Source organism: Trachurus trachurus (genome assembly GCF_905171665.1).
Source record: "Trachurus trachurus genome assembly, chromosome: 20".
In the NCBI taxonomy this organism is placed as follows: domain Eukaryota; kingdom Metazoa; phylum Chordata; class Actinopteri; order Carangiformes; family Carangidae; genus Trachurus; species Trachurus trachurus.
Window position 1 is genome coordinate 16,643,700 of NC_139911.1, and position 72,089 is coordinate 16,715,788.

Genomic DNA, 72,089 nt, shown 5'->3' on the forward strand with positions numbered 1-72,089 from the left:
ATGTCAAGACCCTCACACGTTTGAAGGGATTGACGCAAGTTGAAAAAATTAAACTTGAAAAGTTGTGGTTGGTAATTTTGTTACACTTATTAGAAGCTGTTGATTACATCACAACCTTTTAACCCCAGCAAATATTTTCAGAGAGTGCCTGAGCGTCTGACGTAAATGGAGAGGTGAAGATTAAATTATTTCCCCGCAAGTGGATAAAAACACTTAAAGCTGCCGTGAGTTATTTTCACCGAGGTCCTGAAGTCATCCCAAACCTCACTAATCTCACTAATCAACACGTCTTGGTAGCAGCTCCTGAGGCGTGAAGCCAAACTTTCCATCAGAAAAAAAAAAAAAAAAAAAAACATCAACTAGAGCACGTTTCTAATTCTTTTTGGCAGCGCCTGCGTTTGAATTTGTAAATGTGTGAGTCGATACGTGTGAAAACGCGAGTCAACACAACAGCACGGAGGTTAAAACTGCTCCTGTGGCTGTTCTCCACGCGTCAGACGTGCTGTCATCGATCAGGACGGACCAGGACTGGATCTTTACCTCCTGCCCGTGTGTTTATTTAGTCTACAGTCGAGGAGGGGAGCGCGTCCTCCGCATGCCAATTAAGCCGGTGATGGTCAGATCATTGTCGCGGCGCGCTGATGACTGGCAGGCCTGACAAGCTGGCTGAGCCGTGCATGTGCTTCCCTTTAATTAATTGCCAGTGGCTGGGCCTCGCGTGTGGGCGGACAGAGCGAATATGGATGTCGACGGGGAAGAAGCACAAACTTGTGTGAAACAAAGGGTGAGAAATCAGGGTTAGAGTAAAGCTTCTGAGTGATTTTTTTTTTGGTTCTGTATGATTGATCGCGGAGACACAATTTGTTGCTTTTCCGCAGAGCAATTTGTCTACGAGTGAGGAACAAAATGTACAGCGTTTATCGCAGGGTAAGCTAAAGGTTACGCTCCCCGGAGAGCAGTGTGTGTCTCTGTGCCACACACACACACACATCTGAAGTGAAAGGCTGCTGCAGCGTGGTGTGTCTTGTGGGCTGCAGCCAGTTTTAGACACCAAAAGTCAACATTAGCATTTCAGAGGCTGATCTAGTTTCATTAGCTCACTTCTTGTATAAGATTTCCCAAATCCCCCCCGGAGCCTTAAGCAGTATCAGACATTTACGGGCTCCTGGGGTGCGTTGCCATTTCGGAGCCTTAATGCATCACAAATTTAAATTCATTATCCTCCATAATTAAAGCAAATAAATATGAGAAGACTGCTTACACTGCAGTGATACCATCAGCGAACTCCAGGGGGACCGAGGCTCAGGCCTGCAGCTCAGGTGGCTTCTAACATGTTCACACACACACACACACAGTCGCTCACACATATAAATATAGCATCTTGTTAAATGTATCCTCAGGGTTCCCTTTAATAATTTAACCCCAAACTGTGAGCCATCCCTGCACATATCGCAGCCTTACAAAGCGTAATTGCCACTACTTTTAATTATACTCTTGTTTAATTTGCTCAGTTTGATGGCGGGGAACTCATTCCCGGAGTAAAATCCAAGGTTTCTCACTGACACCAGATCGTTATTATACTCCTGAGAAACTCTCAGAGGATCACAGAGAGCGTGCATGTGGCACTCAATGGGGAATTAATACTGACTCTATCATAATTTCTGCTATATTTTAATCTCCTAGGAGGGAATATAGTTCTATTCCACTCATGTAGGTTATTATATTAGACACATCCTCTTATTCTACCAGCTGAGTCCTTTATGTTTTAATGATGAGGGTTTATACACCTCCCCTGTCTATGGTTGAGTGATAATCAGGCCAAATAAAGCAAATCTGTTCTAACTGGACTTATCAGAGAGGAAACACTTGCACATTTCTTCACAGAGAACTGGCTGAGCTGCCACACTCAGAAAAGGATTATGAGATTAATATATGTTTGATATGTTTTCTATTTTAAAATGTATTAGATTTGATGTGTTTGACAGTTTGTCCTTAATCCAACTGAATATTGAAAACAGAATAATCAACATCTCTTGATACCACGTCACCAAACCCCTGGCTGTCCCCTGACTTTTAAAGGTGGATGTTAAAAGCATTGCCAGTTATGATGAGGGTCCTTTTTTTGTAGAGGCCCTTTAATAGATTCTACTCTTTGCCCCCTGTAAATGCAGGGGGCAGCCCTACGGATAGTAAAGGTGTTTTCTTATGATACAGTAGAAATGTGTGTGCACTTCGTTATATGATGGTTTCAACTGAGGAGAGCTTCCCCAGGCTGGGGGCACTTGGCTGAACACAGGGGCATCTGGTGGAACCTAGAGCCAATCAGTTTTGACCAGTGAAGGACATTTGGGCTGAAAAGGGGTTGTATAGCCAGCCAAAGAGATATATGAAGGATAAGATAAGAAAGCCATTTTATTGATCAGAGGGGCATTTGGATGAACAAGGGGGCATTTAGGCTGAGCAGAGGGAGACTTGGAACAACCAGATGGACACTTTAGCAACAACAACAAAAAAGGCATCTTGGCAGAAACGCCCTTGGGTGTTAAAAGGAGTATCAAAGCTGAGCAGAGGGCACAGGGCTGAGATGAGGGACCAGTCAGAGGGGCAACTGGGTGACTGTGTATTCAAATGAGCATTTGGATCAACAGAAGAATGAACATAGGCGCACTTGGGCAGAAATGACCGACAACTTTTTGTAAGTATGGATACATGTTCCTCAAGAACCTATAAACTGCGGGGTGCCCCAAGGCTCAATTTTAGGTTCAATACTTTTTAATTTACATGTGCATAAAATTCCACAGTTTTGCTGATGACACACAGCTCTATATAGCCGTGCCTGATATTCTTCTTAACTGCAGCTCAACCTGGACAAAACAGAAGTTTTAATTATTGCTTCTGAAGCCAAGAGAGAGAAACTTACCCAAACTACCAGACTTTAAACCTTCACACTGTGTCAAGAACCTGGGTGTCAAAGATACTACAAAGACAGGGTTTTGCTGATGTATGTTAATAGTTTTCAAGTGTCTTAACAGTCTTGGGCCTTCTTATCCATCCACTTTTAACTACCTTCAGTGTTGATTTTTTTCTGCTATCATTTTACCTTCTAGTTCCAGTGTTTTCCTCATGGGGAGTCTGGTCTGCCTGGGGGGGGGGGGGGCCTAGATGGGGTGGCATTGCACCCACCAGTGCTTTACAGCTGTGGTGTGAGCTCCTCCCTCTGTCCTGGTCGGGGCGGTCCCTGTGGCGGTGCCCCTTGTGGTTGTGGATCTGCATAACTTCCTGGCATGAATGGCTCCCCAATAATGCTTTCCTTACCTGGATCCTCAGTGCCAGCCATATCTGAACAAGTGTATGTCTGCGCCTGTGTGTGCTTGCCTGAGTGAGTGAGTGTGTGTGTGGGAGGGGTCGGGTCTTTTTAACTTGTAAAGCACTTTGTGTTGCATTTTATATGTACGAAAGGTGCAATATAATTAAATAGAGTTTGAAGTTTGAAGAAAGACCTCAGCCAACCAGTGAACCAGAGGGGCAACTGGGCTGAGGACAGGGGCCAGAGGGGCAACTGGGTGACTGTGTATTCAGAGGGGCATTTGGAGCACCAGAGAGGATGTTATAGGTGAACGCAGGGGCACTTGGGCTAAAATGAGGAATACCTCAGCCAACTAGTGAACCAGAGGGGTAACTGGGCTGAGGACAGGGGCATTTAGGCCAAACAAGAGGCATTTTGGCCAATCTGAGGGGCGACTATCAAGCAGTTTCTGTGTATCCAGAAGGGCATTTAGAGCAACAGGAGGTGAACATACGGGGCACCTGAGCTGAGTCATTTGGGCCAATCTGAGGGGCAATTTATTAGGCTACTCCAGAGAGGCACTTAAAGCAACCAGAGGGACAAATAGGAACATACTTGGATTGGGTAGCAGGGGGCATGAATACAGGGGGTAAAAGATCAGAGGTACAACCTGCAAGGCACCAGAGGAGCCAAATGGAGAAACTGGGTCATCCAGCGGGGTAATTTGTGTAAGAAGAGGGGCAATTAGGCCCCATTTGTGCCTCTTTGTTATCATACAAGGGCAGATATAAAACATGGAAATGCCCCATTAGGTCACTTCAACGCATCTTAAAGGTTCAAACATGGCACTTAGCCCGGAGAGGAGAGCGCGCGCCTCTGTTGTGACTTTAAAAGTGAGAGTGAGAGCACAAAGCCTCGTCAGGATGGACATTTTTTTGCAGTGCAGTCGGAGCCAGCGCAGCCAGCGGAGCGCAGCAGCAGCAGCAGCAGCAGGACTCACCGCTCACCGCCCAGCGCACACTGCACACCGGACCCAGCCGGGGCTGACACGAGAGCGGAGGGGGGTTGAGGAGGGGGAGTGGGTTGGTTTTCATCCAGGACCCGAAGCATGTAAACGCGTGTTGTGCGTGATTTTTTTCCCTTCCTGCTACGGCGCCACGGCGCGGAGGGGGAGGCTGAGCCAGTGGAATGAGTGGGAGGGCTTTACGGTGTGTTTTTTACGCCGCTTTGAAAACATAGGAGGAAAGAAAGAAAGAAAAAAAAAACAGGGAGCAGCCACGCCGCCCACCAAACAAGGCGAAGCGCGCATCAACAATTTCGCAATCGCTGCCGCTGCCCCGTTTAAATGTACTGGAGGAGCGGAGGAGGGCAGACACCCGCAGACACACACACATACACACACACTGACAGACAGAGGACTGCTGCTCTTATCCGACAGAGGAACTATAACAAAAGGTGAGCGCTGTGTTTGTCTACCTGTCGTAAAAAAAAGCCATGATCTACAGTATACGGAGCGCTGAGGGAACACAACAAAGTTATTTCCCCAGAGCGGGCATCGCTTTTGTTTTTGCAGAGAGAGAAAGAGAAAGAGGCAGGGAGCAGCATCCCCCTTGTTTGGCTTTGTCTGCACACTTTTGTACGAAGCATTGTGTTCAGACAGTCGCGCTAAACGAAATGCATTTATTTGGAGTCAGAATTAATTTTAAGATTGTGATCTTTTGCATCGAAACTGGTTTTAATGAACTTTAACAAAAGACATGTGTTTGGTTACTTGCATTTTTTTTCTCTTTTATCTCAACCAGTTTATTCCTCTTTGTTTCACTATCTCACATCCTTTGTGTTGCTTTGATCAGTGCCAATGCCATTATCACCCATTGTTTCACTGATTGGATCAAAGTAAACTTTTAATTCACTTCCTCCAGACAGGAATTAAACCTTTTATATTGTGTGCATTGTAGTGACCGCCTGCTGCTATCTTCCTCTGTTATTATCTGAAATTGAAGAGCCAAGCTGGGTTTTTTTTCTTCTTTTTTTTTTTTATTGAGAGAGCATCTTCACTGTCAGCCACCTCTGGAGTGGGAAGTGGTCAGGCAGTAATGAAGTGCGGTTGTTTCCTCTCTGTCTACAGTGGTGTTTTCAGATACAGGATTAGAATTGATCAGTGCTCCAGCTGTGCCGCAGGCCTTCCAGTTCTTCTGCCAGATGTTGCTGGTTGTTTGGTTTTGGAAAGAAAATAATAATGATTATAAAAAGAGACATTGGTGAAATTGAGGGTTTTCAGCAACAAAATGGTAGAAAGGTTTTAATAATGAGACCCTGAATGCTGTTTGCCAGTTTTATCTGAATTTGAAGTTTGGTTGCACTCGCTGCATCTCTAATTTCCCCCATTCCATTTGTATTTAGGTCTCCTTCCTCTTCCTCAAAAACCTTGTAATCCCCTTCCTTTTTCCCCACATAAAGAAGCTTGATTTGCTGTAGCTGGACTTCATCCAACATTTAGGATGTGTCAACTCTTTCTTAATTCTCTTCTGACTTAATGGCCTGCAGGATTACTGTGCTCGAACAGGAGTTAACGTCAGTTTGATTTCTTGTTCTGTAAGTAGTAAGCCTTTACTGCTTTGTGAGCTGTTTCCTCTGTGTCTGTTAAATCATTTCCTGCAGGTTTTGCTATGATGATGACATACTGTACGCCAGATGACAGTTATTTCTGGCCATTGTGTGTTTGCGTACAGCTGTGCGACCTACTGCCTGCTTCCCTGCTATCTAAATTAAAAGAAATCTATGCCTAAACAAGCTGTGAGTGAGCTATTAGCCGGGCTACACTGTTGTGATGATGCACGTGTGTTCAGATTAGCGCTGCGGTACAAATGCCAAACATTTCCTGGCTCTAGAAAATGGAGGATTTGTTGCATTTTGATTTTTTCCCCCCTACATTGTGGTTAATTGAATACCTTTGGGGTTTTGGTGTGGTGTGTTGTTTGGACAAAACAAGGTATTTGAGGACGTCACAGTGGGCTTTGGGAATTTATGATCATGGCCTCATTAACCAGCTAGAAGGCCCAGGGGCAAAAATAAGCTGCTGGGCCCCAGTTATCCCACAGTTCCTCACTGTATCCTCTGTAAAGGGATGACCCTGGTGGTAATTTGACTAAACACAATTTTCAAGCACGACATGGATAAAACCAAAGTCTTAGAACTAGATTTGGACACTAGAAGATACGAGCCATGTTAAAAACACTGGTGGGAGCAGCCTGTGAAACGATTACATAATGTCTCTTGTGGCTCTTGAGGGAGCTTCTCATAGTGTGCTTTAAATACTGACGATGTTTTCATGGCCATCTTGGGAACTTTGTGAGTTTTTAGGGAGGTTACAGACTGAAGACATAGATTTCGAAAGATGTCAGATGGGTCTGATAAGTGTGTTCAGTTGCTTTTGGAGCTGAATTGATTATGGGATTTCACTCACTCCTAAATGAGAGAGCATGTTGCTTTCCTTTGTCTATCACTGTTACGTCAGTGATATTTGTTATTGACACCAAATGTTTCTAGGGTTTTGGACTTTTGCTTGAACTAATCAAGACACAAGAAGATGTAATCATTGACCCTGAGAAATTCTGAAGGCGAATTTCCGACATTTTCTGGTTTTATGCATTTTACTCATTCTTTGTTCACCTGTGTCTTGAAAGTTTGGGACTGTCTAGATACAGTATTGTTGCTGTTGCTTTAAAGCAGTGTTTTTCAACCTTGGGGCCGAGACCCCATGTGGGGTCGCCTGGAATTCAAATAGGGTTGCTTGAAATGTCTAGTAATTGAATGTTTTTTTCACTTTCACAAATAGAAAATTGAGTTCAAATGAAATGTAGCATATAAAAGTATCTGAGCTGGTGCATCTTGACTGCACATGATCGCAGGGTTGCCAGAAATTTGTGATGTCAAAATGGGGTCACGAACCAAAAAAAGTTGGGAAACAAAGGCGGATGTCGGCCAATGTCTTTGAGGCCCTGGGGCAGATTGTCCTGACTTGGTCCTGATGGTGGTGATTGTTTGCCACCTTTCTTGAAGAACAGTGGATAGTGGAAAACAGTTATCAGTCGCAGGCCTAGTTCAGATGAGGTGTCAGTGTGTACATTGTTGTCAAGTGCAATAACCGCACAGGGATCAGCGCCGATGACTCATGAGGAGACAATGTCGTAACCAGTACAAACAGCTCTGTGTGTTACAGTAACAACAAAATGTCAACAGTTCACACTGCTGGGTTCATCCAGGAACAGTGTTACACTTCCATTACTAAGAGATAAATCAAGAATTTTCCCAAGGTGAACGTGTGCAGTTTGTATTCTTTGGATGGAACTGTTGGGGGAAAGTTATCTCAAGGAAATTTAAATCGAATGCAACTGGACTTGGTTATTGGTTATTTATTATTTTAGTTGGGGAAAGTTTACACGGCTGCATTTCTGTCTCAGCTTTGTTAACACTTGCTGATTAGAGAGCGTTTCTCCAAACAACAGTCACATGAATTTATAAGTTGCTTATTTATTGGACCGTGCTTTGGTGACCTGTCAACCTGCCAGGTTCCAGGTTTTGGCGGCGAGCTGGGAGTGGAGGGGGGTGGGGTCCGTCAAAACAAATGTGACTGCACCCAACTCACTAAGTGAAACGTGACCGATTTGACTGGGCTATTGTGTTTGTACAGCCTCAGATTAAACGCAGGATTTTAAACATAAAACCCCTGTCTGTTATTGTTCCTTAATACTTGGGACGGAAGACAAACATTTTTGGCGTCCGAAGGAGACCAATCCCAATCCTACCTGGACAAATAACTAAATAACCAAACAAAAACAGTGAATATTCCTCTAAGCCTCTCATAGATTTGGCCTCGGAGTAATTTCAAAGCTGCTGCGGCATTCGCTGAAACATTGCACTCTTTGTTTTAAGCAAAATGTGGAACAGTGTGAGAGAGAGCAAAGGTCTGGAGCTGCAGAGATATCAAAGTTATTCAGGTGGATAAGATAACATCCCTTGGTATTTTAGTAAAAGACGGTGCCTCTAACTTCGCAGCAACAGTCTGGTTGAGGGTTCTTCCCTTGTTGAGCGATATCTACGCCCCGGATGTCAGACAGGGTTTTCCTGGTTTGATGTGGACGAACTTGGCTGACCTGCACAAAGCCCTGACCTCAATCCCATGGCATTGGGATGAACTGAAACGCCGACTGTGAGTCAGAACTTATCACCCAGCATCAGTGTTGGACCTGACTAATGCTCTTGTGGCTGAATGGGAGCAAATCCCTGCAGCCGGGGTTTTAAAAAAATCTGTCAGAGAGACTGATTCCAGGGGAATGGAGGCTGTTAAAGCTGCAGATAGGTGCCCATTGTCTTGGAATTGGATGCATAACAATCACATGGAGGTGTTTTATTGTCCTCACACTTCTGGCCTTGTCGTTTAAGATAATAACAGACTGGATGGTAGGATTGTAAAATAGTGCACAATAAACACCCTAATACTATCAAATCTTGTATCTCATGTGCATCTAAATGTGTTAAAGTGCATTATGTCTTTGCCCATGCCATGTTCATGAAAATGGTTATTGTAGAGGAGCTCATGTCCAGCTAACAAACCTTTTTGGGCATCAGAGGCAGAATCAATGAGATTTTAAATGAAAAGTACATAATTTAAAGGAACAGCGTCCTTGTTAGAGCGACTGAATTCAGCTGTTGCAGCCAGGGCGACTAAATCTCAGGGGGGGGGAGCATGTCACCTTATATCACCTACACTTACTACTGTTTATTCGGCTTTATCTCACGGTTGCCTGATTCCTTGTTGTATGAGCAGTTAAAAGGGAATGAAGGCAAACATATCCTTTGGGTTTGCTCAGGCACAGAGGTTTAGAGGTGTTCAAACTGAAGCTGCCCTATACTTGCTCCCTTTTGTTCATATAGACTATCTGGCAGTCACTGAGTATCACATTAACAAAGCCTATTTAAATGCAACAGAGTCATGGGAATATACTTTTTGAGCATTTAAAGATCAGTAAAAGATGACTTAAAATAGGATTTGTGATGTTTTTCTTTTGAAAACAAGGTTCTGTAGCCTAGTTTTGAAACATTTGACTCCATTCATTAAAATCATGCAATTTAATGCGTCAATGAATAAACAAATGACCAAAAAAAGAAATAATAACACGCCATTGCACACTATCAAATAACTGGCATCTCCTATGCAAGAGGATATGCCCACTTTTAACCGTATGTAAACATAAGTACACAGACAGTATGAACGTGCATAAATAAATCAATGCATTAGAATATTCAAGCTTGGATTTGTTTTTTTAAAATGATACACATTAGTCTTGAAAAGATCAAACCTTGTCTTGGACAAGTTAGTCTTATTAGGCTGCTCAAAGCTAGGTATAACATAAAATAAGCAAATCTAAACGGATAAATACAGAAATAAAATGCCTATAATTTAAGATTTGAAATGTTTAAAGGACCAGTGTATGTGTGATTTATTGACATCCAGTGGTGAGGCTGCAGATTGCAACCACCTGAGTACCATTGTCCTCACTCCCATCTACAGTGGTCTTCAGGTAACATAAAAAAACCCACCAAAACCCACATATAGACCTGCAGGAGTATTGTAGAAATATGCCATGCTCATGCTAACCTGATGAAAATGAAGCAATTCATAGCAATTATAGACTAATGACAACAAACCTCTGAATAGTATGTCCCTTTAAATCCTACGCACTGTTCCCTTTAGTGGTAGTGGTCAATTTTGTATTTTATTTTCATTGACTTTTTTTCTTTGGACTATGATAGTGGTTACAATACAACACTGATCTGACACATTTTGCCTTAAGCAAAAAACTTGCAGCTCCCATGATTTCTTAGTTTTTCTCCATCTGCAATATCCAAACAGCAGTTTGGATATTGCATGCACTACACGCAGCCACGCTGAGAAATGTGTGCATTGACCTACAAGTGAATCTGATTAAAGATTCAAAGGATATGGATTCAATATCTGTAATAACAAGCAGATTAAGTAAAGTGCAGTCTAAACACAACCCTGCTGCTACTGCTCAGGCTGGTTAATCCCTCTTAACATCCTCTGGATAAGTGCAGGAAACACACAGTCAAGCTAACGAGGCCGAGATTAGCTCCTGAACTTCCAGGCATTTTGTTTTTGTTTTTAAAAAACAAGCCGCACACAGTAGGAGGGAAGAATGAGGCAGACTTGATTTCAGCCTCGTTTGTAGTTAGCGCATCAGTTAAATAAATGTTGACAAGCTGTTCATTAACTAGATCAACGGTTTCATGTTGGTCTCAAATTGAATATGTCGAGCCGATGTTACTGTCGGCTGATGGAGGATCTGCTGGCTGCAGGATTAAGATGACGCTCTCCATCCACAGATATGTATTTCGCCCGGTGCTCTTTGTTTCCGTAACCTCTCCGGAGACGTTCGGCCCGGCCCGGCGCATCCTCCATACATCATTTACCACTTTATTATCCTTTCTTTTTTCCCCAAAACTGCACTTTGGCTTCATTAATTTCTCCTCTCCCAAGACATTGGCAGGTCCGCTTCCACCTTTCCCTCTGCTTCATTTGCATCTTGGCTCCACTCGGCTGCCCAAGTGTTTTCTGGGAGTCAGGTGGCTAATTGGTTCCCATCTGTTGGGAGAAAGCGGCCTTTACGGGATCGTGGGTAATTTGTGTCAGGAGTTTTACCATATTGAATTAGTTTTCTTCCCTCTGTCCAGAGTTCAGACTCATCCTCTTGTTTTTATCTGCTCTAGCGTTGCACAATTTTTCATAACATGTTTTGGTCCCACATTCTGATAAGGAGCTGTTTATTGATGGAGTTCAAGTTATAATAAATAGTATCTTATCTTATCAGTGGTTAATAAGTCAGACACTGATCTCATATAGATTAGTTGTAATCCAATTTCCTTTCCAATGAGCAGATTAACCACCTCTGGAAAACAGCTGTAAGACATCTGCATGACAACACAGAAGGTGTTCTTATTTATGGCTCCAAGCATTAGTGAATGATTTATTAAACATCAACAAATCCATTAATTACAGATTGTGAATGTTGCCTCATCAGGAAGTGGATAATGTTTGTGTCTTCAGTAGCTGTTGAGTTGTTTCTTTACTTGTTCATTATTTGTCATCCTCTTCGTCGCTGCCGTTTTTAATTTCACCGTCATTATCTACAGTGGGAGTCTCTTTCCTGTGAACAGATAAGGTTCAGTGGGAGGAAGTTGCCAGGTTGAGAAACTCAAAACAGGAAGTTAACAGGAAGCTGTGAAACGCTTGTTTACACAGACAAGAAGACCGCAGTTTGTTTACCCCTGCGCTGCTTGTGCTGCTTCATGCACCACCCTGTGTAATTAACTGATGACTGACATTGAGTTTCATCATACATGATCAAGATGATAGGGCGATATTGACAGTGGATAACATATTAGAGAGGAAATGTCCTCATGTTGTTAAAACACGAGATATAAAATGAAGATATAATATAAAATTAAAATCCATGTGCAATAAGATCAACGTAAAGTAAAAGAGAGAAATGTAAGAAATGTAAGTTTACTGAAATGTAGCACAAACCGCATGTTTTTCTGCTGTGCAAACTTCTTCTTTGCTGACTATGTGTTGCTCAATTTAATCTTGCTCATTTTAATTAAATTCCCCTTTTCTTCTTCCGCTTTTGATCTGAAAGCAAATAATTTACAGTGTCATTTATCAAGGTAAAAATATCAACTACCCTCTAAGAGCATTTTCTTTTGAACGAATGACGAGGCTGTAATTTCAGTTTAACATCAGTAGGACTTAACTACACCACCTACACCGGTCTCCTGTTATGATACAGTATTATATCAGTGTGTTTGGCGTCAAACAGCCGTTGGTGCTGCCTCTGATCGTTCACCTCTCATGACGAGCTCTTCTCCGCGGCCTTCACCTCTCCTCCATCCCCTCATCGCTCTGCATATGTGCATTTTTAATCACGCTGTTCGTCACATGGTCCTCGCAGAGAGAGCTGCCGCCGCTGCTGCTGATGAATCAATTTCAAGCTCTTTTTTTGAGAGCTTTCCTGACAATTGATGGGGTGCCAGCGTTGACCTTCTGTAACGAGGTAAGGTCTCCGCATCTGCCAGCCACCGAGGGTGGGGGAGGGAAAAAGCGGGAAGGAGAGGGTGAATGGGGCAGACTGGAGTACAGAGCTGCATTACCTGGGTAAATTTAATTTCCCATAAAAAAAAATAAAAAGAAGTGGGAAGGGAGAGGGAGAGGAAGAGATGAGAAGCGGATGAGGTTTAAAGTGGCAATTGAGGGAAGATGACGGAAGTAACGGGCAGGCCTCCAAGGTTATCCCGCAAATTGAGACTCTTTTGGAGAATTGCACACATCAGTTGACGTCTTATTAATGCAGTTATTGTGTTTTTACTTGTTTGATATCGAGGGTTTGATTGCCTGCAGCAGGCTCGTGAGCAGATACCGCTGTGTCTCTCTTTCCTGCTGCCTGACACTCCATTTGTTTAGCCGCTCTATCTTAAATGACTCGCATGCACACATGGGCATATTGATACACCCGCTGACTCGTCTATCTATCCTTAATGACAGTATTTAATTTTTTTTTTTTCTTTTCGGGTGTGTGGATGTGGGAGAGAGAAGCCGTGAACCTGTGGCATCTGGCTCGGCTTGTTTCTGCTCTCGCCTGTGATTCTGGAGAAGGATCCAATTTGTATCAATCATCGTCTCCCCAGTGTTCCCATTGTTTGGTGGGTGTCTCCTCCGATGATAGATGCTGTTGTTTCCGTGCGCAGGATGGATTGTAAACGGTGACGAATGGTGAAGGCTAATGCATCCTCCGTTGTCAGAGGGAAAATCATTTACCTTGCTTTCACAACCCATTAAGTCCACTAGGAGAAGGAAAGTTAGATCTTCAAAGAGGATGTCGCTCTGTGGATGTCAGAGGGAAGAGTCCAGGCTGGAGGAGGTCTGTGTGGAAAACATATAAAACAAGTTTCTTTTTCTGTTCATTCATTTTGTCTTGACGGTCCTAAATCTAAAGATAATTCATTAACCTTCATGTGGGACAAGAAAAGAAGCCGATAATTCAATTATTGTCTAAATTAACAAAACAGTCGCTGATGATTGTTCTGTCACAACACACAGATTATCGCAAATGAGTTTATAAGAAAGTCAGAACGTCTGGAAGTAGAAAACCTAAATTTAGTGACTTGTAACAATAGAAAACGACCTTTACCGTAAATTCTCAAATAAAAGATGAGTCACAATAGACGTCAGTCTCCTGTAGCCTACTGGCTGGGTCTGGCTACAGGTTAGAGCAATTTAAAGCTGGTTTCAATTGGAAGCTTGGTCTATTTCTATTTTCTGCAAGTTCTTGTCAATGTACAGAACCTCTCAAAGCCCATGATCACCAGTTTGAGCAGTTTCTAAGCTGCTTCATTCATTCTAGAGTTCTCAACAGGCCTGAAAATGAAAACTCAACCCGGTCCGACCCATGGGGGTTGAAGCTCGGATCAGATGCCGCCAGACTCACAAACATTAATTCTTGGTGTAGATGTGGCCAAAAAAAGGAAGTCTGAGACCTGGACTGATCTGTGTTATTTCTTTTTTCTTTTTATTGTGCAATACAAGTGACGAACATAAAGCAAACATGACTCGGCACAAGACAAGAAAGACATGACACCGCAACACAGCAGCCAAAAAAGTAGGGTTAAATAAGAGATAAATTGTGATAAGAGAGAACAAAACAATAGAAGAAGAGAATAAATAAGTTAAAAAAATGAAATAATAAACATCAGCCAATCAATCAATGTTTCCCTTTCCCCTCATCCCCCCCCCCTCATCCTCTCCCCTCCCATCCCACCTCAATTTTGATTGGTGCTGATTAAACTTCTAAATGGATGCTGTTCTGGATCCGGCTCTTTCCTTCTATTCTTACTCTTTTAAACAGTAAGAACAGAACATTTGACAGTATTTTCTATATTTGCTGAGCATAAGATTTGTTCACAATTAAACAAAAGCCTGTCCCATATACGTCTGTCTCAAATATAAGCCGGGTATAGTAAGTTAAGCAGTTGAAACAAATTAAAGCCTGGGCTTCTATTTGAGAATTTACGGTATATTCTTTGTTGGATGAAAACTTCTGAGTTAAGACACAGACTCAAAGTTATTCTCGCCTTTAAAGCACAAGGATCCCTCCGGTGTGCGCCTGTTTCGTGCACATCTGCACACGAGCGCTCACAAAGCGTGTTTGGCCTTCAGGACGAAGGTCTCTGCTCCCCTCAGACTCCTGCAGTCTGGCGTCGGACATGTGTCACTGGGCGATTCGTCCCCCGAGGACAGACTGCGAGGTGTCATCACACCTCAGCACTCCTGGTTGTTTGTGGAGCACCTGAGAAATCCATCCGCCTCGGCGACGTGGAGCGTACTACCCAGTCTGACCTTCTCTTTAAATGGTGAAATATGTGGAAACGCTTGACAATGAAAGTTGGTGAAATACTTGTGAAGGTAAAACTGCTCATTAGAGTGAGCTGTGAAAAGAACATTTTGCAATCACTTGGGCAATAATTGCTTATGTGATGAGAGTTACTTCAATTTCCTGAACACAATGAGGCTGCTGACAGAATAGCTGCATAAAAAAACAAACCCCTCCCTCATCTATTTAAATGAGACCGCTGCAAAACAGAAAACACACTCCAGGTAGAATATCTCACCCTATAGAGTGAACAATGTTAATTCTTCCTATCAAAGTGATGCTGCTTTTCATTGACACCATGGATGCATATACTAAAACATATCAAACATTACAGACGGTCTGCACATTACAGATGTTCCAGATGTTGTTTAAGTAGGTTACTATTTCCAAAATTTGGAAACCAGACAGAGAAAGTGGGAGGAAGGTAAATGATACATCTGTAAGCAGCTGTTGAATGAATTCCATACTTTCAATGGTCAAACACAACCGGCTGTGCCTTGTCCTCCATCTGACCCGATGTCTGTCTTGTTTCTCTCTAAGTAAACAAGGCACTTGTTCTGTTTGCGGAAGAAAAATGGAGGCTGAACTACAGCTGCCTTTTAATAATGTTAGCCCAGCAGGGAGGAAGTGGAGGCATAGAGAGTGGACATCAGTTATACAGCTAGGTTTAGGATAAAGGTAAGAGCTGAGCTCAAATGAATCCAAGTATATTACATGTTAGTTTGAATATTCACTCAAACATATTTCTTTGTGACATTTAGTGAATGATATTCCAGCTATGAATGGTGTAGTAGTATGGAAACATTTGTGTTAAGGTCATGCCATTTTTGTCTCCATTTGTCCAAGTTGGACACATCTAAGTAAAGCTTTATGTGTGCAAATGATGCCCAAAATGCATAGATATAAGCTAAGCAAGTTTACAGGTTGTCTCTGAGTAGGCATGGAAATATAGTAAACACTGACTTCCTCTCCTCTGTGCTAATGCAAGGTTTAACAGTGGGACGTGTTTGAGAGTGATTTTGCACTGGAGCACAAAAAACTAAAATCTTGTCTTAAAGTTTTAAAATTTTTCTTTTAAAATGGGCTTAAGGCAAATAATTGCCTGTAAATAATTTCCAAGGATTTGCACTCTACACTCTTTTACCTGATTGTGTTTGTACATAATACAGAAAGGCTCCATTGAAGAGCAACTCGCAGTGCCTTTCCATGAGAGCTGAACCCAGGTATATGGGTATATTGGTGCCTTATATTAATTCATCATATTCAAAATGTATTTCCTGGATCCCATTTCATCGTCTTCTCACAAAAAAAAAGAAGTCTTTTTCTGAACATTTTGTGATGCGCAGTTGAATTTCCCCATGCAGGTACATAACCCACAAATAATTTACTGTAGTATTCATAAAACATGGCAACAGGCAGGCAACATTGCAAGACAAATCACTGACACCGCACATGGTTAGAATACTGATCATATGAAGCCACAGACCTGTAGCGCGAGCCTTTCAGAGCCGTTAATAAATGTTTTTGTTCATAAACCTCAGGAGTAATTGGCTTTTATGAGCGAGCAAAGACCGGAGGAGACTCCTTAACTTTGCAGCCATAATTGTTGTTATTTAATTTGACAGGGGCGTGGTGGCGCGGTGCGTCAAATGATCCAGATATGATTGACGAGCCGGAGCGTTTACGGTCGATTTACGGCGAAAGAGGGAGATGTGCGTCGTAAACACCGAGGATTAACACAATCGGCCCGGGTGCTGAGCGTTAATGTGTCACTTTTGATCAGATGCCGGTGGGATGGCGGACCGGTGGGCCCGGTGGGTGGGGACGCTCGTCAGTGGCAGATATGGAGGGTGATGGATGTGCCGTATTTTAGATGGATGACTCCGTGTAACATCACTGAGCTGTGAAGGTCCGCAGTACATAACCTCCTCCCTCCTCCTCCCACGGCGCAGTGAATGATGTATTGACAGAGCAACACAAGACCCCCCCCCCCCCACCCCCCCCCGGGAGTCATTTACAACGCAACACAGGTGACACAACACCTGACCTCCTGACCTTTTTAATAAAACAGAGGATGAAGTGCAGCCAATAGACTCATCACTCCGCTCGCCTCAGGTGCAGCCCCGTGTCCGTCAGACGACCAGCTTTGCATATAGATTAAAGCGTGATGAATTAGAACCATCCATTCTCTGAGTCCCGCTCTCTGATTAGCGCCGTCTGCTCGCCCGGTGTGGTTAGCATCAGCTAGACGCCTGACCCACTTTTCTTTTATTCCAACATCTGGGGCTGTCTGCCTCTGCAGCTCGCGCGAGCCTTCATTATTTATTACGGGGACATGACTTCATGGGAGCATCATGAGTAAAAAGAACACATGCAGCATATGGCGACTTAATGATTTTACCGCGGCTAGGCTAGGCAGAATAAATTGATTTATCTTGCTGAAAAAACAACAACAACAACAACAACTCTGGGTCTGTTTTCTGTGTCCTGTTTTTCGCCGACCAGGTAAGCAGATATCTCTCGGCCTCTGTTGACATGTAGCAGCCACAAGCGTCTAATTTTACTTTCAGATTTGACTTGAAGAGTGAATTTAAAACCAATTTCACCTCATAGAAAGAGCTGTGCAGTGGTGGCTTGGTTGAGCTAGGTGTAGCGTGCACATATATATTTTCTTTTTTTCTTTTTATTCCTGTCTCAGGCTCTGGCAGGCAGGGGGCCCATGAGAAGAGGTGTTAATATGGTTGTTATCCCGGGAGGGGAAGGGGCCTTTGTTAAAATGTATTTTTTTCCAGGGTGACCTCCCCTTTCGAACCTGGCAGAGCTTGTTTGGGGACATTCTGTGGAAAAGGGCTGCGTGCTGTGTTGTGTCTGTAGGGTAGAGGAGTCACAACACACGCCTGCTGTGATTGAGATTGTGTTCTTCCTCATTTTTTTTTTCCCAGGTACACAAGGACACAACCCCTAAAGGGATGTGGCCTGATGGAACCTTGGCAGTGAGTTCCAATGAGGACGGAGAGATAAAGGAGAGGAGGAAGACGAGTGATCAAGGGAAGTTGAGAGGAGAGAGGGCAGATGAAAGGGAGGCAGTATGACGTGTAGGCAGATGAGCAGCTGGGGAAATAAAGTGGCTTTTAACCATGTGAGGCACAACACTGAATCTGTCAGTCCAACACTTAACCTGAGTTAAACATCTCAACTCCATATGGAATAGTGGGGTTTCCATCCACCTATTCTTATTCACAAAAAAAAAAAAAAACTTGGATGGAAACGTCAGAAATTCGAAAAAAGGCCGAAAATTCGCAAAAAGTTTTTACGCTTGGAGGGGGTGAATTTGTCAGCGTATGATAAAAGGATAATGTGACTCTTTGCTATGGAAACAGGTTTTGTGAATAAAGGATGACTGGACCGGATATCACGTCACACCTCGAGCCTATGCTATGGTTTCAAAAAATGGCACGGAGGAAAGTGGAAGATACGTATGTGTGTGTGTGGGGGGGGGGGGGGGGCGAAGAAACTGAGATTTTCCTACAATTAATAAATTAAGCGAACATTATTCAATAGTTGATGGAAAAGAGCAAAAAAAGCATCAGAGCTCTGAACTTCTGTGAGCCGAGATTCTGTCACCAGATGTGAAAATGACCCATTGTTTCATTTTTCAGCTCGTAAGATTCGTGATCACACACGTTTGTTTTCACTTTGGTCCAAACAGTAGATCCGTGAGTGTCACGTTTCCATGACAACTGACTGGAAAAAGACGCGTGGTACGTCATGTTTATGTGACTCCAGATTGTAATAATCCCATGGCGCACTCTTCTTCCCCCAATAATTGCAAAACAATAACGAATGAGTTCGCATTTTGCATTTTTTCATTTTGCGTATTTTTACCACATTCGCTCAAAACCTTCGATACACCTGATTAATGACAACAGTACATTTCATACAGCGATACAAACACATCAAACTTTGAGCTAGTATTCATGATAGAATAAATTTAATTTGGTTGATTGAATTGCTTGGCAATTAAATTGTGTAGGCTAAACATAACACACTTAGGCTAACATTTGCATGGTAAATCATGTTTTTAGGCCAACTAATTTAACAGTACATGAATAGATTTTGACATGGTAACTGTATTAAATGTGGGTAGTCAGGTTGCAAAAAAGCTCTGAGGTTAGTCAAACAATATTCAAGAGAAAGTGAGGGAGAAGAACAGTGACCTAATAATATGACCTTTAGGAAATAGGGAAAATGATTTGCTTTCATTTGATTGTAAGAATTATTAAGGATTTATGTTACTCAAGGTTTTTGTGGTTGTTTCATATTCTGCAATCTTTTCAAAGCAAGTTTGAATCAATTTAGCGATGTAGCAATATTCCTAAATTAGCCAACAACACTTCTACTTCATGTTTGTATTTCAATATCCTAATGTTAGCTTTCAGTTTGAACTTAGCAAATAGCCAAGCTAACCTCTGGTTTCTCTTCTCATGTATCTTGCTTAGTTAGTCCTCTGCCTTATTTAGGCTAATGGTAGCTACATATAATAACCCTGAGTTGCCCTGATGTTATTTTTTTTTTTTTGCTTTAGCCTACTTGTGGTCAAGATCCACAAATGTCAAAGTTGTGTTTTCACTTCAATGCAACAACTGATTTCTGATCAGTTTTGCCCCTTCATTTGCGATTAAATGACTATTGCACATCACATGAAAAACTTGATACATTTCCTCCCCATCCTTTATCCTTTGTCCACCACTTCACACATTGAATCATATCTTTCTGTGCCTGTCTGTCGCTCCATCCATTCACACCATAATAAAGACGTACTGTCTTAGATTTACCACAGCTCAGTCCGCTCAGCGCTGCCAGCGAGCCTGTCCTCGTAGCCAAATTTATAAGCTTGGCAACCATTCCACAGATCATTGTTGGACATAAAACAAGTCATGGGTGGTGGGGATGGGGGGATGAATATTTTTCATTTCTTTCATTTTTCATTCAGAGAGGACACAGTCCTGAGACAGGTTGTCGAAATTAGATGTCACATGTGTGATTGCCTCTGATACTGATAGACTCGTCTGTCACATAATGTCACAGGGGAATGCAGTTTTTTTAATGCAATCCACATTCTGAAAATGATTTTCCACATTATACAGAGGGGAGAGTATCACTGAGAATTTCACACATGCTCATACTGAGATAACTTAGTAGAGCAGTAAAAATATACATCCTCATATCGCCATGGCCACCAGGGATTCTGCAGCAGACTCCCATTTACTTCATCCAGCAACAAATCCTCCACTGGGCTTCTAATGTGTCTTTACTGCCACGGGGAAGTGCTTCACTGGCTTTACCCCCCCCCCTCTCTTTTCCTTTTTTTTCTGCTTTACCTGTTTTTAAGTCTGAATCAGCACACAAACAGAATGACAAACTGGGCCAGGCTGCTTCCCTCTCTGCTACATTAGGCGTCTCAGTGTCTGTGTCTCCAGAGCAGCCAGCGTCACCCTGCACCTTGCCAGAGGGGAGGTTGATGGTCACATGTGGCACAGAGGGAGCTGACCCTTTTTGACACTCTTACATACACAAAGACACACAATCAGATAGATGTAAGGGTTATAGTGATAGTTTTAAGGGTTTAACATTTGCCTAATCAGAAAGTCATATTGGAAGTCGTGGATCTTTGTAGATACAGTCCATTTAAAATGTACAATCGGATGCTTTAGGTGTGTTTGTATACTCTAGCTCTGGCTTTTATAGATATGCTGATATGAGGATTTTATGGCCTTTTTTATTACATTGTACTGAAATAGGTAGTGGATGGGGCATTTCTGTTGTTTCTATGTGTTCTCTCCAGTTGAGTCTAAAGACATGCACACTGATGATTGCAAAGTGCCTATAAGTCTGTGTGTGTGAGTTTGTTTGTCTCTATATGTCAACCCTGCAATAGAATAAGCACCTGTCCAGGGTGTAACGCTGGGATTGGCCCCAGACCAAGGTGACCCTGGTGGAATAGCTGATAGACAGACGAATTTGATAGTTTACAGGATTTTGAGAAGTCCGTATATTAACTTTCCTATGACCAAGATACACTCATAGACACCCAAGATACAGCTTTTTCTGAAACTTTCAGTCACACCTCCTGGGCTTCATCGGAGAATGGGCTTTGCTGAGTTGTCATGGGGATGAACTTGTAAAAAGGACCACTTGTGATGTGATTAACACAAAGCCATCTCCACGACAACTAAGTAACCTTCAGCTGATAACAAAGACCTTGGAGCAGAGTTGGAAGCTGGTGACAAAATTAATAAGTGAACCTTGAGTTGAGATTTGTAATTATCTTTGTGGAAGTACTTCATCCGAGCCCTAGACTCAACTCTAACACTCATTGACAACTTTAATTTGACACTGAAAGTTAATTTCTTTGTTTAATATATGAAATGATATAAAATGTATTTGACTTGGTACGAATGATCTTGTTGCAAATTATGCAACAAGATCTCCGTGTGACATATCACTTCAGATTATTGTTAATGCAACAATGTTAATGTTGTATTCTTCTAAAGCTTTTAAAAGAAAATGTTTAATTTTATTGGAGAATAAATTCAGCTTCTTATGAATCAGGGTGTTAAAGATGATTGATTTTTTTGTAAATTCACAGCTTAATATGGTGTATAGTAAATTACTTGATGTATTTAAAGAGTGGTCATTAATGAATTATGCATAAAATCAGTATAAACAGAAAGAGACCAGCTGCAAGTGAATAACAGTCTTAATTGAGATTAGTAACAAAGAAGAACAGGAAATCCTCCAGAGTCCACTACATCCAGGAGGTGGAGAATAGACAGCAAATCCTGGAGGTCTTAGTGATGATTGGCATCACCAGGACATGAAGTGACATTTCCTGTAGAAGACTAAAGGCAGAGCAATATCCTCCTCACTGAACCTTTGTTTGAGCTTCATCTGTGTTTCTTTGCACGGGATTCACAAAAAAAATCTCTAAGTGATTATTAGAGACTTGCTCAAAGATGTTGTTGGATTCAGGTGCTGCTGCTGTTTTTCAGTTTGTGTGTGTGGCCATGGTTTTATTTGCGATGTCTGTGGAACAATTTGTTTTATTCAAAATGAGGTGGAAAACAAAAGGACTTTGCTGCAGAGGTGTTTAGCGAGCTGTGATAAATCCACCGTTATTAACAGACAAAGTGAACATTGTATTTGGAGCGCACTTCAAATCCAAATCAAACCCAGTCGCTGCCTCTAACTGGCGTTTAAACACAACACATAGTCACTGCAGAGCATTTAAGCAGAGGACGGTTTTAATTTGTGTAACGGGCTGCTTTATTGTGGCTTTGGTGGTGTAGTGAATCATTAAAAGGAGGCATGTCAAACACATCAGGTGGACCTCCTCTTTCTGCTCCAGACCCACGCTTGTCTTTGTCTTAATGGGATGTCTGATTGTTTCCCTGCTTGTGAGCATGTTTCCACACAATTTGAATTAATTGGATTGTAAATTGATCCTGCTTTGGAGCAGAAACCCTGGAAGCCGGAGTTTTGGCTGCATAGAAGAGTTTAATCTGAATACTAAATGTTATTAAAAGGCTCCCCTGCCCCATCTCTGTAGGACAGTGTGTACCTGGTAATGAGAAAAAAAAGCCCCAAGGGCCTATTGCATTCTTTGTGCACCATCATGGTATAATTCAGTAATTAATTGCCTTAGTGCCTGGATGGTGCTGTAATTGAATTTAATTTGTAACTGAAGATAAACAGTATGACTTGCCTTCACAAGATGTTGTGACTGCTGCTGTGCTTGTCTTTCTATCTGGGAAAGCAAAACAGGAGGACTTGGAGTCAGACTGTAATGTTTTTATAATGAATTGATAAGAGCTCCAGGGTTATGCAGTGGCACATGTTCCGGAAAACACTTTCATATATTCATTTTGGAAGAAATCGTTGCCTGAATGTAACTTGCATAGGGAGAATTTATAGAGCTGACACTTGAACAGCGATTTTCATTATCAAACAGTCGCTGGGTTAATGATACAGTCTATAAACTGTCATAAAGTGGTGACAAAATGCTCACACAGCTCATTATGATGTCAGTAAACAGCTTGTTTTGTCCAAAGCCCAAATACGTTTAATATACAATGATATAAAATAGAAAGACAGCTAATTTTGACATTTGAAAAGCTGGAACTGTTTCTTTTTAGAGTCAATTCATTTCTATTGATTGGTGAATCTAATGATCTCCAACCTTTCTGACTTGCAGTGTCTGAGTTGCCTGATGCGCCCTTTAGGTCCAGGATCTTAAAATCTCTGATGGGGAGTTGAGAAGCATCTGAGAAAAAGCTGCAGATTTTTTCTATTATTGATTATTGCTGATCATTTATATGACCAGTGGTATAAAATATGTTGATTTGACTGACCAACAGATTTCTAAGATAAAAAAGAAGCAAAGTTTAGAAGCTGTAACTAGAGAGCTTAAGTCTTTTTTCCTCTGTACCTTGATTCATCAACTGTTCGTTTCAGCCAAATTACCTTTATGCAACATAACTTTAATTGAAGACTTTTTTTAAACTTGTGTTTTGGCAAGTGTGAACTCGCTCCAGCGGTGGGATAATTTTTAAACCTCCTCAGCTTTTGTGCTCCACTATTCTGAGTACAGCACCTCTGCTTCTCATCCTGCCTGCTCTGCTTACACAGCCGAGGCTCAGAGGAGCCGTAGACGCTCCTCACAATGTAGATGACAGGATAAAAAGAGAAAGAGACAGAGTGGCGGAGAATGAATGAGGAAGGGGAACGGGGAGCAAAAAGAATGGAGGGAGCGATAGAACGAGAAGGGAAAAGGCCAGGGAGGGAGGATAAGCCATGTCTCCCTTGTCTTGACATTTCTCTCTGTCTCTCCTGGGAATGAATACCCCGATATAAATGTTCCAAACTGATGATGGAGTGGAGCAGGAGGAGGAGGGAGCAGAGTGAGGCTTGTTTGATGTGCATTAGTTATTACGTGTTGCAGAGTCGGCCTATAATTTGGTTTCAGGTTGATGTAATTAAAGCGTTGGGGCCTCAGCAGTTTTCTCCGGGCTAATTTGTTTAGGATACGCTGATTCCCCCAACGGCGGCCGGTGACGACAGCGCTAAAGCGACTCGGCTGCTGCCTCTGTTGCTGGTGGTCATGGCAACAGGAGGGCCCACAGGTGTCCATATTGATATCTTTGTCGAGGTAGCTCTGCTCCCTCAGCGGGCTGGATTTACATTCAGCACTTTGCACCAGGTGCTGTTTATCCTCACAGTGGAGGAGCGCTACACCAGGATTGTCTGCCAAATTCTCCAAGAAACAAGGAGTTCACACTGAGATATTTTATTTGGATAAAGAGACAACTTACACCTGGTGTATAAAACCAAAGTTATGGTCTTTGAGAGAAGTTTCAGTTGGCAGAATAATTCCTAAAAATCCACCACTACTTAGATTCATCAAATACCAACTGTATAGGCTACTAATATGAACAGTCGGGTTGGCTAATTTTATAGAAACACAAAAGTTGCTAATAGCTAGTTAGCTAAAGGGAGCTAAGTTAGGCTGTCTACATTTGAATAATGTTGACCATTCATATAAGAGAGGCATTTCATGAGTGCTGATATAAACTACAACAGCGCTGGCACTTACATGCTTTACAGGTGTCCTTGTGGGTTAGCCACATTAACAGTCGTCTATCGTGCACCCCGTTTACACCTGGCATTATGCGTTTAGTGATCGGATTGCAATCAGATAGTGCTTGACCACATTAAAAGTATAACTGTAAATGCACGCAAAACACATTAAGGATGGATTTTGATCAGATCGGCCAAACCACCTCCGAAGGTGGTCAGGGAAACACTGAACACAAGTGCGAACGGTAATGCTTCCTCTATCTGCACACAACTATTCTTCTATTTTCTTTTTTTAATTTACCACACAAATATGTGATTGGATCTCCATTGGATCTCAATGTGGTCACTGGAGATGCAAATTAATGGTAGGTGTAAATGCTATCTGGTCAGATTGTATCCAGGTTGTATCTGTAATCTGGATACAAGACACATCTTTTTTGTTTGTTTGCATGTTAAATAAATGAAGTACACACAAAGTAAGCAAATATACTACAATACGTCATTTAGACAGTTTAGACATTGTAGAGTTTCAATGGACAGAATGAGGGTAGCTGTTTCCCCATTCATCCAACTTAGCCAAGCTAAGATAAGCTAATCAGCAGTGTGCTTAATGCACTGAAATGAGAATGGTTATTGAGCAAATTAATAACTATCTTTTCAAAAATGTCAAACAACCTCCTAAATGTTAAGGATATATGCTAATTAGTAAGTGAGAGTAAACTTAGCATGACCCTCAGAGTCAAGACCCAGGTTGAAAAACACCAGACTTGTGTAAATGCCAAGGTCTCGATCATGTCATTATCCAGACACGTGTTGCATGCGAAACACCATATGTAAATTGGATGCTTCTGTGAAAATGCAGACGTTATTAGTCACAAAGTGAAAGTGCCTCATTCATTCCCACTAACTGAGACGGCATGGACTCCCGCCAAATTGAGTCCTGGCATGTGTTACCGTCACATCCCCGCTCACAGGAAAGGACGAAGTGGAGTTGGAGAGCTGTGAGCGTCTCCGTCCAGAGAAAGCTGGAAACAGCAGCGGCGAGTTAGAGTGTTGCCTCTGTGGGCTCCGTTGGGTTCAAGCCACACAATTTGGACAGGACAACAAACACGAGCTTGCTGTGTTCACTTCCACTTGATGTCACCTTGCAGGATTTTCTGTGCATTGATATCAAAAGTTACATCTCACTCTGAGTATGTAGCTGTCAGAGTGTGTTCAGGTTTAAAGCAAATGGCAGGGTGATTACACCTTCTGAAGACTGGTATCCTTGAGTTTAAATTTGATGTATTCCTGTTTTTATAATGGAACATAAATTTAATATCAGTTTTTTTAAAGCCCTGCTGACTGTTTGGGATTATAATCACACCATTACCTGATTCTTATCATTGTAATTTGGTGATTCAAGAGAAACACCATATTTCTAAGCCTTCCCTTTGAAATCGCCACCGTTACTTCTTTTATAATTCAACCACTTTGCAGCATTAAGTCTGACAGCTCTGCTGCGCCACACTGCAGCTTTTTTTGCGATTGGTTTTCTGTGTGAGATGTTTGATAAAAACAAAAGCCTTATCTGCATCCAGAGGCCTAACCTCCGCGGGTGGGGGACTGATCCTGCAGCTCTGCTTCCTTCCAGACAGCCGATGATAATCTGTCCACTCCTCTGGTGGCCCGAGTGAAAGCACAAGCTGGCTGCCAGATCAAACAAACCAGCTTCTTGCTTCCCTCCCTTTTCGTTTTCTTGGCAAATAAATAATTTTTCAGCTATGTTGCCAAACTGAAAAAAAAGGAATCACAGGTGGAGAACAGTGTGTAACCTGGAGTTTTCATTTTGCGGGCTGCAGGTTTTGTAATCACAGAATCTCTAAGTGGTATTGACGGGTGTTTCTTGAACTCTACAAAGAACTGAGCGCATCTTTTTGGCTGCCTGTGCGCATGCTATTTATAAAGTCCCAAATGCAGGATTTTAGGAGATTGCATCTATGATTGTCCATAGTTGGCTCAAAAATGAGTCTCTGCGTCTCCTGCGGCTCTGTTTACTTAATGTTGCACCAGCCCGACTTTTCATGTATAATTACGTCCATTAGATCCAACTAAATCCAGAACTAGGCCTGCAGACAGAGAAGCAGTTCCAGACGTATTTATTTGTAGATTTGTCGTGTTTGTTGGACCTTTTGACCTACAGAAATGATGGCAGTGAGCTTGGTCACAGGAGTTGGGTCTTATTTTTTTGTGTTGTTCATTTCTATGAGCCTTAAAGGGATAGTTCAACATTTTGGCAAATTGGCCCATTGCCATAATCCCTATAGTTTTAGGAGTAGGTTTGTTACCTTTAATTGTCGGTGCAAGCTATTTTTTATAATGGCGGAGCAGAGCCGCAAGCTGCTCAGAGCTACGCTATGGAGGCTCATGGGATTTCTTGGTTTCCCTCATCAAACTCATCAAATACACAATCCAACAACTCCAAAACACTCTCGTGGACAAGTTGTGACCTGCACATTCACCACGCTATGGGATAATAACGTCGGGGGCATTTTTTAAGCAAGCAGTCTCTGTATTTGCCTCGAAAAAACTCTGTCTCGTAACGTTCCGTTAAAGGTAACAAAACTACTCCTAAAACTATAGGGATTATGGCAATGGGCCAATTTGCCAAAATGTTGAATTATACTGTACCTTTAAAAATGTATTTTACATGTTGTTCCTGATGTTTGAGCTTAACTGTGCAGCCTGACTTGCAGTACTGTAGTTTGATAGAAGTCAGTCTCCACATCTGTTCAAGGAGGGAGAAGGAGATGTCTTTTGAAGGCATTTTAACTCATTTTTTTTATAGGAAAATCATATTTGAATTTCAAAGCTAAGTGTATTACTTGTTTTAATGTGTTAATTTGGGAAACTGGATATTTGGCGGAAGATCCATATCAGAACTCTTTAGGAGGTTTTTAGAGGTGGAAAAATCAGCTTTTGATGAACCAATCACAGCAACACTGTTCATCGTTTACTTTTCTGTTTAGTTTTTGCACACATTCATCTTAACTATCTATAAGCAACTGTTGTATGGGAGTTCAGAGACAGAGGGACTAACGGGCATTTTGATCAGTCTGTTCATGTGCCTCCGTCCTGACAGCAGCATGTTAAAGCTGCCATGATTATCAGCTCTGGAGATGTACGACCTCTGTTTGAAGGGCTGATCTTCCATATGTTGTTTCTCTTCTCAGAAGTTCATTCATTGCCTTGTCTCTTTCCTCCCCTTTAAAGCTTGATCCATGTCTCTCTGCGTGGTGTCTCATATCTCAGTCGAGCTGGCCGCAGTCCCTGGGCGTCTCTCAGTTTTTTCTTTTTTTTGTTGTTTTTCTTTTGCGTCCGTGCTGTCAGCTTGTCTGTTGGGCCTGTTGATTGAAACATGCCTGCGGTCTGACTCGGTTGCCTGACTGACGACACGCGATGCCAGGCGGCTGATTTATGACCTCTATAGCAACACCAGCGCTTCAACTCGGTGACTCTCCTGCTGTGAAACTCCTCTCCCATCTGCCTCGGTGAGAGGACTACCACTTCCACGGAGGAGAGTCGGTGCGTTTCAGTATTGACCCTGTAAAGCTGTTTTTGTTAAATCCATTGTTGCTGGAGGCTGCTGAGCTCTCGCTTGCTGAATTTGCATTGTGCTCTTCATTGACTGTGCCGTGGGTCCTCGCTCCCCGACCCCCCCACCTCCTCCCCATTGACTGTGTCTTTGTGTGGTTTGCCTGCTGCTCCTTTGCGACCATCTCATCGGATGTCACTGGCATTGATTAACTCTGCTGGCCTCATCAGAGCTTGTTATCCTGTCAATTTTCTCACCAACTGGCTCCAGTCATTAACATTTAGGTTACTGCGCGGACTGATTCACCAGGTGTTGCTGGAGCTCAGCACACCTGCGCTGCTGTCAGAGAGGGGAGTGATGTGGAAATGTGATGGAGAGACGCAGCAGAACCAAAACACTGTTGAGTGTGAGTGTTGTTTGTTCTGCAGCTGTTAGAAAATATGCACCGCTCTTTGATAAGGCCCCGTTTTTGACATAATCTATAAGCTGTCATGAGTGTGATTAATGATTAATAATAAATAATGGCCTAATTCATAAGCCTTTAATCAGTTTGGGGAAGTGCTGCTTCAGGACAACACTTCTTATCAGAGAGACCTGCAGGGCATCTGGACCAAAGCCCATTCATAAATTGTTAATCATCTTCTGTAATATTTACAACAGGCTTTGCAGACTTGGAACTGTTTATTAACTGATATGTAGTGCGACCAGCTGTACACATGTGTACAAAACATAAACAACAGTACATGTGAAATATTGATGGTAACAGTTGTTTATAAGACATCTTTAACAGGGGCGGGTACAGAGTATTTTCTGGTGGGGGGCACAGGGGGTAACAACAGTAAACCTTGGGAGGCCACCCGAAAGCAAAAATGAAGGTTGATCGCTGTCTTGAATATTTATATTGTTCAGTTACACACTGTTTACAGTGTCTTCATCTTGCTTTTATTGGCCACATTGAATCTTTCACCTTGTAAGGAATATGCCTATGACCTTTTCATTTTCCACTTGGCAATATTAATATTATAGTCAATCAATAATCAGCTCTACCTTTTAAACAAGAAATCTTAGCAGAATTTTCTACAATAAATTAAACACAGGGGGCACAGGGTGGCCAATCAGATTGCAGGGGGGGCGGGTGCCCCCTGTGCCACCCTGAAAGACCTGCCCCTGATCTTTAGTGAAGAAGACTCTTGTAGGAATTATCTTGGTTGTACATGTCTTTGTGTTTCTATTGGATGATAAAGCTGTTAATGTTAATAAGAGATTAATGGATTTCGGTTTTCCAGAAGTGGTCAGAGTGGTCAAATTTTGCAGTGGAGAGGGGAATTGATGAGGTGACCCCAGGTCTATAACAAGTGTATAAAACACAAGTTAATAAAGTATTGAACTTATAAAGCCTTTATAAATGATACCTCACTACAAAGTGATTTATTGACAGCTGTAAAACAGTGAGAGAGCACCTTCGTATAAATAACATCCCTGTAAACATGATCATCCCCCTCTGTTTCAAACTGGAGCCACCGGTGCCTTCTCGAGGCTCTGCGGTTATCTCCTGCAGATGAAGATGGATTCGGTGTCTGGTGATGTTGCCTCCAGGCCGGTGGAAAGGACTGATTGAAGCCTGGAGCGGGAGTTTACACTCAGCAGCATTTTGTCAGCTGCTCCAGGCAGAAACTTTAGATTTTTTGGCTTGTGCGCAGCCGAACGAGGACGAGTAACTGGCAGCCGCCGCAGCTGACTGAGGGTGATGGGCCGAGACAGCTGTCAGTCAAACCAACACACCACCAAATATGCACCTCTGTCAGGCTTTTTGGGGCAATAATTTCAATTTTCAACAGTTGCAACTTGTGATTATTTTCAAATTTCCTATTTTCACAGTTTGTGCTCCTTATTTCTTGGGTTGTTTGGTCTCTAAAATGTCAGTAGAAAAACAAAATCACAAATTTCTAAAGCCTAGTATTTGCGATTTTGTAATTTTTTTTCGGTCTCTGTTTACTTCCTTTCAATATTCTGTGTGAGAGCTTTATTGTGAATTATGAAGTCTGAATTGCTGGTTGCTGCTTAAAGATAATTAGTTTTTATTGATAAATGGTAAATTCACGTATTGGTCCTCTGGATTCCAGGTTATTCTTAGGATTTGGTGACTTTTACTGTGTGAAGTTCTTTGAATCCCTTTTTATATACAGATTTTATTTCCCTTACATAAAAAACACATGAACTTCACATGTGATTCACATGTGCAAAATGTTGCAAATGGGAATCATGTTATTTGCACATGGGAAACATGTGGTTTTGACCCAATTTTATGTGACACATGTAATCACATGTTACCACATGTGAAAAATGGGTTCACATGGGAATTCAAATGTGATTCACATAAAATTGGGCCAAACCCACATGTTTCCCATGTGCAAAATTTTTCACATGTGAAAAATCACATGAAGTTTGTGATGTTCATGTGGTTTTTCTGTAAGGGCTGTGTGACACTTTAGAAGGAAGCCTCAGATAGCAACAGCTGAAAAAGAAAGGACATTGATTTTACTGCCACACCAGATAAACAAAGCAATAAATCCTCTCAGTTTTAAATCTGCTGAAAGTTTGGCTTTTATTTCTTGAAATGATTTATCAGTTCAGTTTTCTGATGATAATTAGAAGTAACTGAGCCAATTTTAGACTGTCACTTTGATCGTCCTTTCTTCAGCCGTCTGTAGAAAAACATTTTGCATTTGATTCGGTTTTCTTCATTTCTGGAACTACTCTACATGCCGTTGACCTCTTCAGTGCCACATTAGGTAGGAGGTGAATCTCCCAGCTCCTTCAGCCCTCAGTCATGTTGATTTCTGTTGGATCTGCGCTCCGTCAGCCACTGTAATGAATTTATCTGACACAGTGGCTCTGTGTCACAGCGTGCAGGAGGAACTGCTGGGAGGGGGGTGGGGGTGGGGGGGGTTCTATTTGCATAATATCAACACGTTTCCTAACCTCTGCAGGGGGAAGGACAGCGCGTCCCCTTCGTCTGCGTTCGGACAGAGATGTTGTCTTTCATGTTACAGGCCGCCTGTTGTCGACTTCCCTGATAACAGCTCTGACTGTCAGCTGCAGAGCCGAGGAGCTCTCTGTTGTTTCTGCCTATCAGCCGAGTCCATGAAGCAGAATCGGCTCAGCACCGCAGAGGCTCAACCGGTTTTCATTAAAGGTGCCTTGAAAGCATGAGCTGTGGGCTGTCATGGGGAGCTTTGCTTGAACACAGGTAGCCTTTCACATGTTTGGCCCCAGGAGACGCTGGTGAAGGTCAGGCGTGTCTGCTGTGTATATACAGTGTGTGTGTGTGTTTTATGTTTGACATTTGTCTGTTTTTCCAGCTCTGTCTGTATGCGGCAAGAGAGAGGGAAGAGAGTGGTGGAGATGGAGAGGGAGGTAATCATAGGTTCGTCATGATGCTGTGTCTCTGTGTGTGAGAAGACCTCTGTCATATTTTCCTCCTCTTTCTGTTTCACCACCTCCACCTGCTCAGCCCCAACACTGAAAACACCCCCATAAGCATTAGATTAATAGACTATATAACATCAGGCCAACAGTCCAGAACCCAAATATATCCAGTTTACACAGATATAAAACACAGAAAAGGAGCTTATCCTCCCACTGAATGGGGCCGGGCCTCTATTTGCTATTTGTGCTTGATAAATAATGATTAATTGATTGTCAAAATACTTGGCAATTGAATCTGCAAAACACAAAAGGTAGAAGGACAACTCTGTTATCAGTTGCAGCCTGATAGTCAGAGCGAATTGCCATTTTCTTTTCTCTCCATTATTCAGTCTGACAACATGTCCATGCCAGCCTTTTTTTCCTCTCTGTTTGGGAGGGAGGCTTCTGTTGCTCAAACCAAATCAGCACTGACTGATGTAACTCATCCGTCTACATTATTTTCAGTCAACTCAAGCTGTGCCTGCGATTGTCAGGAGCAGTTCAGGTTTTCCATGTCCACAGAAGAAGAAAATATGCAGATAAGGCGACTTCCTGTCGCCATGTTTTCCTGGCTGTGTCACAGTGAAATGAAGCTCCCATATATCCTGCTGCAAAAACTGCAGTAGTATTTTTTACATCCATCATAATTTGTCGCCAATTAGAAACAACAACAGACCCATTTGAATCCTTGAAGTTTCAGTCTCAGGATTTATAGGTTAGTGAGAAACATCCTGATGAAGCAGTTCATGGTTGTTGGGTAGATTTGATTGCTGAGACTGTGCAACAGCCACCTGAGAAACCCCCCACCTCTAAGTGTCCACACCCTCTTAATTATTCACAAATTTAAATCTTAATAAAAATATAAATAGTTAAGCTATATAAAAATTAACCTCATACAGTTGTAATGAAGGAGGGGGTTAGGGCATATAGACCGAAACTATCAAATCTCCCCAGTGGAAAGCCAATGTTTCATTAAAATGGTTAAAGGAGACATAGTATGCCCCCCTTTCCACAAATTAAAATAGTTTCCAGGTGTCTTAAAGACATATCTGTGACATGCTTTGGTCAAAATACCCCAAGGATCAAACATCACAGCTCTTTTCATACTCTCAAAACAGTGCTGTTCAGAACGGCTGGTTTCAGTGCAAATGAACCACTGCTTGCCCCGCCCCACCCCTTCTACTGGTACCAGGTAGAGGTGGTATTACGCAAATTCGAAACCTGAGGGATCAGCTCGTAAAACCTATAGGGAGCCTGTACATCACAGATTTTTTTTTGTCAATTCTTACATTTTGGGGGCCGGAAGGCAAGACAAACACAAAATATATCCTATGTTAAAGAGCCTTCAAAAAGTGATATTTCCATAATATGTCCCCTTTAATGTTTTGCCGTTGAGTGATTTATCATAGTTTCACCACTAAAACTGACATTTAAACATTCAAGACTTTATAGCAACATAGCCAACATTTAACCAATAGACTTGTTTTGTTGTGATAATATAGAGTGTTGCAGAGCCCTAAAACACAGATCAGGTCTCAAGATGTTTTCACAGTTTATTCTACACCATTAAAATATTTCTGTAGCCTATATACTCCAGCTGTGATTTCGTTAAGCTTTTACAGGTCTAAAAAACTTTATACAATCATACAGTCAGTCCATTGGTTGATAAACAGGTAACCACATGCTTTAATAAATTGGTAATTCAGAAAGAATAAAACTGTCTAAGGAACCCCAGATCTGAGGATCTGCTGCTTTTCTTTGTTTGCATCACTGTAAATTGAATAGGACTGTAATTGGATTGCAGGCTCTTGACTTCAAATTTTTTCATTGCTGTACTCTGTTGTTTTTAGAAACCAAATAATGAACCGACAATATAAATAAGCAGATAAACAGATGATGAAAACAATGCCGCCTCAGTCAGATCCGCCCATATGTGAGCTCGCGCTGGAGCTCAGGATGAAAGCGCAGCCTCGGATGACCTCGGTTGCGCTCGCAAGATCAGTGCCGTGCTTCCCTGACAACCTCGGGGGTAATGAACAACACCTGACGGCGTACACACACACACACACACACACACAATGACAGACACCATCCTGCTTTAATCCTGACAAATTGCCACCTTGGGTACTGTAGAGTCCCTTTCTAAAGCTCTGTATCTGGCTCGCCTGCCCATTCACCGGCATACACAAGTGCAGAGATTCGTTTTCCAATCTATATCCTTCCCAACAGGGCCCATTATCTTAAGTGAGTGTCGATAGGAGGCTGAGAGGCGCACTCTTTTTTTTCTTCTTCATGTACAAATGAGCAGCAGGAGTTGTTTCAGAGCTGCACTGTGTGTGTCTGTGTCTTCTGACTCGTAACCCAGCTCTTGTAAGCACTGATGAATAACCGGCCTCGGTAATCTGCTGCAAATTTCCTCCTGTATATGTATGTGTGCGAGGGAGCTGCGGGGCTTTGATGTCGGAGCTTTCTGTTGTCATCCCTCATGTCGTTACCGGCATCACAGGGTCCCGCTCAGCTGTCAGACGCACCAACGCTGCGCTCCCCTTTTTTTTAAAGACTGCGAGCTTGCCAGCCAGGGATAAGGCATGTAGGAATATCAAAGCCTTATTTATTTGGCAACATCTGGGGACACTTTTTCTGGAGGATGACTGGAAGAGAAACTACGTCCTTAAAGTGGGAATTAGCACGCCAAGAGAACTGGGTTGCCTTTTCTTTCTTTCCCTTTATGAAGAAGTTGCAGAGCTGATTTACAGTCAACGTACATCACTAAGGACTTTGCTTCTTATTTCAGAAACCACCCCGGTGTTTTCACTTCTCTGGAGAGAGAGAGAGAACACAGGCTTTAAGGCTGTGTTGGTGTGATTGTGCAGAGGCCGGGGGCATATGGTGGGAATTACCATGTGTTTACACCTACAGCTCTTTGTCTTATTGTCTGGATCGCTGTGGAAAACTTTCTATCTTTGAGATTTGGGTGGATTTGGTCAGCTTAGACTGCTGATGGGAGGGCGTCAAAACACACTCTAGTCTCTCTGTGCTTTCATTCAGTCCTTTGTTGTTTGTGTATGAACATCGCAGCCATTTGGGACGAGAATGTAATGGCACAATCATGAGCAAATATAGGCAGTGTGGGGTTCTGATTGTAGCTGGACAATGTCAACTGAGCCCCAGCTGCTTATACTTTACACTTATTTTATTTTATTTTATTTTATTTTGTCCATAAGAAGATTATTTAAACTCAGTAAAGTTTTACGTCTTGCCCCTGGAGCACTAGTAAGATTAGGTCAGTGAGCCAATCAGAAGTCTCTCAGAGGCACTTTTTTGATTGGCTAACCTGTTTTTGAGTGATACATGAAAATGTTGCAAGTATCAAGCAAACACAAGTAAGAAAGCTAACCCCAGAGGCTGAATGGTGGGTCCAGGTGGGCGGTGCTTTTGCCATAGCTGGAGAATGATAATAACTGCTTTGTTGTGACATCACAAAGTTACAGAAAGCTTGACAGGTCATTTTAAGACTCAGCCTTTGAACACAGGCTGGATGTATTTCTCTGTGGACTGAGGCTTTGATACTTTCACGGTATTAATGTAGACACTAGACCTGCTTTATAATCAAAGAAGACGCTGACTTCTACCTTTATTCTGGCCGGGATCTTTAATACGTATGTGCATGTTATTCTCTTTCTTCTACCAGCTCACCTCTGGTGTGTTTTAATTACACCAGGAGCAGTTGTCTTGTCTTGACTCCTGTTGCACGGTATAAACTGCGAGTTGCATCATGAGATTATTTACTATTGACTTTGAATTGTTTAGCCAACCAAAACTCATAGAAGAGTTGTGGCGTGTGCATGAACATGTGGGATTCAGGACTGAACTGATGATTGATTAGTCGGCTGAATGCTATGATTAGTTTTTGATGAAGCTGTTCTCAGATCAGTGAGATTCAGACCATTAACTGATTGAAAATTGCAAGGTGAGTAGGTAGATTGTGTTTGATCACCGATCCATCCAGTAGTTGGCCTGATAGGCCTTTGTCTTGTTTTGTCCAAACAATAGTCAAACACCCAACAATATTCAGTTGATCTTACATGTGAAAAAGAAAAGCATCAAATCCTCACGTTGGAGGAGCTGGAGGAGGATGGATTAATGCACCAATCACTGCAGCTCCAGATTATATTGTTAAATATCCCTGGAGTCGAGCTGCTCTGCAAAAAACGTTAAGAAACGTTTTCTTAGAAATCGGCCCCTGTGTCTTGTGTTTCACTGGAACTGAAACGACTGTTGTAGCTGATTACAGATGAGACTTTATCTCTGTATCTACTTTGTTTGATTGGACTCTGTCTAGGAATTCAAATTTGTGTTTAAAATTCAAATGAAGCAGGCAGGTGGCCGAACGAGGGCCGCGAGGTCGCCGCTACAGAAATGTAAATTAGCACGAGGCCGACAGCTCCCGAGCTACTGTGTCAGTATGTGGTCCGTCCTGATGGATTTGTCAGAGGAAGACCTGACCCGTGACTCGACAGCTACATGCCAATCAGGGTATCGACCCGTTTGCGTTTTCACCGGCCCGAGGTGTCCACGCCGACATCAGTCTCGGTGAAATATTCCTTTCCTTGGCCGCGTGTCAAACGTGTCCTCAGCCTCGGTGCTGTCTATCTCACTGAAAGAGATGAGCAGGGAGAAGGCGGGAGGGAGGGAGGAGGAGGAAGAGGAGGAGGAGGGAGGAGGGGAGGGTGTTAAAATAGCCGATGGAAGACATCACAGCCATTTCTCAAACTCAGAGCTGTAGTAGCAGGTGGCCCGGCAGCCGGCAGCCTCACTTCTTGGCTCTGCACAGCACATAGAAGACTCTGCAGCTTACTTTACCTTGGTTTACAGCCTTTTATCATTAAGTTTGCCATTTCAACCTTCAGAAGAATAGACCTTAATTGTGCCTCCGTAATGTGCCTTTCAAGGTCCTTTTAATGTCTTTTACAACACAACCTCCGTCCTCCTCCTGCAGCTGCTACTAGATGATTTCTGCTATCCACGCTGCTGTTTGCTCACTTTTCCTTGTTTTTTAAGATTTCAATTTGCACGTTAAATAGAGGGATTAAATATTCCTAATTGGTTTTTATACTCAAAGGATTTAGGATTAGAATAATGAAGTATTTCAACTTGCTCGAAAGTTGGAATTACCCGAGAAAAAGTTAGCTTTTCTTAAAGGACAGTCAAACCGGGACACAAGGAGCATTTACCCAGTGCAGTCGGCTTTTTGCTGCTGCTAAAAAAAACACTATTGATTGATAATTAACTTTGCTGAATGAGCTTCGATTCTAAAAATCAACAAGTCTCAGATGGATTGGGACTCTTCATCTTTACAAGGCACAATAACCAAACTCCTGGTTTCTCCAATCAGCTGAATGTGGCTATTTTTAAAGGAGGTGTTACCTGATTGGCTCATTGTCAATCAGCAGTAATCAGTTTTCCTGCTTGTTTTCTAGGTGAGTTCATGCAAAATCGCATTTCCGTTGGGAGCAGTTTTTCATCAAGCAGTCTCTGCATTTGCCTCGAAAACAACTCTGTCTCTTAACGTTCCGTTATTATCTCATAGCGTGGTGAATGTGCAGGTCACAACTTGTCCACCAGAGCATTTTGGAGTTGTTGGATTGTGTATTTGATGAGTTTGATGAGGGAAACCAAGAAATCCCATTAGCCTCCGTAGCGTAGCTCTGAGCAGCTCACGGCTCCGCACCGCCGTTCTAAAAACAGCTTGCACCGACAATTAAAGGTAACAATCCTACTCCTAAAACTATAGGGATTATGGCCATGGGCCAATTTGCCAAAATGTTGAACTATCCCTTTAACAAGTTTATATTCAAGATAGGGATGAAACTGATTTATGATGTAGCAGCTGCACTTTAAAGTGTTTCAAGTTCTAACTAGTGGTCAGTGCCAACACTTAAGAACAGGAGTGATGTGCTGTAACTGAACTTCCTGCTTAAAACCGGTCAGGAGACCATTAGGAAAGTCCACTCAACTGTGGATGAAGGCATGAAGGAGCTGCTAAATGCTCCACTGTGTCTGACTCAGCCTGTCTGCTGTTTGCTGCAGAGCAGGTAGAGGACAGTTGGCTCTTTGGAGCTTTTTCTCTCGAAAACAACGGCGCGAGAGCGGCAGTGAAAGCGAACAGACCTGCAGATTGAGCAGATGTAGGTTAATGAGGACCAGAGACTCCTTCTACAGTATATACGCAATAGTGTGACTGTGATGTCTTGGCCACAAAGTCTTATCTTTGTCACTTTACAAAGCTTTTTTTTGTGTTTTTATTCTTATCCAGATCAAACCTTGACTCTACAGTTAACATGGAAATAAATCATCTTTGTTAAACTAATGAATATTCCTCCTTCTTTAGGCAGAGAGGAGCAGCTCCCCCTCACCTCCAGCCCCGGCGACAAGAAACACGTCGTAGACTGGTCGACCTCCATCACATTCTGGTAAGACAGCAGATGAACCTTCACCCAAACTGTCGAAGTTATATTACAGAATGATAATAAAACCGCATTTAAAGTGAATGTGTTCCTGCTCTCCCACACTGACGCTGCAGCTCCTGTTTCTCTCACTATGTCAGAATTTAAATTGGTTAAACATTCAGAGCTCAGTCTGCAGCTGCCTTTTTATTCCTGTTTTTTTTTTTTTTTTTTGAACTGTCATTTTGGATTTTCCGTCTGTTCAAATTGACTCATTCTGGATTTTTACAAAGGAGAGAGAGAGAGAGAGAGGGGAAAGGATGCTGAGCTGGAAATCACATTATATGTCTCTGTGAGGATTTGGAGGGGAAACAACCTGTTGTTGTTGTTGTTGTTGCCAAACAGAAAATCCTCAACACATTTTCTCTCCCATGCTGGATACCCTCAGCGTTCACACGTTACTCCAACCCATAAGCTGTGTAGATAAATGATCATAATTCTAAATTAATTTCCCCCTTTTTTTCTTTGAAATTCCAACATTGGCTTTAACATGAACCATCATCTAATTCAGTTACGATGCTGTTAGATATCTAGACATCTTCTCTGACATCACAACACTGGTCCAATGAATCATGTTATGGTTGGTGTAGTGTGCCCAGATAAAGACTTACTTACACCTTCTTTATGCTGCTGGTTCCAGATCGAAAAAAAAAAAAAAAAACTAAGCAGGGTGATTGTTTACTCTGTCTGCTGATTCCTGTGTCCCTTTAATGACTGCAGTCAGACTGTTTACACAGTATGGATTACTGAGCACCTAGCCTGTCATTGATAGAGGATGCTGCACGCTGTTGTGGCGGCTCCAGTGCATCTCCACAATCTGGTTTTAAAATGTGACGATTGTTTGATTTTTCTCCTCCACCCCCCACCCACAGCTTCCCATTGCCTGGCAACAGCACACACTCCATCAGCCTACAGCCTTGTTGTGGTCCTCTCTAACCTCCTTGTGTCCTTTCATGTTATTCAGAATGATCCCCCCTCTGTTTAATTGGCATTTCAAATCTTGATTGCATTAAAAGGGAAGTAGCTATGCTTTAGTGGGGTTTTCGACATGATCAGAGCTAATGGGAGGAACGTCAGTCCAAAAGGGAAATAATCCACCATTTAAATATGACTCACACTGGAGAGAAAATGAATGCATGAAGGTTGAATTCACTGTTGAATAATATGGAAACCATCATGTGCTCTAAGTGAACCAGCAGGGACGTTGCACAGTTTGTACCATAACATATGAAAGTGCAGGTGTGTATTTTTATTGATTTAAAGAAGAATCTCAGAAGATTTGAGTCTGCATGTGTTTCCACAAGTGTCTGTTACCGTTCCTGCAACTTTTTTTATATGAGTGTATATATAGATATAGATCATGGTAATTCTTTTATTACCATGTTTTCCACATTTCATGCATATTTGACTTGTTCAGGCTTGATTAGTTAAAAGCGTCCACAATGTTGGATGCACATATTATCTTAAATATCATTTTATCATAGAGTAGAGTATTAGTATTAGACTTTGAGCTAAGGGGCATTAAAACAACCAAAGTCTATAGGACCAGTGTTCTAATTAGCTGTAACTGTCATTTTCTCCTTTGCTCAGGTTTTGCTAATTTAGTCAAAGCAGAATAATTAATTCAAAGTGAATTTCCACCCTGCTGTCTCCTCTGTGGTGTGTGTGTGTGTGTGCTTGTTCTTGGGTGAGGGGGCTGTTATGTGGTGTGACCCACCCACCCACCCACCCACAGCACTGACAAGCTCCGTCCAAGCAAACAAGCTGTAGGTAGGTAGGTAGGTGTGCCGGAGATTCTTGAGTCAAGCACACAGAGCAAGCGGCTGTGGATCATCAGCGTGCTCCAGAAAAACAGGTTTACTGACTCTTTTACAGCCCTGGGGCTGCAGCAGGCAGAGAGGATGGGCCTGACTGTACATGGTGGACTTTGACGTGTCGACTCTGGAGCATGTTAGACCTGTGTTTTCTATCTGAAGCTGAAGGCACAGATTCTGCTGCTCTCCACATCGTTGGGTTGATTGTTTTTATGGTTTGGCATCACATCCGATCTCCTCTGGTCTGGGTGAGTTGATAGTGTTTGGTTTTGAAGGGTTTTAATCCTACATGTCCTCATATGATCTCCTGTTGTTCTGAGTAAGAATGTGCATTTTTTGCATTTTCTGCAGAGGTTAGCAGACAGAGTGTTGATGGATGTCTGTTTCTGTGTGATGACTTTGTGTTGTCATAGGGCTTTTAAACCTTTTCTAGTCACTCTAATCTGTGGTGTTTTTGTTGTTTCTTGCTTTCTGAGCTGTCAAAATTAGAGCATATTCATGTCATTTTGTTTTGGTTATGTAACAATATTGTTTTCAGAAATTGCTTAAAAACAGTTGACAACTAGAACAATTAATGTGACAAAATTGTTCATTTTCAAAATTGTATGTATGACAGGTTTGAGGATTTGTGTCTAATCGGAGCTGTCATGTGCCACAAAGCCAATTTACATTAACTGTGCTGTATGTTTGGTCAAACTTCAATCTGACTTTTTCACTTATTTGAAGAATAAATCTGTTTTTGATGCTCCAGCGTCTAAGTGGTTGAAGTTGAGACACTGCATAGATAAAACATTAGAGAAGACATTGATGGTGTTGAATCACATATTTAAACGTATTTAATCATAACTGAACTGAAGTGTGAGATTATTCATCATGATATGAAGCTTAAAACTTTTTTCCTCCACTTCCTTGTTCAGTGTTGCAGTGACGACTGCTCAACACGAAGCCTGGATGTTCTGCCTCGCGGTTTTTTGGAGTAAAACTCGTGCTTGCATATAAATAGCTGCTCAATAATTAAGACTTTTAGTAAAATGAAGTTGTCAGAAAGTGTTATAAGACACCCGAGCAGGCAGTTCATCAAAAAAAACTATTCCCTCAGGGAGCTTCACTCATGGTTTCCTCAGGCTTCTCTTCGCCTGACAACTGAGTTCTCCTCTGTGCGTGTGTGTGTGTGTGTGTGGGAGAGAGCTTCCTTTTGTGGAGCAGATGAAGTCGCCCGCCTCATTTGTTTGGGTTTGCCCATAATTAACGTGTCAAAGCGCCAGCAACGGCGTCGAGGTGTTAACGCTGACAAGGTGACATGAAACGGTTTGACGGCAACTCTAAAAATGCGCCGCTCTGCCACCTTGTCACCTCGTCACCCTCCGGTCGCCCCCCCCCCCTTCTCCTCGCCCAACACCCCCCACCCCCCTCCCCTGGAGAATCTCAGAGCATCGTTTTGACAAAATATGACATCTTCTATCTCCTAGCAACACGCTACATCTCCTTGTCTGCGGTTTCAAATTGACTGATAGACTCTTGAAGGTGTTAGCTCGCAGCGTAGCCCTAAGTGAGATAGGCTACATGCGCGAGCGGAGCTGCAGGTTGAACAGAAGACGTAGCACATGATAAATGTTTAAGAGGGCAGTTTTATTTTTTGTAAAACATTTGCTTGCTGAGCTTCTCAGAAACTCAAGCTGGGTCTTCTTCTACCTGTGCAAAGGAAACACTGCGTACCACACACTCCTGGTGTGCTGCTTGCTGATGTGCGAATCATCTCCTACTCAGTTGAATGAACAGGGGTTGGGGGTGCGTTCGCCGCCTGCTGCGTGTCCCCGTGGCGGGACGTCTTCTCTGCTAAGACCTCTCTCCAAGAACAAATCTTATTTAAAAACCTCCTATCACACTTTAAAAAAAGCTCAAACCCCCGACCTCCAGGTAGATCCTGCACATCACAGGCTCTTTTCCATAAAACTATGATTTTTAAACGTCTCTCGACGAGGAGCGGGGCCCCGGGGCCTGTCCTTAGCGGTAAATTTTATCACCTTCCTCCGTGGTGAACTCTGTTATTTAATAAGTGAATCAAAGTGTTTCATTCCACAGCGAGGTATACTCCATTTGAAGAAATGAGACCTGCTCTCGCAAAATGATTTCTGGCTTGAGAGGAGAAAGCACATTACACCCCCCGCCCCGGCCCCCCTCCTACTCCCCTAGTAAAAGTTATGAGTCATCTAAAGACCACTTTCACTTATGAAATGTTTTCAAGAGTCATCTTTTTGTTTTTGAAATATCACTTGAAACTTTTCAGGATGTAATCTGAAAAAACCGTTGACAGCGCCATTGTCCCGCAGTTAATAGTTTTTAAATAATCCTCATTTACATAGTTTTCCATGAGCAGCCTCGTCGCAGATTAGCTTAATTAAAAGTGTCAGCGCTGTTTGAAGTTTTGGCAGAGCGGCTGCGCTCGCCTTTATCTCAGACCTCCTGGATCTTTATTTGGATCTGTAGATGGAGATCAGGCCTCGGGGCTGCTGAAATCACAGCATTCACCTCTTTCATCTGCTTTGAAAATTGCACAGTTTCTCAGTGCAGAGAGACGCCTTTCATCAAAGAGCGCAGAAGGCCGGTGATTTGTTTTGCTGATGAGAGTTTTTTGGACTCTGTGTGACCCCCGCCGAGGATTGATGGGAAATGGCGAGGGAGCATCAGCGATATGCTGCCACTAGCCTGCCACTCACATGCAAACAGGTCCGGGAGCTCAGCCTCATTCACACACACACAGTCACAGATATAGAAGAAATTATGGAGAATCAGCTTAAAGACACTTTTCTCAGTTGCTCTCAGTAAAAGTTGAGGCCATGTTTTCTGGCTGCCTCTCACTCAATGAATAAATCAGCCCAAAATTTGCCAGTGGATGTGAATCTGGTTTTAAATGTCAGGATTTTATAATTCACCTGTTTCTGAATTTGCAGATAAGAAAAAAAAAAAAAATGAAAGTACATCCCTCACTCAATCAACCCCCCCGGCTTCCTCCATTTTTCATGACAGAGCATCAAAAACAAATCACAGCCGACATTAGTGCAGTTTAAATTCACGCTGGTTCTGGCTTTTTAATAATAGATGTGACAGAATCGTTAAAGACTGTTCATCTGAAATGTGTATTTATTATTGGTTTGTGCTTTTTCTTTGTTCTTTTGCTGGTGGTTTGTAGTTCAACAGTTTAGGTCTGTTTGTGTCCTGTGTGAGTTACTAAGCACATTTAACCCATTCAGACAAGAACACATTCTCAGTTCAGTTCAACTCACAAGCTTATTGATGTTTTTATTTTTTCCAAACACTGATGAATATTAGGGTAAAGGCAAAGATTTGAAATAAAAGACAAAAATTTCAATCTGCTCCCGAGCCTTCAAGATAAAAGTTTTAGTGAAGGCCTTGGATCCAATGAATCTGACCTGTTGTGAGTGATGAGTTAATCCGTTTCATGTTGTTTTCGTTCAGGTAACCTCTGTACTCAGCCTCAGTATCACCTCTCAGTCAGGTTGTCGGCCATTTTTTCGGACTGCACCGACTGGGGAAAAAACTACGGTGGCCCAGGGAGGTCAACACCCTTTGACTTCAGAAAACATGCAAATATACAAACATGCTGCACATTCACAAATTTTTTTCATCTGTTTGACAACACATGCTCTGCATATTCACATCAGTGTTTGCAGGGGACAGTTCAGATGACACCTTCCTGGTAACCTCACACACCACCGCCACATAGATGTTCACTGGAGACACACTCATTGTGTTTGTAGGACTAAATTTACAGCTTGTGTGTTACTTACATGAGTTGCAGTGCATTGACTATTCAGGGAAAACGGCAGAAAAAACAAATTGAATACATTTCTATGATGCGTTTGGTCTTCCTAATATGAATTTCAGCGTATTTCAGTGTGTTTAATCTGTCACATGTCCTATGACAAAATCATATGGCTACTATATTTGTACATCTCCTCTGGTCTTAGTGGTTTTGAGGGTAGGTTTGCTTAAACATGTCTCACTTATTGGATCGACTTTTTTCTAAAGAAAGAACAGTTAATAACAAGAGAGCAAGACTTTTCAAACAAACTCTCTCACCTGTCTGCGTTAGACTCCCCCTTGTCATTGTAGTCTGTTGGAGAGGAGGAGCAGCCTCTGCTGAATTTCTTGTTGATGATGGTTGACTCCAGAAAGAGTAACCCCCGCTGTTTGAGGGACTGACTGATGGCGATGTTTTGGATCGATGGAACAGTTTCTGCTGCGAAACTCCATTACAGCTGCAGAATAAATACCTCAACACGACACCGCAGACATCAGAGCAGTTACATCTTTGGGAAACCTGACTGAGGTGAAGCTTTAACAGCTTTTTAACACCTCAATCTAACCAAGTAGCTGGTTTTATTTTCTCTGCATTCAGTAACAGCTGTGTAAACACATCCAGTTTCATTTCATTTTTCTTTATGTAAACTAAGTCGCGTCTTGGTGTTAATTTAGGTGCTAGCCATGAAAAAAACATTGCTTTCAGTCACAGTGGTTGTAATAAATGTACACAGCTGTGAAAAAGTATTTGCTCCCTTCCTGATTTCTTACTTTTTTTCATATTTGTCAAACAAATTCTAATATCAGTCAAAGATAACCCGAGTAAATATAAAATGCAGTTTTAAAATGATGATTTTATTTATTAAGGGAGAAAAGCTATCCAAACCTACCTGACCCTATGAGAAAAAGCCATTGCCCCCCTTGTTAAATCATGATCTGACTGTGATAAATCAAAACATTTTGGAAAGCTGAGTTCAGTTTCACTGTCCACACCCTGGCCTGAATAACCTGTTTGAGTGAAGTGATGGGGGCTAAAAGATCTTAAAAAGCAACACATCATGCTGCGATCTAAAGAAATTCAAGAACAGATGAAAAAACAAAGTCCATCTATCAGTATGGAAAATGTTACAAAGCTTTGGGACTCCAGTGAAACATGGTACAAAAACTGCATTTTATATTTACTTAGGTTATCTTTGTCTAATTTAAGAATGTGTTTGATGATCTTAAACATTTAAGTGGGACAAAAATGCAAAAAAGTCAGAAATCAGGAAGGGGGCAAATGTGTACATCATGAATATAAATGTGTTCGAGGACATTATGACCACATAATTCAGTCCTTGCTGTCTGTCTTTTCTATTTTCCTTGGTGCATTTGTTGTTTAAGTCTGGAAAATGTTGTCTGTAGTTACATATTGGCTTTAGAGAATTTAACCAAATACCTGGAGAGATGTACTGGATGAACACTGCCGTCCTCCCGCACTCTGCCAGTCGTCTTTGGCTCGGGCGGTCTCCCAGTGGTGCGAGAGTTGGTGTGGTGGTCCGTCACGCTCGGGCAGATGAGTGGGGGCCAAGCCCATCCAGCAGCCCTGCCAGCTCTGACGCTCACTCGCTCCTCAGGCTGGAAATTGCCATAATGTGTCCTGCAGTGGTCGGCTGCACAGGCCTCTATCAGGGGCTCCATCTGTGCTGAGCCCACACACACACACACACCCACACCCACACACAATGCAACACCCATTACACTTGGTGCATACAGCAGAGATTCAATTTTGTCAGGTATCATAGAGTGTAAGCTAAAACACCAGTGGCCAAAAGCTAAGTGTCTATGTGATAGTTCCACATAAACACACAACATATAATCATTAATGTGCGACTTTAAAAACCCCATAGTATAAAAGAACTGTAGATGTCCATGTCTTCTTTGATTGTAAGGTTCTGTATCAATACTGTGAAAGTATCACAGCCTCAGTCCACATAGAGATGCAGTGCACACAGTCTATATTCAGAAACTGAGCCTTAAAACGAGCCGTCAGCGCCTCTATAACTTTGTGATGTCACAACAAAGTAATCACTGCAAAGTAGTCATGCTCTAAGCCCCGCCTACCTGGACCTGCCATCAAGCCTGTTCAGGATTTGGTTTCTCCCAGTGTTTACCTGAAATCTGCTGTATTTTGGATCACTAGACTGACCTGTTGAAGCCTGAGAGGAGATGTCTTCTCATGAATTAACACTTAAAACAAAACACAGGGAAAGTGTAAAATACGAGACCTTTAACAGCATCCATTCTGGTTTCAGTCTTTCCACTAAACTAAAAACATTCTGCTGGGGTTTGCTCCCATTCAGCCACCAAAGTGGGAAAAAACAATTTTATATGGATCTGCTTTCAGCACCGGGACATTGTCATGTTAAAACATGAAACTGTCAAATACAAACTGTAGAAACATTAAGGGCCTCCATTAACTGGAACTATATGAAAAAGTCCACCATCCATCCATTGATGATGTCTGCAAACTTATGGCCACATCTACAAAATAAATCATCATGAAAATGTTTCTCTAGAAACTTGGTCCTTTAAATATCACTCACAGGGAGAAACTACTGTAGCTGACACTCGAAGCTGCAGGGGACGTGTTCAGTCACTGTTTCCCCGCAAACCATGATTCATCAGTGGAGCAGTGAGCTAAAAGCTGCAATACCTCAGCCCCTGTTGGGATGGTTTGTGAGTGAATTTACATGTTCGCCAAGTTAAACTTGAAATGCAAAGGACTCGCTTTGATTTTTTCAATTGGGATGAACTGGAAAACAGGTCTCACCACTACTATACTTGTGAGGACCGTCCTTGTGCAGTAATCCTTGCACCAACCTCTAAATCACATCGTTAGTTTACCAACGGCCAGCTGACTTTGCAAAAATGTCATTACTTTTTTACGAAAAAATATACTCTCTCTCACACACACAAAACCTCGCACACACATTTAAATCATACATACCCTTACTCTACGCTGTGACTTCTTCTCAAGGACGGACTTCATTGTCCTTTTCGCCTGTGTGGTTAACATGAAACCTTTATGAAAAATGGGCTAGAGCTTAAGTTAATTGATGAGTTCTGGATTAACTGGCATGCATACACACACACACACACACAGGCGCGAGTGTGACTGTGGAGCATAAAAATCCCTGAACGAGCTGCTGTTGCCCTTTAGCCTCTGCAGCTCCTGCGTGGCTGCTGTAGCTGCTGTAGCTGCTGAATGTACTCTGGAGGAGATGTGTTGACTCCCATCCAAAGTTTTGATGTGTGGGCGATGAAATCCACACACCAGCTATATGCTAATAGCAGCTGAGCACACGGCCCACAGACGTGACCGTGGAGGAGAGAGCATCTGATTTGGCATGTTAGTTTATACTGTTGAATATATATTCCAGCAAAAATCCCATGTTTGAGATGAATTGGATGGTTTTAGCTTTGCTGCACTGATGAACTGTTTTCATGTCAAGCGAAAAACAAAAGACAGATTAAAGGGATATAATGGGATATTTTGGCAAATTGGCCCATTGCCATAATCCCTATTGTTTTAGCAGTAGGTTTGTTACCTTTAATTGTCAGTACGAGCTATTTTTAGAACGGCGGAGCAGAGCAGTGAGCTGCTCAGAGCTACGCTACGGAGGCTAATGGAATTTCTTGGTTTCTCTCATCAAACTCATCAAATACACAATCCAACAACTCCAAAACACTCTAGTGGACAAGTTGTGACCTGCACATTCAGCACACTATGATAATAACAGAACGTTACGAGACAGAGTTGTTTTCGAGACAAATGCAGAGACTGGAACGCCCAACAGGAACGCACATCAGCGGTTTTGCATGAATTTACCTCAGAAAACAACTCAGTCTCGTAACGTTCCGTTATTATTTTATAGCGTGGTGTATGTGCAGGTCACAACTTGTCCACCAGAGCGTTTTGGAGTTGTTGGATTGTGTATTTGATTAATTTGATGAGGGAAACCAAGAAATCCCATGAGCCTCCGTAGTGTAGCTCTGAGCAGCTCGCGGCTCTGCTCTGCCGTTCTAAAAATAGCTTGCATCAACAATTAAAGGTAATGAACCTACTCCTAAAACTATAGGGATTATGGCAATGGGCCAATTTGCCAAAATGTTGAAACTATCCCTTTAAGATTAATTTCATTAGCCTTGTAAACGCCATCATTTCATACCTTGATATGCAGAACTGACGAGCATAAAACCAGCACGTGTAACACCTGCATCACAGCACAGCGCATTTATCTGTCGTGTGAATGAGTGACTGGCCATCAGAGCGTAATGGAATATATTAGAAGAGTGTCTCAAGTTGCACAGACTACAAATGGAGCTTTAATTTTATTCAACAGTGATAAGAGCGTGTGTGTGTGTTTCTCTGGTGTTTGGTATCTGATGAGGGCCGGGGAGATGAAAACATTTGAAATGGGTTGAGCAACTTTTTGAAATTCAGATTCAGACTCTCTCCACTCTCACGAGGACACTGGTGAATATAAACACGGGTCCAGATGTTGTTCTCAACGCTGCAGTGGTGTTTTCAACCTTGCCTGTTTGTCTGAAACAGATTTCACAATTTGGCAGGAGGTTCAGCCATGGGCGCTGGGATTTTTTTTTTTTTTGAAATGCCAGATAGCCTGTTTTTTGTTGAGGGCGGAAAATTGCCACTTTTTTTTGGCTCCATACTTGTCTGTTTGTTTTTTAATATAGATCCAGATGAATCAATATGGCCAATTATGCTTTATTGGAGGATAATGACTTGTTATAGACAGAATTATGGTATTTGCTGTGCAGCAGAGCCACACACAACCTTCTAATCCATTTTTGTATATTAATTATTCAGTCAGTTTTTGTTTACTGTATATTATAAGCTCTAATTTTTATTTAATGATGTGTTTTACATGTTGTTCCGAAGCTTCATTTCTCTAGTATATTGTCTGTAGCCACAAGTCTGAAAATACCAGTGGCTGGTTTAGGTTTTTAAATCTGTATCTGTATCTTTGACAACCAGTGTTGTGCATGAATGTGGTGAATTAATGTTAATTAATTAGACACATTCATATTATTTGTGAACGCTCAACTCAACACATCACTTTCCAAATGATGAACGTGATGTCGTTCGCACTGAGAGCAACCGTGGAACTGACTGTTATTTCAGATTTAGTTTGTTTTTTTTTGCCTTATTTGATTTTTGAAAGCTTTATTTACAGTGATTTGATTCCCAGTGAAGTTTACAGTCATGCTGCTGTCATTATTGATTATGGTCCATACCAGAACTCTGACGTTCCAAACTCTGATGATGAAATCCAGTAGCAGACAGACGCTGATGGGCCGAGACGTCGCCGCTTATTTGGTTTCACTGGAGTTGAGGCTGCGCAGCTGGAGACGCGTCGTACATGTCAGCAGCTTCCTGGCACCTGCTGGACGTCAACACACACACACACACACACACACACACACACACACACACACACACACACACACACACACACACACACACACACACACACACACACACACACACACACACACACACCCTGTAACACATCAGCACTGTATGAACAGTTCCACCTCACTGTACATCATCATCATCATCATTATCATCATCATCATCGCCTCTCTGACATTTCACTGGTTCACACCTCAGGGTTCACAGATTAACCAGCTTCTCTTCCTCCATGCTGCCCCCCCCCACACCCCTCGCTGCTGCTTCCAGGTAGTTTATTACGTCAAACTGGGTGGAGGTGTGTGTGTATGTGTGTGTGTGTATGTGTGTGTGTTTGCGCATGTGTGCACTCCTGGCTGTGGTGGTTATTTTTAACTTCTGTCTGCTAGGACGAGTGCACTTTCTCCTCGGCTGATTGTGTGTGGAAGCCCTGAGGGAGTGTGTGTGTGTGTGTGAACAAGTGTGTGTTCCCATTCAGTCCTCTTTGTGAGTGTGTGTGTGTGTGTGTGTGTGTGTTTTCTGTCGGTTACTCCCAGTGGACCACAGGCAGTGTGGGGTTGGTGGAGGCCGACGCTCGGTCACTCTGCATCATTACGAAATCATCCGTCCTCATGCCTCCCTGATGACGCCACCGAATCATGGGTAGAATTATTAGGAGTCATGGTTTTATGAAAATAGACCTCATGTAGTTTAATTTATATTTATGCATCTGTTAAATCAAAAAGCTGAATATACTTTCTCCTGTGTGGTTCTGCTGATTCGTCCCTGGTTGAGCATCCGGCCTGTTCGGAGCGCTCCTGTTTAAACCAGCTGCTGCTCCCTTTCACTGCTCTTTTGTTGTATTTCTATGTAGGTGTGATAGAAAATGGGTCACAAACCGAGGTTTTCAGCCACTCAGGCAGGTTGCCCTGGTTACGGCTCGGTTGAACCGATAAATCATATTATTAAGTAGCAGCTGTAGTTGCTACTTGCTGTCGTTTCATGACCTCAGAGCAGACGTGTTATATTTCTCAGCAGATTCAGAGAGAGAGAGAGAGAGAGAGAGAAAAAAACAAATGTCCTGGGTTTCAGTCTCATTCCTCTCAGTGACGACTGCATCATCCAGACTGTCGAGAGTCGACTGTGAGAACAGCAGAACCTGAGTATTGTGACGAGTGAAACTGTTCTATATCCAAGCCAATGAATCAGTTAGGTTATTGGCAGGAAATTAATCAACAACTCATTTGATAATCAAGTAATTTTTTGGCAGAAATCCACTTATCTCTGAAAATAAATTTGGTTTTATTGACTGTTGGTTGAACAAGGCCTGCAAATTAGAATATTGTCAGCTTGGGTTGTGTTTTTATTAGATGAAATAATCAATTAACAATGAAATTCAATGATCAAGATGAACCAATACAGATAATACACATCATTTGCAGCCTTTCTGCTGAATATTACATTGGTTATATTGACCACATGGGTATCTTTAAATCATCTTCTTCATCATTATTATTATTATTCAGAGAATTATATGCCAGCGATGCAAATTTGGAATAAAATCTATAACTTTGTGAAACACATAACTTCATTTCTGAGGCTCTGACTCTGCACAGCGCGATATTAACTTGTTTAAAATGTTGGAAAACACTTTCTATGCACTGGAAAATGCTGCCTCTTGAGATTTGATAATTGCAGTAGGTAATATTGCTGTTTGCATTTGTTGTGCAGTGTTATTGTAATCCTAGAGGGGGGAAAAAAGAGAAAAAGGTAGAGAAAATACTGAGCGGCAGAGAGGAAAGAAGTTACCTGGTGAAGAGTATGAAGAATTGATGTAAAGTAGGAGAGGAAAGGCTTTACAGTCAGAGGGAGAGAAGGAAGGAGGGCAGGAGAGAGCGACTGGGTGTATGGGAATATTGAGCCACAAAGCATTTATGTCAGATCAAAGCTAATCCTTATCTTTGGGAAAAGGATTCAGTAATACCCTGGGCTGTCTCGCCCCCTCAAGGGCAGGTCTCTTTCTCTGCTCGTCTCCCTCTGCTCATCCTCATCTCTCTCCTCACTTCTCACTTCTCGCTTCTCCGGCGAAAAACTACCAGGTTTTTTTCTCCGCACCCTCCCGTCGCCTTCCACTCTGTAACGGTGTGGAGAAAGTAGGTCAGTGCGGAGTGAAGGGTCTGGCCCCCCGGACCGAAAGGCTGGTGAAGGGAGCTGATGATGATGGTGCTGCTGTACAGACGTACATGAGGCTGAGTGTTGAAGAGGATGACGCTGACGAGCACAGATAGTTTGACTCGACTGTAGAGTTCAGTAGAGTAACAAGGATTCGCTCAAGTACTCTACTTGTTCTGCTGAAGCCTTGTAATGTGCCAGAAAACCTGGTTTTCTCCCCAGTCCAAAGCAAAAAAAGGTCCCATTAAAGGGGAATTGACATTTTTTACAATCTGGACCTTATTTCTAGCATAAAATACGATCATTTACTCACCCAGATAACTTTGGTGTCATTACAAGTCGTTCCGACGAAATTGGATCCAGCCATGAGCCGCGTATATCCATATAATGCGAGTACACGGGGCAGCGCAATGCAGCCTCTAAATCACACATTATCTGCCGCGAAACTCGTTCATTTCACCAATATTTAGTTCTGATAGGCTAGTGCTATTTCCCTCTGAGTCCGGGGTTAGCTGTTATCAACATCCGGGGTCTGTAGGTTGACCTACTAACCTCTGACCTGGATGATGTCATCTCTGAGCGCTGCCTGGTTCATTCTGATAATAATGATTCCACTTCGGCATTCGGGTCCATTTTTAGCGCAACTAGCCAGAGCTTTAGTAAGTCCAGGTTGCGGAGAGGAAGCCTGTGGAAGCTGAACTCGGCTCTCGGCTAGATCTTACGACTCATAATGACGCCAAAGTTATCTGGGTGAGTAAATGATCACATTTTAAGCTAGAAATAAGGTCCAGATTGTAAAAAAAGCTGCAATTTCCCTTTAAACTCAACTTTACAAGGCCACTTCTTGCAGTTTTCTGGAGCTAATCATAATTTTGGTCGCAGCGAGATGAGGTTTGTTGGCCAGACAAAACAAAACACTTGAGGATGTTACCTTGATCCCTGAGGTTCTGTTCAGTTTCAATTCCATTTTATTTGTAAAGCTCTAAATAATGAAAATGCTTTACAAGGTGAGGTCAAGATGTTAGATTATTAAAGTGAGAACAGAACACATCCTACAATAAGTAAGTCCTTGGTGACACTCAGGAGAAAAACAGTGATACTGGACAAAAGCAATAATCAAGTGTGGAGCGACAACTGGCCCACTACTGTGGGTAACTGATCATCACTGATCAGTAATTCCTTCACCGTGGAGGAGACCTTGAAGAAACTGGAGGGATTTTATATCCTGTCTATCCCAGAATGATCTGACAGACGTGACTAGGAACAAGGACATCTAGGCTGCCTTGTTTATTCTGCTGGAGTAGCGCTCTTTACCTAGATACTGATGGATCAATCAATGAAATGATTTTCCAAAGGGCTGAGTTTTGATAAGCAGGTCCTATGCAGGATTTCAGTTTGATAAAACGCTCTCACATCCGTAACCTCGTCTGGGTGCAGTTATTTACCGCCGCCCAAGGTCGAACATCATCAAACTCTGACGTCCAAATGAACCAAACTAAAGGTCTCCAGACTGAATCAAACCGCTTGGAGCAGGCTCCATGTGAACACGCTCTAATCTGTCATTGCCACGTCGCTGTCCCCACAGGGCGCTATGACGACTTTAATTGCCTGAGATCTTGTTTCTGATACGGGACTGAGATGTATGCTGTTGCAGGGCGATCCATGGTCACCTTTTCCCATTTCCATCGCCACTTTTCTCTCAATCCCACTCACCCCGTATACCCCCCTCTCCTTTGCCTCCATCTGTCTCACCCCTCACTCTGGCTGTCTAGGCCACAGTCGTGCCCGGAGGGACATCAGCTCTGTTGAGATGGAGAGAAACAGAGAGAAAAATCTAGTTGTCTTCCCTTCTCAGCAGTTTTCACACTTGGCAATTTAGGCAAAAAAAAAAAAAAAAAAGAAGGCGACAGGGCCCTGTTTGGTATTCATTGTTTCCTTGGTGCTATTTCGACAGGGTTTAATCATCTGTAAAAGCAAACTATCACAGCTTCCGCATGGATTAACATGGTAGACGTGATTATGCAAGAAGAGTAGGAGGAGGAGGAGGAGAAAGAAATTGTTTATGTAGACTATGGCCTGAAGGAGACAGTTAAAAGAATTAGCCATACTTAACACAGATAGGGAGGCGAGGGGGTCTCATGAACCGGCACCTGCTGCGGTCGGCTGCTGGTTGATATGGACGACGTGTGCCGCACATGATAATGACTCCCCGGCGTCCGTGAGGCATTGCATTGTTGTAGTTTGACCTCTGCCTCCTCCTCATTCAGCCTCCTGCTGTGAGAGCACTCGTCTGTTAAGTTGCCATTAGTTCCTCTCACTGAAAGTTTGACACCGTTACAACAAGTTTTTATCTCCTTAAATAGAAACAGAGGTGACAAGTGACCATCCCTCTCATGCTACCTCACTGTGTTTCAAAGAAAACAGATCATCTGCTTACAAAGTGCATGAAAAAAAACTTCGTATTTTCTCATTTATCCTGTCTGAATCAGTTTTGAAAGTAAGATTCAGTAAGGATATAACAGTTTCAAGTAGTTTCTACAACAGTTTCATTTTTCATGATTCTTGTGCAGCGACCGGCCTCATTCTGTCTTGTTTCAAGCTGCAGCCTCTTTTTAGAGCATTTTTAAACACATTCATGCAACAGTAAAATCTCAATGAAAACTGTGCTCTCAGTGCAGTGACATGTTTTCACTTGTTTGGGAGAAAAAGGTTTTAAGGACAAAGACAGATTGAGCTGCAAGCTATACTGCACAATAATATATAGGGGAGTTACTCCTGCGATATTAGTGTCATAATATTGATTAAAATCAATTGGAACATGAACTAACGACTTGTGCAGTTAAAATCAAGGCTTAATCGGCATGAACATTCTCCTTTAGGGTGGCGCTGGGAACAGATTCCCAGTCAGGTTCAACATAAAAAATCAGCACTTGCTCCCGCACTCACTTGAAGCTCTTTTATTGTAGCTTAGCTCTTTTATAAGTCAACGTTTCGGTCTATTGACCTTCATCGGGATTTTACTTTTACTGTTGTGTGACTTCCTTTTGAAAAATAAGCACACTCATGCAATTAACTGATCACAGTGTGGTTGTCAAAAGAAGTGACATAATCAAAAACAGGGAGAGAAACTCAGAGCTTGACACATTCAAACATAATCCATTCTGGACCAGAATAGAACACATAGTAATCTAGAAAAGAAGAAAAAGAATCAAAATACAAATATTATTCTCACCAATATCCTATATACGGGGGAAAATACATAATTAATACAGACTGACCTTCACTCTTCACAGAAATAACACTAAAGATTTCAGTCATGTAATGATAAATGGGTACAAGTAATCGTACATCTATTAGTTAAATATGGGAGCCATCTTTACAAACATACACTCAAGTTTAAGTCATCATTAAGACCAAAGTCGGCCCCAAAAGTTTGAAGTTCTGTGATCCAAAAGGCTGTCTCCTTTAGATCACCACCGCGTCTAGGCACGACTACTTTTTCTATGTCACAGTAACTAAAGGCTGTAATTGGATGATTAGCCTGTTTAAAGTGGACTACTGGATTGTCTGGGTTGTTATGGCGTATAGCTGAGCGATGCGCTGCCATTCTTACTTTTAATGCTCTTGTTGTCATGCCCACATACATTTTAGAGCAGCTACATCTAATCAAATAAATGATTAAAACCTTTGCTACATTCTCGTACACATTTATCAGCCTGTGTGCTTGTTTTGCTGTGAGTATGATTTCTACACCTTCTGCAAAAGTTGATTTTAGATATTAAGGATGGAAATTGTATGCGTGTGTTGCTATAGGATTTGGGTAATTTTAATCATAGTGTACATTATAAATTCATGAGGACTAAAAATGAGTTTATTTTAGGGAGTCCACTGCAGGGCAAAAAGTCGTAAATGATGAGCGCTCTCTTCTCCTTGGGTTAATGGTGTTTGAGAGAAAGCATCCCAGCAGCAGGATGAGCGCACGAGTCTGTCTCTCAAAAACTGATATGGAAGGAGTGGGAGGTCGTCTTCAGGCCGATGTGGGATAAAATCTGCAAAGTTAGAATACACTACTCACAAAAAGTTAGGGATGTTTGGCTTTTGGATTAAATTTCAGAATGCACCTAAAATGCACTATAACCTTTACAGGTGAACTTAATTTAACCCTCTCTAAACTTTTGAATGCGCATGTCCAATTGTTCAATGTTTCAGTCCTTATTCAACAACATGCTGTTCTCTAACAAGGTGATGATTAACCACAAACATCACAAGCACCGTCTGATTTAGTGGTTCAATTGTCATTGAACCACTAAATGTTCTGGTTCAATGACAGTTTGTAGACAGTCCTCTTCTCTCTCCCCCTCCTCTCCATGTTCACATTTTGACATCATGAGAGCAAGACAACACTTTGATCAAATTGTTCAAGTTATTGAGACATTGAGATTTTTCTTGTGCTATAGCCACCACTGTTGTTAGCTTTTGATTGAGATAAAGAAATTACCATTGCATCCTTCTACTTTAAAAAGCTTTCATGATAGAATATCACTGTAGCATGAACTTTTTATCGGGATATTCTTGTCAATTATCCCTAACTTTTTGTGAGTAGTGTACAGTATTATCCTCTGCAGAAGTTTTTGTTGTTTCTTGGACAAGTTTCATAAGCATCACCCTGAATGCTCTCCATTCTCCTGTGTTGCAGATGGATGACCATGCTGCCAGCAAAGAGCTGTGAAGACGTGGACGGTGGTGATCCGTCGGGCATCCGAGCCAGCTCTACTTTCCAGACTTCACTTGGAGTTGTGCAACGTTTCTACTAGATCTGTTTGACTTTTGACATTCTCAACTGAAAAATATATACATATCTATATCTGCCAGTGAATATAACCGTGGACAACCTAACAACCTTTGCGAAAATGGAGACTCTTTCCCAGGATTCCATTCTGGAGTGCCAGATCTGCTTCAACTACTACAGCCCCCGCCGGCGGCCCAAACTCCTGGACTGCCGACACACGTGCTGCTCGGTGTGTTTGACCCAGATGCGCAGCAGCCAGAAGGAGATCCGTTGTCCTTGGTGCCGCGGCGTCACCAAGCTGCCGCCGGGCCTGTCCGTCTCCCAGCTCCCCGACGACCCGGACATCATCACTGTCATCGCCATCCCTCACGCCTCCGAGCACACGCCCGTCTTCATCCGCCTCCCCAGCAACGGCTGCTACATGCTGCCCCTGCCGCTCGCTAAGGAGCGGGCGCTCGGCCTCCCCGGGGAGCTGGGATGCCGCTTCCTGCCCGGCGGCCAGCAGAAAGGGGTTACCGTGGTGACCGTACCTGAGCAGCAGCCCCTCGGCCTGGCCATGGGCCTGGAGGGCGTCGGGGTGGGGCTGGACGGAGGCGAGGGCGAGAGGAGAGTCACCGGGCCGGTGGGGGGAGGAGGGAAGGGCTCCACGTGGTCCGGCGTGTGCACGGTGATCCTGGTGGCCTGCGTGCTGCTCTTCCTCCTGGGCATCGTGCTGCACAACATGTCATGCATCTCCAAACGTTTCACTGTCATCTCCTGCGGCTGAGGGGGCAGAAGGAGGCTGCTCGGACCGCCACAGAACCCCCCTCCCCACACACACCTCCCCCAACCCCACCCACCCACCAACTCCCCTGGATTCCCCCACTAGCCCACTAGCCCACTAGCCCTGCCTCTCCTCAGGGCAGGACTCTGCTGAGGAGAGGGGACTAAAACTCACATCATGGGCATCCGAGGAAACTACAGAACAACAAAGAGAGACACAGATGCAGAAGACGAGGGCAAGAGGAATCACAAATGGTCTGCCATCATGTCCCATTTTCTCTTTATTTGGGAGATGGTAATGGGAATGGAAATAGAAAAACAAACCTTTACTTTCCTCTTTGTTATTTTGCCAGCTGATGTTTTTTTTTGGCCGGGGACCAGTCAAACACTCACTCACTCTCACAGTGGCTGGAGTGCCTGTTTAGTCTGTGGTTTGTGGAAGTACATCAGCTATCGTAGTGTTGTTTAGATGAGTGTAGGTTCTGAGTGTGCCGTCTCCAGCTGGTGCTGCAGTATACAGAGTCCGGACTTGGCCGCTCTCCATTCTCTGATGCTGCAGGAATTAACTGTGCAGGATCCACGTCTGGCCCCCATCTGCATCATTTTGGGATACTTCAAAAGAAAATGCAACACAGCTTTTTATTTTATCCTTTTTTGTTTCTTTCACACAACCTGTTCCTGTTCAGAACAAACTGTTGCTGTAATGGTTTTGTTTAGTTAATAAGAGGGGTTGTCAAAAAAAAACAAAAAAAACAAACAAAAAAAACTCATGGGTTGTAATATTCATACAGAACATGCCAGTATATTATTCAGCTGAACTAAAAACATGGTGACTGGGTTGCTTTAGGGTTTAAAAATCTAAATTAGTGCTTGAATTATGTGTTTATTGGTTGATGGGAAATATCTAATTAATCATATAAGTCATTTATTAAGCAAAATTTGATGGTTAAACATTCTGATTAGCTTCTTAAATGTAAGGACTTGTTTTATACCATTGTTAAATGAATATCTTTTGCATTTTCTTTGCACAGCACAGGCAGTTTGAAGACATTAGTGACCACATCAGTTCTCAGAAATCACAACGGCAATTTCTGACAGTTGCTTTCTTGAACAGTGTTTTAGTAATTTAAATAATTCATCAAATTTGTGCAGCTTTCTGACAGGATACTAATGTCCAAATGACGATGCTAAACAAAGAAACGACTCAAAATAGGCTACTTGGAATTGGGGAAAAAATTTAAATTAAATGTTTGACATTAACCTTCTTCCAGACTTGGATGAGAATTAGAATCATTAGCAGTGAAAAGGGTGATTACCTTAGCCCAGGAAACAGGGGAATCAGCTAACATGGCTTGTTTTTAAAGCTATGGCACAACACGACAACAATACAGCATTGTGCTAGGTGCCAGCTGCTACTTCAGTTGTGCAACAATAACTTCATGTTTTCAATTTTCAAAATATAACACATGATTCAGTAATTTGATGAGTTTAGACGAGTTGTGGTGAGAGATAAGCTAGCTCTTTTCCCCTTTCCCAGGTCTTTATGCTAAGCTAAGCTAAGGTAATGGCCTCCTGGCTCCAGCTCTGCATTTAATGCACATATGAGAATGAGAACCAGTTTTCTCATTGAACTGACTGCAAGAAAACCAATAAGCCTGAATGTTAAGATATTCTTTGAAATAAGATTCGATTTGACATCTAAAGCCTTCAAAAGGAAAACATTGTTGTATAGTGTTTATTTTTTGTTTCTTCAGCGCGTCCATGTTTGCATTCCATGGATGCAAAAGTGATGACTTAATGGTCCATCTGCTTTCCACTCTGACCTTCTTCAGACCGATTGTACGGGTCAGACCAGGCCTTTGCCAGCAGCCCACACACAATCGGCTCTTCATCTTAATACCTCTCTTAATTTAGCAATTGATGGGCTCAACAGTGGGATGGTGTGTGTTTATTGTGTGCGTGTAACGGGTCAGTAACGGGTCGGGAGTGGGCGGGCGCCAAAGGGCTCCAGTTAATGATGGCTGTATCGATTAATCTGCTTTTGAATATCTCTCATACCCGCAGAGATGGATGTTTCTCTTTGTTTCTTTTTCACTTTTATATGTTGAGGCACGCAGTTTGTCTGTTTACTGTATGGTTACAGTTAGTGGAGTGTACCACACACACAAACAGGGTGAACTACTTTGTATAGCAGCCTGGTCATGTACAGAACGATTGTAATTTTTGTTGTCTTTTATGATTATTTTTCTTTTGTTTGTATGTTTTACTTCTGAGCTGAGATTAGGGGAGTGTTTGATCTGTGGGCTACAGTAACAAACAGTGTTACTTAGTTCACTTCAGGACACTCGGAGAACTTAAGGAAAGAAAAAAAAAGTTTGGTAATTTAGCCTCTAAAGAATTATAAACTGCACCAAAATGTTATCTATGCATATATTCACTTGTTCACTTAATAATTCCTATATAAAAACAATTCCTCGATTAATATATCCAAATTATAACAGATAAAATAACTTTTTCTTTTAAAGGTTACAGGACTTTATCTTTGATTTTCCATACCAGCATGATTTCTCCACCTTAAACCAAAGTTTCCTCCCTATAAACTTTTATTTTCCTTGAAAATGAACATCTTGTTTCTTTCTTTTGTTTTTCTTTTTAATTTGGGGCTTTTGTAAATATTTGATTTGCCTATCAGCAAAATTCACCTCCAGCCACCAAAGCAAACTCTGAGATTTCCTCCTTCGTAAACAGAAACAGAGTCAGGACACCATTTTGCAGCTCAAGGCTTTCCTTCAAATGAATATTCTTCTGAAAAAAGCATTGGGAGGTCACAATAGGGCAACTATTTATTTTGCAGATTCAGCGAGAGGCCGAGTTAAGTTCAACTGAACTGGTTCATGTGGGACATGTTGCTGCTGTTGCTATGAGACTACATCGAGAGCCCTTTTGAAGTTTGGAGCTCCTCCGCTGAAAGTTGATATATTTTTTAGCTCCTAACACTCTGTGCTCAGTGTAGGGTCTAAAACACTCTGATTTCTCAGCATTTGAATTGGAAGTGTTTTTTTTTTTTTCTAGTACAGGTCAACTTGGAGAGAAAGGAAATCCCAACACAAGAAGATCAGCTCATGAATTATTTTTGACTTCTTAAGTGTTGGAAACCCCAACAAGCAAACATTTAATTCCCAGATCTCAACACTTACGTGTACACATTAACATTAATTATAACTTCTTCAACCAGGATGTTTTATATCATCAGTAGTTGACAGTGTACAGTGTCACGACTATGATTGAATGCTTAATCAGTAACTGCTTACAATTACATGACATTGTAATACAGACAGTGTATTAATGCTGAAATAGCTGGTTGAAGTGAAGGTGGTGGTACCAACTTACAAACTCTTGTTGCCACTATGCAGCATTTCCATTGGGTGTTAATTTTAAAAAAAAAGTCTTAACATACTTAACTAGTGAATATTAGCTTTTACACTCACATCTTTTGGACTTTGGTGCAAACTGTGATACACTGTGACACTGAATGGGTGTGTAGAGAAAAGACTGTTAAAGAGCCAGTTCACTAAGATGAAAACAAACATTGACAGATTTCATTGGAACTACTTCTTCCCAAATAAGTAATCCCTCTTGAGAGCTGTTGCTGTCGAAACGCAATTCACCACAACTTAAAAGCAAATTAAATCAAAAACTGGGCATGGACGTCAGACTCAGACACTTTGTCACCTTGTATCTGTTTGGCACAAACTCTGTTTAGAAATCATTGTCTTGTTTGCCTCACAACCTATTCTCTCATTTCCCACACTATCAATTCCAAATGATAACATTGATTCCTATGCTAAATTATTCTGAATTATTATTAATTATTCTTGGATCCAATTCAAACCAGTATAAACAGCTGTAACATGCTCTTGGTGATTATCCACATGCAGGTCTCACTCCATGATGAATGAGCCTCTCTCAAGTCTGTTCCCTTTGCCAATCCATCATGAATGTGGCACTTCCCACAATGCAATGCCTCTTTGTTTCCTTTTTTTTTTTACCCTCATACTGTTTGCACAATAGCACACATGATAACTGATATAAAAATGATGAATTCTCCAGTTTATTGATCCCATTGTTTGGAGACGAACACAAGCGTAAATGGTTGGATATACACGTTGTTATTCATATTTCTCCATCCATAGTTAAACACACGTACTCACTGGAAGGTCAGTAAAGACAGAAGATTTTCAAAACAACCTGATTCAGCCTCTTTATTCTTTCGTTCGTGCAACATTTGCCTGCAGTTTTGAATGAGTATCCTGCCTCTTAATTTCCCTCCTGTCCTCCGTTCATCGTTGTTTTTCAAATTCAGAAACTGCCCTGTATGACATTTTTACAGAAACTTAAAAAAACAAACAAACAAAATAAAAAACGAGTGATGACTAGAGACACGTTAGAGAGGAGGATTTTCATTTCTGTGCCTGTGTGTTTGTAAAATGCTGTGAAGTCCCTGTTGTAGTTTCCTGTTTGCGTCGGGTCTGACGACGTAGGCAGCAGCTGTTTTTGGTGAACAAATAAAGCAAACGCTCTGAATCTGAACAACAAGGACTCCGGTGGTCTTTTTCCTTTTTTTTTTTTTCAGATTTAACAGCGTTTTAATAGGCTTTTGTTGTGTGTTTTCAGCTGTAACAAATGTCCTTGCTTTCTGTTTTTAAAAGAAATGAACTCCGCACGGTGTTAAAAAAAACAAAACAAAGCTTATTCCCTGTAGCTTCATTTATCGAAGTCCCATATTTCACAGTCGAGTGAACTTGGTGGAGAAGCAGGCGTTCTTTGTTTACCCTCAGGAACGCTCTTTTCTCCTCAAATATTTATTGATACAGTGTCAGGGAGGTAATTAACGCTCCCCAGGGACCAATTGCGGCCGACTTTGCTGCAGAAAAACACATCTATTCCTCACAGGCAGCAGCTGCTAATGATGACCGCACGACCACAGCCAGCCTCTGTTCACTTTTAATACCAATAACAATATGTTGTTTAACGAGAATACAATCTTTTTTTCTTTTTCTTTTTTTTTTGAGTGAAGCAATTATTATTGAAAGTTTGCAGTTCTGCTAACTCTGATGTAAAATGTTATGAGAGCTGGGCACATGAATATTCTCAACATAAAGTACATTTAATAGCTGCTCTGGAGCCTTTTACATCACATCATCCTCCAACAACTGCAAACACTGATGATACATTTACAGTTCTTTGAGAGGTTAATGGAGTTGTCACTTATATTGACTTAAACACACAAATATTAAATAAAATGAGGAGATTTTAAACGGACAAAATCCTGTTTGACACCTAGTGGGGAACTCAATGACAGAACATTTTCAAACATTATAGTAATAGTCCTGTTTTGTCAACACCATCCTAATTAGTCTTAAATAGATATTCAATCAATCAATCAATCAATCAATCAATCAACATTTATTTATAGCACATGAAAACATCTGAAGGAGTGTTGATCAAAGTGCTTTACATGGATAAAATATACAAAATAAGAAATTAAGATATAAGAAAGAATAAAACAAACATTAAACAATAAAAAACAGAGATATGTCAGAGACATATGAAATGTTGCAGCATCAGTAGATTAACAGGCATTCTAAATAAATGGGTCTTAAATTTGGACTTGTTGAGTGCCAGATTGTTGATAGCATGTAAATCAGGGGGTAAGGTGTTCCATCTTTTGGGAGCGGCCACAGAGAGAAAATTACTTTATAACACTAGCTTCTCCAAGTCTGAGTCCGCTATAGCACTAGTGATTTACAGGGAATAATTCATTCACATAATTCAGGACATTTTTAAATGTCCTCTCATGACTACAGCAAGTGTCAACATTTATGGTGATGTTTCCTTCTCACTTTGTTTTATTATTTGATTTGGCCTGAGGTGTGTGACAAAAATCAGAGACCTTCACTTCATAAAACCTTCATGTTCACACTGTCAGTTCCAGTGAGGATGTACTAAAAAAATCATTTAGGGTAAAGAGAGGAACAACATATAGAAGGAACAGCATGGGGAGGCAGAAGCAGCAATAAAGGGAATCTAATGGAGAAGAAAAGAAGAGAAACCTGAGAAGCTGAACTAATTTTTCCCTTTGTTCCCATCCTGCCAGGTGGTTGGCTCTCAAATCCCCATTTAACGTTATGAACTGATGACATTCAACACTTAGGTAAATCCACTGTCGCATTTCATCTGGGTTTCATCTTTACTGTCTAATGTTCATCTCTGCCTCTGAAGTCTGAAGAAGTTCTCTGGATGGATGGTCAGGGGAGATCAATAATTTGATTTTTTACTCATGCACACTTGGAGAATAATGTACCTGGCAGTGCAGTGACACACTACATAAACTCTGCCCACACAGCAACAAAAACAGACTTGAACTCTCTTCGAATTTCCATAATGTTTTCATTTTCTTTAAATAAGAATTTATGCAGCCAACAAAACGAAGCATAACACATCTGGGTTCTGGATTTTTCCAGCAGCTTCTTCAAATGTTAGATGCAGCTTTTTTTTTTTCTGAGAACACATGCAGAATTACAACTCCACCATCCAACCATTCGATTTTTTAAAAATCTATCTGCCTAAAATTCAGAATAGTTCAGAGATTCAAACTGCAAATCAACTCTAACCCAGTAAAGTTTTAATTCACACCTGGATAGCTTCTCATATGCATTTCCCCCCCTTCAAACAGAAGTCATGCCAGGCTTGTCGCAGGAAGTATTTCCTTGTATCACTGTATTATGTGAGCGCTCTCGAGGATGTATCATGGATTCTTGGCGTAAGCCTGTGAGACTGTCATCCGTTTAAGCCCGGGAGCAGATGAGACTTCTTTTCCTCACGCTGGGGGAAAAAAGAAAAAGTTATGGTTCCCATTTGTAGAAGGCAGTGTTGGGTGACAGTGTGCAACGGAGTGAATAAAAGCAATATCAATTTTTCAGAGAACACTCCTACGGTGTGTCAGGCACCTGAAAACTTAAATATGTTAAAGGATTGGAGGAAGGTCTGTGTTACCCAGCATGCACAGGGAGGTTAAGGTTCAGAAAGAGAGGTGTATGGAGTATGGAAATAGCTTTCACCTGGAACCTTATTTTATTAGCCATGCTGAGGGACCAGGGGAGACAGACGGGAATTACTCCAGCAACTGCAACTATGGTCTGCACCAATCACAGCTGCATGTTCTTAATAAGGTGCTATTCATGTGTGAAATACAGTGCAAACACCACAGTGTAGCCCCTCTGCAGCATGACCTCGGTGTATTGAGAAAGGGTCATGCATGTTCTTTACGGTGTGAGTAAATGTCAGTGTTGGTGCAGGAATCAGTCAATACAGTCAGTAAATACAATGTAGGTTTATTTAGATGTTCACATGTTTGTGTACACATTAATACTAAATAATGATAATGAATGAATATTCATGATTAATCTGGATAAAAACATGGTGCCGAACTCAGCAGTTAAAAAAAAGTGAACTTTTTTCATTTAATAATTTTCTAAAGCAAGGAATATTAACTTAGTTGTTAAACTTTCCACAGTTTCTGTTACTCAACCTGATTCTTAAAGTGTCAGTCCATCCAATTTTACAAGTCTGTTTTCTCTTCATAGGTAGAATTAGAGAAGGCAGTGTGATGGAAGAAAAAATGTTAACCACTCAAACTTCCATGCTCTAACATCACCTGTCTCCATTGCTCCTGTTATAATTAAGGTAGCCACTAGAGGGCTTTATGTCTAGAGTGCAAACACACAGGATATTGTTCAGATACCTTATTTTGTGCCTGATAAAATGGTCAAAAATGGGCGACATCGCAAAAAAAAACATTTTAAATACTGGTGTGGAGAAGTTGGCGTTATTAATCAAACCCAACAAAGATCAATGGAAAGAAACTTGGCAACTTGGAGAGATAAGAAACGTATGATTTGTGCAGAATTATTAGTGGAGAGAAATTTGCGTTAATACAGATTCTCTTAAAGAAATTTCAAACATGAGAAAAAATGACATGGTCCTTTAAAGCAGATATCAGCTTCACAGCCGTTTCGGCTAATGCTGCGTTCAAGGCAGGCTTTTGAAACCGTAAGTTACAGCTTCAAGTCACAACTACGACTTGGTAGCGTTCCAGGTAACCCGTAGCTCGTGTTTTTACCGTCCTGTTGTCTGTGAAAGTTCCCTATAACGGCCACTCGTAACTTCCGACCCGTGAACTCGTACCAGATCGAACTGGTATGACTTCACAGGAAGGAAAAACACAAAGTACGAGTTTCTTTGAACGCACCATGAGTTAGCAGCCCCCGCCCTTGTCAGGCATCAATTGGTCCTTGTGCTACGTCACCACATTCACGCGCATCCCTTGGCTGCACACACAGCCCTTCATGCCATTCTCTCTCCTCATTGGATAACACTTGTATCCCACAAGGAAAATTTTCTCCTCGGGTTACAGCAGAGCAGAGTGACGGAGAGACTCGTGTTTAGGCTGAAATACTTCATGTAAGTGATTGCTGACGGAAAATAGGACTATTTAGGACTTATATTAACAAAAACATTCCACTGATATCTGCTTTAAATTGTGTGTTAAAGGAATATTTTTTCTTCTTTTATATGTTACTTTGATAGTGTATTTCCTCAATCCCACAATGTATCTACATACAGACCTTCACCTTGTTGTCTCATAAAATCTCACCAAGAGATCAAACCCCACCAATCTGCACGCTCATGCCTGAGCTCTCCTTTCTGCCTCCCTGGCGGCATCAGTTGCAGGTCGGTTTGACCTCAAGATGATCAAACTAATTGGAATGTGACAGCATCAGAAAGTGACCCTCACTTAGCAGTCAGACTCAGCACACAGGTGAGAGGGGGAAGGGGGGAATGAAAATCAATTCTGTTACTCATGTGGTCGGTCCTCTGGAGTGCAGGTGTGGGAAATGACAGGTTAATTAGTGTGTGGGCGTGTGTGTACGTGTGTGTGTGTGTCTGCACTTGCATACATGCGATTTCAAATTCTTCTCCAGTAAATGATGGCTTGTGGGTTTTCAGGCCAACCGTCATTTGCATTTTGACAGTGCCAAGCAAACAGGAGAACATTACCAATCAATCCAAACTCATGAAATTCAGAGGCTAATCTTTTTCTGGGAGCCAGCGCCTGTTGAAGGGCTTGATTGAGAGCTTTTTATGGAGCGGTTTAGATTTCTGAACGTTGTGTCTGCCAAAGAAAACAAAAAAACAAAAACAAAACAACAACAACACCAAGAATTGGAGACTACATTTTAAAACCATTTCATCAAATTTGGTGTGAAACAGCCTCTGGTGTGTTGCTTTTAATTCCAGCCAACATTTTCGTTGATTATTCATTTCAGTGAACATCAATCATCTCTGGTGACACCTTCCGTTCTTCTGGTAAGACTTTTCACAGTCCCCCCCCCCCCCTTCAACTGTTCCTACAAAGTGTTGTCTTAGTAAGAGTGAAAACCATAATAAACAGACAAGCTTGTCGACATATTTTTGGCCTTGAAGTGCAGTTCTGATGAAAAACAGGATCCACACTACAGTATGTACTTTTTTTTATCAGTAGTTTACATCCAGTGGGCTTCTGAGCTAATGATCAAAATCCATTAAAAGTTTCCTCTACTGCCAAGTGACTTTCTTGTCGGGATGGTAACTGTCATTTGAAGAGCTTCAGCCAATGCATGTCCTTATAATCCAAGAAGTTATAACATTATATAATCATTGAAATATGTCCTCTGAGCAGAGCTGATATGTGTTAGGTTCTAGCTGGTTGGCACGCTCACTTACAGGGATAGTTCAACATTTTGGCAAATTGGCCTATTGCCATAATCCATATAGTCTTTGGAGTAGGTTTTGTTACCTTTAATTGTCGGTGCAAGCTATTTTAAGAACGGCGGAGCGGAGCCGTGAGCTGCTCAGAGCTACACTACAGAGGCTAATGGAATTTCTTGGTTTCTCTCATCAAACTCATCAAATACACAATCCAACAACTCCAAAACGCTCTGGTGGACAAGTTGTGACCTGCACATTCACCACACTATGAGATAACAACGGAAAGTTACGAGACAGGGTTGTTTTTCGAGGTGTTGAACTATCCTTTTAAATTGAAGAAAATCAGAGAGTCAAAATGAAAGCCTGAAGATATTTTGGGGCTACAGAGCTACATTTTGACCATAATGGGGTTAATATTACGTTTTGATGATGTTTACATGGAACTCGGTTACTTGGTATAATGGGGTCAAATGAAATTCTCTGCACTAAATGTTTCTGTGCATGAACTGACAAAAGCCCTAATATGTTTTTAACGCACTGCGGTGGAAACACCCTGATATCTATCCGGTTTCATTCTGCTTTCGAGTTGAGGAAATGGCGATTCGAGGCACGGCGCTTTCCAATCAGCAAACAGACCTTTAGCTCCGACATACTCTGGCTGTGACCTTTGCCACGCGCGGGGCAGATGGCCAAAACAGATCCTGAATCGCTTCCAGCAGCTCACTCTCACTCTCTATTTCCACAAGTACATCTGGTGGTGTGACAAACTACTATGAGAAGTTGAGACGGATCATGCCGACCAGACCACACAATTGTATTCAAGAGAACGCATGAAGGTTTGGAGAGGCAAACCGAGAGCTCATCAGGGGGACGGTAAAAGACGGAAAAAAAAATAGGGCCTTGTAATTGCATATACTGGCTCCCATGTGTTTGGCTCATTTTCTTCATGGAGGATGCCCACGAGGTAACGATGGGGTATAAACAACAGATGGTACGGTTTATCAACGGCGAGCACTCGGCTCCTCGACTCAGCCCCCTTTCAGAACATGCTATTCTTTGAATGTGAGTATTGTTTGCTCCGAGTGTAGCCCTGGACTGGCTTCCTTCCTCCCTGAGCTCCAGGACCTGAGGTGTGTACAGCCAGTCATTTCCCTGTCCCTTCCTCTCCTGCTTCACTCTTGGAAATCCCTCTCTGATGCCGACAATACCCCAATTCCCTTGTGCAATTACACTTCAAGGACTTAATCAAACCGGTTGACACTCGCCGCATTTTGTGCCCCAGGATTCTCCTCTATTTTACTTCTCCGATTGACTCCACAGCTCTGACTTAATTACTGATTTAATAGACATGGGTTCTTTCTTTCTTTTTTTTGTGGCTCATCTGTGTCTGTGTTGATCAGAGTCTTCTTATCTTCAAGGAGGGGTGTCAGGGATAGCAGGGATTCCCGTAAGAGAAGGTTTAATTAGGAGTTAAGACAGCCGAGAGCGTTCCCAGTGTAAGAGTAAGAGGTAGCCTTTTTCTTGGATGGTTCTGTCAGGCTTCACAGGGATGGCTGAGCTGGTTGGAGGTGAAGTTTGGGGAGAGAACAGATGAAATGGCATCAGTGTGTAACCTGTCATTTTATCATTTCCACTGCTGGGCCTCGTTATGTTACCTCGTTTGTACGACAATATGCTCTCTGATTCTTAGATGTGCCACCTTCAACAAAAAGGTTTCTGTTGTGAAACAGCCAGTTACTATTATGGTTTAGGGCTGATATTTCCCTAGTCCTAACCAGGTTAAACCAAACCAATACATGGCCAGTATTATACTGTAGTAACCATGGTAGTCGTCACACAGTGGGGATGACTTGTGGTCTTCTCACTTATCGAAAAAAGAAAAGAAAATATTGTGTCCATCCAATCCTGAGAGGACGTCAAGAGCGAGGGGACCTGCTTTAAATGAGCTGCAGAATTATCATGAACATTTCAATATTTTATCTTAGGATGACAGTGGTCCTGTCTGTAACAGCCTTGAAACACTGGTGTGAGTGGTCAGAATCCCTTTTTACAGATGCAGAAAAACGTTCCCAAAACTTATTGACGGATTAAAGTTTTGGAGTCAGTGTATAAACATGATTGACCCAATATGAGGTCTATTTATTTTTAAACGTGCAGACAAAAAAAAAATGGACTTGGTATGCAAAGGCCTTTAGTCCATGTGTTTGTTATTGTAACCATGACAGCCAAGGTCAAAGTCAATAAAATGAGATGCAATGAGATAAGAAAAGATGGGATAATAGAGTTAAAACCGAAGAAAGTGTAAAGTAAAACAAAGAGCATCTGAGTATGTTACTAATATGTTGAATGTTGTTTATTATATAGAGACAAAATGATCACAAATCAAAAATCAAAATTGACATAGACAATCATTTGATGCATCAGGATTTCTGTGCAGACATTCATGATGCGCGCACACACACACATTACTACACACACTTGGACTGGGTCCATCAGACTGTTTTGATCTGCAGACCACAGCAGAGCTCAGAGGCTTGTTTCAGTCTGACCTCTGTGGCTTGGAGAGTAAACCATCCATGGGACCACTCATCCTTCATCGCTTCAACACCGTGTCTCTGCAGATGACAGCCAAGGTGCTAAACTAACAGTAAGCACTTTGTAGAGAACACGCCGATGCACTGCAGAACAAAGGGATCATTATTTCATCTCTTATGCTTTTTTCTCCTTCTTTTTGCTGAATTCATCCAGTGATCTTTATTGATAGCTTGTGCCCAAGAAAACAAAGAGAGAATAGATGAAAAGGAGGAGGATGAAAAGTAGAGATATCAAAATCCACGGTGGACTCTTTGTTATCCTCATGTAATTGTTATTGTCACAAGGTCATGCAACCATCAGCAGGGACCACGCAATCAAATGTTGTTGCCAAAAACTGAGCTGCTATTGTATTTTGTATTGGCTTAGATATTAATGAAACCCAGTAGACAAACAATAGACCTTGGTTTTATTTGATTTTTTTGTTACATCTAAAGAGGTTGTTGCTGTTTGGCAGTCAACTTTAAAATGTCAGAGCATCCTTGAACACACTGTTATAGATCCTGCAGGTTTTGCTCAAAAATGCATGTTGTTGTTGAGCATTGACCGAAAAAAGTAGAAAAATATGTATTAAAAATATGTTGGGCTAAACTGTGGAAGTTTTTTATGAACAATCATTTTTATAAAAAAGTTAAAAAAGAAAACCTCAAGGTTTGGAGAAACCTTCTTCTTTGGTTTTAGCCCATGTTGGACCATTACAACAACAACCACGACTGCTGAATGGGCTTATGATAAAGCTCATGATTGTGATGGTCCCTTAAGGTTGATACTTGTTGTTTCGAGTGAAATTTCCCAACAATTTTTGATTGAAATTGGTGCAAAGTCCCCTTTTTGTCACTCACCTGTGTTAGGGAGAAATTCTGGGGTGATGCCGAAAAAGGGAGAAGTACCAGAGTCCTGGATGTCTAAAACTGAAGAGGTTTATTAGGCTCGATCAAGGATAACAGAAGAGTCATCAACACAACATAAGTGCGTGATGCCACCTCAATTCTGAGGGCCAAACAGCAAAGCTCAGATTCTTATACGAGAAAGGTGGACTGAGCCTGAAAAAAGGGGAGATGCACTAACATCCTGTTGGCTATGGGGAATAAACATTAAGATAAAGATTCACACCAGCTAGGAGATGGCAGAGCAACAATAGTTTCTCTCCCCCCATGCAACAGTGTTATCCAGTGACAGGGACCGTTATCATCTGCAACCGCGAGATTTCAGATGCCAGGAGGGACCGTGGCCTTGGCATGTTCCTCAGAGAGAAAGTATAGGGCAGATAACTGTCTCCAGCAGTAATCTAACATAAAATCCTCAAATTCATAGCTCTCCACCATAAACACAGAGGCATTAACCATTAACTAGACAAACTATATAGAGAAGTGAAATTCTTCTCTAACAACCTGGAAAACAGAACAACTCAGTCCAAGGCTGACTTCACTCTCTTTGCCTCACTGTTCATATAGATCAGCTATAAACACTTTTGATTTCCAATGCTGATGGACAACACGTCATTGGAGCAATTTCTTTTCTTTTCCTCTTGTAAATACCTGCAATTTAGAAAAATGCAGCAATGCAAAAACACCCAATTGAAATCACCAACCTGACTCTTTAAATAACCTAACGAACCATTTCCACTTGGCTCAACCTCCTCTGACTGTTTTCTTGCTGATTGAGTTCCTGCAGGGGCTCAATTGTCCAAAACTAGCGCTCTCACTTGTTTCTGATGGACTGTTTTCTCCCCCTCCTCCCCCTCTCAGTCCTTTAAATGGCAGGTAACCTCCCCTGACACATGACGTCCTGGCCGGCTTTTCATCCCTGCCCCGGGAAGCAGTCCACTCAGAATGGCGAGCCTGACGCACTCAGAAATCACTTGCTCCTCTGCTCTGACCTGAACAGACCCTCAGACGAGTCCACTTGTCCTCTTTGGTCTCTTACACCCAGGAGTCCCACTGGTTGGCAAATTTCATCCATTTTTCAACTCTTTCAAAGCCGGTGTATTGATGGAGAGACACGATGTGGCTCTTATCTCTTCTTATGTATTTATCTTCACCTACGAAACAGGTGCCATATCAATTTTCCTCTACTTCTCCTGAATTCAGCAAAGAAGTGACAAGCTGGATGAATTCAGTATTGATCCTCGCAGGGCCCAGGAGGGTATTTAAAGGAATTTGTCTACTGGCAAAACACTTCATTCTCAATTAGATTGTTTTCTTAATTAGATTTGTGGCACAGATTATTTGCTGTAACTTGTGACAGAGCTGTAAAAAAACACACATACAAAAAGCCGATAGCATGTGGCAGGATCGATGCTGCTGGGAGCTGACCTTTGCTGCAGGTGGTGGAAATGAAGATTTGCATTTTTTCTTTCCTCCTAGAAATGTGGGCCTGCATTTAATTTGCACACTCTCCCACCCACACACACATGCTTATAAGTATGTGCGTGGTGTTTTGATAGTTCATAGAGACGTAAACTGAGATTAATCCTGTCGGCACAGATGGAGGAGCAAAGTGCTTGCTCTCTCCATTTCACTGACACTTTTGCCATTTGGCCATGCATTTTCCTCAACTGTCCCATCGCCGGTTTAATTTATTTACCCACTTATTGATTCGGATAGTTCCCAGCGATGCATGGCCCTGTGCAAATTATTGGACTATACTGAGGTATTGACTGTAGAAACCTTTATTGTGCCATCATCACACAGGCCCGCGAGCCAAATTCTGCTGGCAGTGCATTTTTTATGCTCACAATCATAAAGGCAGACAAGCAAAATTATGCAGGCGCACACACACACACGCGCACTTGCAAGGCACGCAAACACCTGCACCCCTATACCCTCACACGCACAAACACACCAAATGCACAGCACACTTGTTTCTTTCATTCCCAGTTGAAATGAACCATGCA

The 72,089-nt window shown here is 42.0% G+C and overlaps 1 protein-coding gene across 1 annotated transcript; it reads left to right on the forward strand.

Moving 5' to 3' along the window:
• The first annotated feature begins 4,643 nt into the window (after positions 1-4,643).
• Positions 4,644-56,885, forward strand: rnf152 (ring finger protein 152). The gene is made up of 3 exons (XM_083995946.1): positions 4,644-4,741; positions 37,863-37,944; positions 55,937-56,885. The coding sequence occupies exon 3, from the start codon at positions 56,151-56,153 to the stop codon at positions 56,793-56,795; it is 645 nt and encodes a 214-aa protein (XP_083852072.1). The 5' UTR covers positions 4,644-4,741; positions 37,863-37,944; positions 55,937-56,150; the 3' UTR covers positions 56,796-56,885.
• Positions 56,886-72,089: the final 15,204 nt, after the last annotated feature.

Excerpts from the sequence above, each read along its gene's own strand:
- rnf152 (XM_083995946.1), top strand. The coding sequence starts at position 56,151 with ATGGAGACTCTTTCCCAGGATTCCATTCTGGAGTGCCAGATCTGCTTC.